This window comes from Trichechus manatus, unplaced genomic scaffold, assembly GCF_000243295.1.
Source record: "Trichechus manatus latirostris isolate Lorelei unplaced genomic scaffold, TriManLat1.0 scaffold00074, whole genome shotgun sequence".
Lineage (NCBI taxonomy): Eukaryota > Metazoa > Chordata > Mammalia > Sirenia > Trichechidae > Trichechus > Trichechus manatus.
In genome coordinates this window covers 7,537,788-7,592,935 of record NW_004444010.1, presented here as the reverse complement: position 1 = coordinate 7,592,935, position 55,148 = coordinate 7,537,788, and the positions used below count along the sequence as shown (strand labels likewise).

The window sequence follows — 55,148 nt, the reverse complement described above, 5'->3', positions numbered from 1 at the left end:
GGGAAGAGCTCCGGTTGGCATTTCTGGAAAAGCAATTGAATACAGTGAAGTAGAAAAAGCAAGGAGCAAAATGATAAGTATGATAAGATCTCACTTATGTGGGAAGATACACAGGGCCATACTATGTATGTGTACACACGTATGTAGGTAAATACATTGAAAAAGGTCTCACGATGCTCTGGGGAGGGAGTAGATTGGGAGATCGGATGAAGGGGGTTTTACCTTGTACATTGTATATTTCTGAGATATTTAACATTATTATTTAGAACAGAAGTATAGTTATGTAATTGAAGGGGTGGGGGAAAGGTCTGCATTTGGGAAACTTGGATATTCTCTTGCTTCTTGTGGCTAGGGACTGGCTCAGACTCAGCTCCGGGAAAATTTGAGAGTCAAGAAAAGCTTTTCCACGCTCGCCCTACTCCCTTCCTCCGTTTGGTTCCCCGTCACCATCCCTACTCGAAATCCTTCCAATATACCTTAGTCAAGGAGTCTTCCTAGCATCCTGCCTCATTATCACACACCTTATCTGCAAAACCTACTCTCAAAGAGGAAACATGAAGATAGTAAATGACTCACAGGCACATGAACGTCTGAATTAGGCATTATTCCTAAACCATATTTGATAAAAAAAACTAATAGAAAATATTTAGAGGGTGTCTCAATTTCCCCAAACATATTTATCACTTTTTTTATTAGTATGACCATATGATGTTAAATTAAATATTTTTAACTTTTTATTTTGAAATAATTTCAACTTTAGAACAAAGTTACAAAAAAAGCACAAAGAACTTCATTATATCCTTCATCCAGCTTCCCCAAATGTTATTTTACATAACCACAGTACAATGATCAAAACCAGGAAATGGACATTACTACTTTTCTATCACTAATCTACCGATATTCAAATTTCTATGATTTTCCAGCTAATATCCCTTTTTTTCTGGTCCAGGATTCAGTCTAGGAGCTCACATTGAATTTGTTATCTTTACTTTGTTTCTTCTAATCTGTGACAGTTTCTCAAACTTTTTTTTACCCCAATAACCAGGAGCGGATTAACCAATAAAGTAAGCACAGGTTCACTTGTGCTTACTTAGTAATCTGTAGTGAACAATTTCACATTTTTTCGCCACATCAAAGATTCTTCTTCTAGGTATGGCTGGCATCTTGTCTCTCTCCCAACCCCACAGCACCTTCCTACAGAATCAAAGCCTCTTCAAATTTACAATCCCTGACATGGGCGGATGACGCAGTAAGCAAGGTAAGTACGGGCTTACTTGTACTTATTTAACTAATCTGTAGTGAAATGACCATGACATGATCCATGACCATGACATTTTTGAAGATGTATGGGCCAATTATTTTAGAGAATGTCCTTTAGTTTGTGTATTAATATTTCCTCATGATTAAGTTCAGGTTATGCATTTCTGAGTGCATCACATCAGGAGACCGTGATGTTAAATATGTCTCTTTAATGGTGACGTTATCGCTGATTTCTTGGTTAAGGTCGTGTCTGCCAGGTTTTTCCAATGAAAAGTTGTGATTTTACCTTACGTATTTAATCTTAGGGGCAAATATCCTCCTCATATGCACACTAATTTTAGCACCCATGATTCTTGATTGCAACAGTTATTACCGTGGTGTTTGGCAAAGGGTGATTTTTTTATTGCCATCCTTCTGATGTTAAATTTTAATCTGAATATTTAAATGCCTAATGACTTTTTAAAGGAAAGTATTTGACTAGTACTTTTCTACTTTACACTAGAGTGGGAAAAAGGCATTTGGAGACTATGTGATATGCCGTGGAAATTAGTGGCTAAAATGGAACTTGCACATGTATTATCTACAGATAATTGCATTCTAAGTGAATAATTCATTATTAGCAATTGCAAGGAGTTTGATTCTGAAAATCCCAATTTTCATGGTTTTACAAGTCCATTAACAAAATTGATTTTTTAACCCATGTGTTTGTAAATGGTAAAATAACATAAATGATATATGTAAAATAGCGTTTAAAAATAGAACAAAAATTTAAAGTCTTGAATATTATTCCTGATGTATTGCTAAATTTGTTTGGCATTTACAAAACTGACCATTTGAATTAACAATATACCTGGCTCTTAACTCAATGTTTGCTGAAGGGATTTAATGAAAGTTAGAATGAGCACTCCCTTGAATGTACTGCAAAGAAAATAGGTTTCTTGTGTGTGAAACTTAGAGATCTTTTCATCACTGGGTTATTTGACTGTCAAACACTTTGATAAATTTCATTTGAAGATTACTCTGTGCAGAAGATTTTCCCTAACCTTTATCATTTTACATGGAAAACTGGTTTGAGATTGGGTTTTAGTCTTGAAGTCAGTTTTTCTTGCTTCCAGTATGAAAAAAAGCAGTAGAATGAATTTTGGCTCTTTTGGGATCATTGATTTTTTGAGTACTATCTATGAACTCTTCTCCCAGAAAAATGCACAAATTCATATAATGCATTAGAGCAAAATGCAATCCAATATCAAGTTGGGGGAGGAGGAAGAGAGGTAGTTGATGGGGGTGGGGGTTGGAAAAGCGGGCTGCCTGGGTTGTCAGAGGTTTCCCAGACAGTTTACCCTCCTGCCATATGGCACAGCTCGCCTCTTTTGGCAGTTCAGGTGGGCCGCTAGGGCTGCACAGCCCATCTGGCTCCTCGTCATTTCCCTCCAACACCCTTCCTCTAATCCCAATATTATCCTCTCCTCCATTATCACTTATTCTGCCTGTCTCCCTTGCTGGCTCTCTGCTCTTTATCAGGGCCTTCTGTCACTGGCTCTTTCTCGCAGCTCCCTCACCAACCACCTGTTCAAGAAGATAGCTAAGAAGCTCAAGTGAGAGAACCTGTCCACTTCCAAACGGATAAAGCAGAGAAGAAACACGCCAATGCTCTTCCTCTTCATCAGCATAGAAATCCTGCCACGTTTTCCCTGCGTGCTTGAAGATGAAGAGCTGATGAACATGTTAGGGAAACACGTCTAAAATCAATACACACATGATTATTATTACTAATGAAGAGAAAGCCGGAGAGTCATGCACCCTTCCAATCTCTCAAAGGCAGGATGGAGATGGAAAAGGGAAGTGGGGGCCTAGGAAAGGGGATCAACACCGGTTGTAACGAAATATTTCTGTTTTCTGAAAATGGAAAGGATGTGAACTCCTAGAACCCGCTTCTTCGCCCGCCAACTCCCTAGCGTCCTGCCGCTAGACTCGCCCTCCCGCCTGTCCCAGCCTCGGGCCCGCCACCGCTCGCGGCAAAGCTTGGCGCTCCAGCGCGCGCCTCAGCCGGGGCAGGGCGGGGCGAGGCGACGGCTGGAGGGGCGGGGCCGCGGCGCGCTGGGGATGCCGTCCCGGACTCTGAGGTCACCACAGCGCCGGCCAATGAGAAGCCGGAGAAGGGGATTCCCGCTCCGGCGGCCGCCCAGCAGGCTTTTTAAACTGGACCCTGGGGACCGCTCTCCAGGAGCACAAGGAGGAATGGAGGAAAACGGAGGCTTGGGGTAGAATATGAAAGCCCCAGGGGACGGGACTCTAGGAGTTTGGCGATTAAGTGTCAAGACTGGCTTAGATCAGGAAGGAAAAAACCTGGAGGCCGTCGAGGAGAAACTAAGCTCCAGGTAGGGCAAAGTCCACGGGAGATGGAGTGGAAACTGCAGCGCACCGGCCCGCGGAGGGTCCGCACCGAAGAAGAGATGCTGTGGGTGAGGAGGCCCTTTCCTTTCCTCACGCTACTCCTTAATGGGGCTGCTTGCCGCGGGCACCGTTTGTAACACCTGTGTAGGACCAGGAGGTGGGGCGAAGCTCTAGACTCTGATCTTAATTTTGAATTGTGTAGATTTAGTTACATTCTAGAGGTGCCTGGTCGTTTTAAAAAAGTGAGTGTGGTTTAACAAGCACAGCATCTAGAAACATTTCACACCTAACGTGATGATTTTCCTAAATAGTTTCTCCCTCAACATGTTATCCGTGTTTTCAAAGGAGAATGTCAAGCGGCCGCTCGCCGAAGACCTGAAGCAGAAGAGAAGTCAAGGTTCCTCCAAGGTGAGCGTCCAGTGCTTGCTCTTGTTCTGTTTTACTTCTGTCTTAAACAAACTAATCCTTGCTGAAGAAAATATTTGTAGGAAACATAGACTGGTCTGAAAATATGAGAATTAAAATAACTCTTCTGTAGTATCACTAATTTATGATTTCCTCAAAATATTGAAAAGCAGATAAATTAAAAAAAATGTTGTTGGAGTCGATTCCAGCTCATAGTGACCTCATGTGTGCACAGTAGAACTACTCCATAGGATTTTCAAGGCTTTGACCTTTCAGAAGCAGATCGCCAAGCCTGTCTTCCTAGGCGCCTGTGGGTAGGTTCCAACCTTCAGCTAGTAGTCAAGCCCTAACCGTTTGGGCCGCCTGGGGACAATTCACAGTTTCTAATTACACTCCCCTTTGGAGCCCTGGTGGCGCAGTGGTTAAAAGCTTCGGCTGCTAACCAAAAGGTCACTAGTTCGAATCCAGCAGCCGCTCCTTGGAAACCCTGTGGGCAGTTCTACTCTGTTCTATACGGTCACTATAAGTTTGAATCGACTCATCGGCGGACAACAACGGGTTTTGGTTTGGTCTGTTGCATTTGTAGCATTCCTCCAAAAGAAATGGAAATGGTGCCATCTTGTGGACAATGCGTAGACGTGGAATCATGTAGGGACTGGTTAGCTACTTAAAAGTTGATTCTGTGTGGTATTTTTTCTCCTTTAGAGACCAAACCCCAAAGCCTTTACCTTCTCTTGTAATCAGTGTTAAAATCAGAAATTTAAATGATCTTTTCTTGATTTCTTTTGCATAAACAGACTTGATATGCTTTAAGTCGTTTATTATCACCATTCACCTTACTCCTCTTTAGGCTAAATAGTCCACATTCCTTCGATCTTTATTAATAGACTCTAGTTTCAAACACATCACCATTTTTATAGCCTTTTCTAGATCTTCTCTAAATTTTTATGTATTCAACTGGTGATCCCCTAAACTGAACACATAACTGCACCTTTAGAACACAATGACTAATGCTATTTTTAGTGGGGAAAAACTAATGACATTTGTTGTTGCTAGGTGTCCTCTAGGCAATTTCGACTCATAGCAACCCCATGTGACAGAGCAGAACTGCTCCACAGGGTTTTCTAGGCTGTAATATTTATTTATTTATTTATTTTTATTGTGCTTTAGGTGAAAGTTTATAGCTCAAGTTAGTTTCTCATACAAACATTTATGCACACATTGCTATATGACCCTGGTTGCTCTCCCTATAATGTGACAGCACACTCCTCCTTTCCACCCCAGATTTCCTGTGTCCATTCAACCAGCTCCTATCCCTTTCTGCTTTCTCATCTCGCCTCCGGACAGGAGCTGCCCGTTTAGTCTCGTGTATCTACTTGAGCTAAGAAGCACACTCTTCACGAGCATCATTTTCTGTCTTATAGTCCAGTCTATTCTTTGTCTGAAGAGTTGGCTTTAGGAATGGTTTTAGTTCTGGGTTGACAGAGAGTCTGGGGGCCATGTCTTCTGGGGTTCCTCCAGTCTCAGTCAGACCATTAAGTCTGGTCTTTTTACTAGAATTTGAGTTCTGCACCCCACTTTTCTCCTGCTCGCTCAGAGACTCTCTGTTGTGTTCCTTGTCAGGGCGGTCATTGGTGGTATCTAGGCTGTAATCTTTACAGGAGCAGATCACTAGGTCTTTCTCCCACCAAACCACTGGGTGGGTTTGAAGTGACAACCTTTTAGCAGCTGAGCGCTTAAACATTGTGCCACCAGGGCTCCTTTAATGACATTTAAGTCCTTTAAATTCCCTAAATACTTCAATATTGATTTCTTTCCAACACATTATTTCAGTTTTGTCTCATGCCCAGTTTATGTATTACCATGACTCCTAGATATTTTACTACCAAATATGGACAGTTGATCTTTTGGTTAGTAAATAGAAGCAATTTGAAAAGCTACAGATTATTTAAATAAGTTTGCTAAGTCATTTGTACTGCTATAACATATTTTTATTATCCAAGCTTTGAATTTGGAAAACCTAAGTGTAAGTATTCTAAAAGCTTAGATTACAGCAAATACTGATTTTATTTCTCTCAGTAGTTTTGGAGGAATAAGTTCTGTTTATAACTTTTCTTTAATGTGATTATTAAGATTAAAATTCTGCCACTATGTCTCATGTTAGAAACAGCCTCTGACTTCATACACCACAAAAAGGAGCAGTGACCTGAATCAGGTAGGCAGTGTATTGTTAGCTGGCTGCTTTGGGTCAATTTAGCAGCCACGACTACCCTGCCACTTGCTTCTGGGTAAATTCATCTTGTTACTGCAGAGCATTGGTTACCTGTGTGCGATGGGCTGGCAGTGTATTGTTAGCTGGTTGAATCAGTAAGTGGCATCAGCTAACATGCAGCTGCTAACTTATTGCATCACTGTGAACATCAGAGTGTAATTAAATGTGCAATTTATATAAATAAGTACTTTTTGCTATGAACCAGGGCACTATTTATCATAATGGCTATTATTACTATTCCAGTTACTCAATTATAATGCAATGGACAGCTTTATAAGGGTGAAGAAACTACTCCAATTATTTTTAAATTTTCCAAATAATAGTTTTGGAGTTTTGGGTAGATATTATTAAAGTATTTGTGAAATTATATATTTAGTTTTTAATTATAAAATTTAGAAAATAATGACAATATGGAATGGAAAGCCTAAAGTATTTCCTCCAATTTTCAGCTAAGTCTTTAGTATTCTTTCTGGGCTATCAGTTTCTTAATATGGCATTAGAATAGGTCTCTATCACCATGTGTGTATACCAGGTCACTTTCTATATGAGTCAGTCAACTAAAACATTTTCACTTGAAATAGCAAGAAAATTGGGGAGTGTTTTTTTTGTGGGAGTGGGGTTGAATTGTTCTGGAAGATTTGCTTAAATTCTTCACTTCATTTTCTGTAAAATCATAGGCTTATAAAATGTTTAGAAGAGAGCATATTTAACTTGTTAAGTGGAAAGAACTGACTATACAACATGATTTTAAATGTTTTCTCATTTACTTGGAGGCCATTTTGACGGTGTCACATGTGTGCTGGGTCCCAGCCATACAGCGCACTCATGTGGACACTTGAAGTAAGGTAGTGTAACTGACTTTGATGGTCTGGTCAATTAGTCGCACCCTAAGTGGGGTATGAAAAATGTATCATAGTGTCTACTGTATTGGGTGAGAAGTTATTGGTAAAATAAGTTCTATTCTTCCCTATTTAAACATATTTCTAGAATAAGGGTTAAACAAATACCTATGGTTTGATTCTTAGTCATTTGACTATTTTTGAATCTCATCTTTTTTTGTTGTTGTTGCTCTTGACCAATATCATTCTATTTTTAGGATCATTGTGCTTAAGTGTCCCTTCTTTGTAAATATTGTTTTCGTCTTTTTAAAATACTTTATCTTTTTTTAAAGGTTAAACTTCAACATGTTATTGTCTATAGAATATATTCTGTTGTTAAAAACAAATAAAACCTACTTAATATAGAAGGCTTGGCCTTTGTGTTTAAATTTCTTTTTAAAATTAAAGAGTAAAAGACAATATGCCAACATCCATATTCAAAGAACAGAACAAATGTTTAAAGCTTTTCTTCAGTTCTATATTGTTGTTGTATGCCATTGAGTCAATTTCTACTCATAGAGACCATATAGGACAGAGTAGAACTGCCCCATAGGGTTTCCAAGGAGCAGCTGGTGGATTTGAACTGCTGACCTTTTGGTTAGCAGCCTGAGCTCTTAACTACTTTGCCACCAGGGCTCCTTCATGTTACTAAGAGATGAGAAAGGGAGGCAAAGAATAGAATGAAATAAAGATAAGTTAAAGAGATCAATGGGTAAGGAGGAAAACAAAGATATAAATTCAAAAAGAATCTGTTCCCATAGGAGTGGGAGGGAAAGAGAGGGGCACACATCTGGGAATTCAAGGGAAAAGCAGAAGGGAAAAGAGGTTAAAAAAGAGGAGGAAGGAGGCTCAGCTGGTTGTGAAGCATTTGGATCCCAGGCGTTTTCTGGTGGGGCAGCCACCGTGCTGTTCACTTGGGTCGGTCATGTAGCTACTTACCATCACTGCCCTCTGAAAGGCTTTCTAATTCCTTACTGCCTTTTATATCCCTCAAAAGATAACACCTCTCCGTGCAACGTATGGCCCATGTTTAGCTGGGGAAGGGGAAGGGAAGAGATAGGTGTTAGTTTCTAGGTGTAGTAGTTATTAGACTTTTATTATTCCATGGGAAACAGGAAATCAAGCTGAGGGCTAAATATGGACAGAACGTCCCCATACCAGCTCTGCCCAAACATGTTATTTTTCTTTCAAAGGCGCACCGCTAATTAACAGGATATTTTGTACTTGGACCACTTGGTACTTTTCAGCTCATACAAGGCAGTCTTTTGAAACACAGTTAATGTTTTTAAAGAAACTAATTTACAGAGAAATATAATTTTTGTTTTTCTTCACAGGTTTTGTCTACATGTCTTTTTTTCTTCTTCAAGTATTTTTATGTTTGAGCTCATCTGCAAATAATTCGGTTAGGTCATTAGATTTTAGTGTGATAAGGCAGTATATTGCCAGCAGTTCTTCATTACTCAGCAACTGCATATACTTCTATATTTTTACGTAACCTTCCATCCAAATAGTATACAGTAAAAAAGAGTATATATTTTGCTCTGGATTTTTCTTTGGAGATCCTTATGATAACTTGATCAAGTCTGATTTTTTTAAGAATTTTGGTGTGCTGGAGCCAGCTTGTACTGGTTTGTGAGAACTGACTTAAATTTTCAAAAATTTTGCCAGTCAGTTGTTAAACCATTGCAGCTATGTGGGAGCATTTACACCAACGAAATTGGCAAATCCTGCAAGTCAGGACTCCCCTTGCAGAGAGTTGGTTATTAAACATTAACCGGCCAGTACTGTCTATACAGTATCCAAACCCAACCCAACCCAACCCAACCCATTGCCATGGAGTCGACTCCAGCTCACATATGGTATATACACTGTAATTATTTAGCATTTTCAAAAATGAAGTACATCTTTCAAGGTATATTTCAGGCAAATTCATATTTATTCCAATCCAACAATCTCTACTGTGACATCTGCCATGAGATGATGACCAGGAGTCAGAATGAGGTACTCTCCTCCACCCTCAAAGCAAAACAAAACAAACTTCAAGTCAGTAAATTATCTGCCACAATTAAAATGCACTTGATTTTGTTCTTTTCCTTTGTCATGAGGACAACAGCTGAATACACTTTTACGTGACTGACTCCTGGTATTTTCCTGTTATACTCCTCGGTTCAGGTGGACTGTAGCAGTTTATGTCTCAGACATTTTGATGTGGAGACAGGGAGGTTATTATGCTCAATTCAAGGAAGATGCATTTTTTTCTCAGTGTGCATCTGCCTGATGGTATTCATCTGAGACATTTAAGAAATTGCTCTACTCTCTGTTTCAGCTCACATAGCCTAATTCTTACAGAACATGCAAATTTCCTTTCCCTCAGGGCAATAATACACGTAGCACACTTTCAAATCCTCACCTGCCTGCCCTGTATACACAGAGGGCAAGTGAGGAGAACCAAGCACTGACGATAGTAGGGATTCTTAGTTGAATAAGGCAACCAGGATCGTGATATATAAGTGAAGAAATCCACTTAATATGGCTTCGGTGAAAACTCATGACTTTAGGCAGGATGTACATATGAATTCTGTTCCCTGGACAGTCCTGGTTGGCCCCAGGGCAGCTCCATTATGTCTGTCTGGTAGTGAGGAGTCTACGTTCCCTGTGTAGTGCTGGCATACACAGGTTTGCTCACACACCTAATGTGAACATATAAAAACTCACCCGACCACCCACCTGCCAGCAGCACTGGGTTGAGCTCATGGAAGTGCTCTGGAACCAATATTTGGAGGTGGTTGCCATGGGATGAAATTTTGCTTAGAGGTCCAGAATTCAAATTAGTAATAGGCTCTTGGGGCAAAATTGCAAAGGATAGATAGGTTTGTTAGGTGGCTTCTGTTTCTTCGCTAACAATCTGGGTTAGTTCTCAGATTTTTTCTCCTGATTACTTAAAACACTTTGGTAAGTATTTCCATTGACTTATAGAGTTGCAAGGAGCTTTTCAGTTTGATCCCCCTAAGTTTACAGGTGAGGAAATGGAAGTTAAAGGAAGTTAAGTGGAAAAAAAAAATGTAATAAAAATAAAAGCAGTTAAGTGACGTGTCCAAAGTCATGCAGCTAGTTAGAGGTAGCACCAGGTTTGCTGACATACTTATCAGGCATTCTTGAGGCGGCTCCATGCTACCCCGTTGCTGTCGAGTCCATTCTGACTCATAGTGACACTACAAGACAGAGTAGAACTGCCCCATAGGATTTCCAAGGAACGGCTGGGGGATTTGAACTGCCAACCTTTTGGTTAGCAGCGGTAGCTCTTAACCACTGCACCACCAGGGCTCCATGCTCCATTCCTGTAAATCCTTTGCGGGCATTTCAAATGTCTTGACCTCTGATGGAAACTGTCCTCTTGCCCCCACCAAATATCTCATTAAAATTCATAGCTGGGTAGCTGAACATACATTTCGAAGCAAAAGTTGCTTCAGGAAATATTTTTTTGTTTCTCTAAGAACTACACTCAAAGCAATTATGTAGAACTGTACACTGAAGTGGTGGTAATGGAATTCATCATAAAAAAGCATCTTCACTTCTACCAATCAGATCAGAATTTGGAACAAAGTCACAGGTATTTTAAATTAGGTCTTCCTTCTTAGCCGCATTTTACATGACTGTATGTCACATATATTTTTTTGCCCCAGACCTATTTATTTCATTTATGCAGTGGTATTTTGTGGGATAGCAACAAATTTGGCAGGATTGCTTTGTTAACCAATAACTATAAGGCTGACAAAATATAAAGGTCACGATGTTGGGAAAAAAAGTATATTGTGACTCTACCAAAAGGGTGCTCAGCAATTGCTGATTTACATCGTAGGACTGTATAATTGCAGTCATCCTCTTTTTGCATTAGAGTTTTGACTGTTTGACTCTTACTATTTCAGCCATCAGAATGATGGCAGCATTGAATTCTTTCCAGATGGCTAATCTAGTCTGAATATACTAACAAAAATCAGCCTATAATGAATGAAGCAAGCTAAATGATCTGATTCTCATGGCCTTTTTCTTACACTTGGGATTTTCACACAGAAATAAAGACTGTGATTCAACTGTTAATATTCCATTTATGGAACCTGAGTTGCTTCTGGAAAGTAACAGGGAGGGAAATCATAAAATCAATGAAGGCCTTTTCAAATATTAAGTGTCATGTAAAAATGACGTTTTGGCCAAATGTAGTAAAATGCACTAGAGACTGTACTACAAGACTGTACATGAATCTGTATACACGTTTTACATTTTTCAATATTTTCTGCTTATCAAAATAGCCATTTACAGTTAGTTACTCCAAAAATGTCAGCCATGTGCAGTGTTTCTGAATCCACATAGTGGTCTAGTGTGTTAGCATTGCCGTCAAGTGCAATCAATCCTAGAAGATGTTAAGTTGAACAATAGGATATTGAAGCCCATTGGTGACTGTGTATTCTGAATTTTTTAGTGATCAGACAAAGTACTTAATATATTTCATTCTTAATTTTTGCCTACCCTTTATTTTTACTTTTTTACTCTGGGTAATATCTATATCCTGGGGACATTCATTATCACTGGTTAACACAAGATAACAACAACAACAAAAAACCTTCAGTGCCACATTTAATTGTCAGAGTGTTTAAAACGAGAGCAAACCTTCATGCAGACATTTCTGTTCTGACTATTGCATTAGAATGGTTCAAAGGCATTTTCATAGATCCTCTTTCTTCTTTATGATCATTTGTCTAACCAGAGCTGCTATGTCAGGCCTGATGGCTTCAATGGGCTCCTCTGGCCTCCAGAACTTCACAACTTGACCCTCAGGGTTGACCAGATACTTCCAAAAATTCCATCTCGGTTCCTTCTTTGAAGAATCTAAAATATCAGAACATATTTTCATGAGCATAACTTTATTCTTTGTCAAGATTTTCATTTCTATTAGTATCTGCATAAGTAACAACTTTAGAGTCAGATTCTAGGATTGTCATAATTTCCAGTATAAAACAAAACAAAACACCCAAACAAAGCAAAACTCTTTGAGTTTGAGTAACCAAGTCTTGATATACTGGGTAACTTCACTGATGATTCTACTGATCTAGAATCATGAAATGAAACAAAGTTGTTTATTTTGGATTTGTTGATCTAAACAACAAAAATTCTACCTTGTCACCAGCTCAAAACTTTTAATTCAAAAAATTTTTTTAAGATAAAATGATGCTCTAAAAGGTCCTTGGTAATAGAAATATATAGATTACTTTTCATATTAAATATATTGATGTTTTTCATATTGTTTGGTAATAAAAATATACAGATTACTTTTCATATTAAATATATTAATATTCTTTATATTGTTACATATTACATAGCTGAAAACTAAGGAATTCTAAATTATTTTGGGAAGTTATATCCTTTGATAAATTTATGCAAGAAATATAGATTTTTTTTATCATTTATATCATATAGGACTTGTGTTCATATTCTTCACTAACATGAGAATATGTAAATATGCACATATATATAAATAATATAACTAAAATTTATCAGGTGCTTACTATGTGCCTAGTAATGTGTGTCTAGTGCTTTAAAAGGATCCTCTCATTTAAACTTTACATCAACATTATGAGGTGGGTATTTTTATTATCCTCATTTTGCAGATGAGAAAATGGAGGCCTAGACTCAAGGTCATGTGACTAATGAGTGATCCAGGGTTAGTATCCAGGCTTTCCTACTACAGAGCTCATGCTCTTAACCTCTAGGCTGTACTTCCTCCCCAATGAACATGGCAGAGCAAGCAGGTTTTAGGAGGAAGATGACAGATTCATTTTTGTACACGATGCGGTTCAGGTTTCTATGGGGCACCCACATCAGAGGAGACAGCTGGGTATATGGTTTCAGAGCTTAGGAGAGTGCTCACTCAAAGAAAGAAAGAAAGGTAGAATAAGAAGAGCCCAAGTGGATTCTGGGAAAGTCCTATCCCAGGGATCATAGAGCTAAGGGTTGATGGAAAAAGAGGACCCTGCAAAGGAGAATGAGAAGGGGCCAGAGAAGAAGGCACTGGGACCCTTACCAGCCAGGTTCAGGGGAGTTGTGGAGGGACAAGCCAGATACAGGGATCCAAGGAGGATTTGGAGACAGGGAAGCCAAGACAGCAAGTGTTAACGATTCTTTAAGAATTAGTGATGAAGTAGGCAGAAGGAACACACTGCTTGGAGTTTTTAAAAGCTGGTGATACTTTGCTTTGTAATGGGGAAAAAAACCAATGAGGAAGTATAGGTTAAAGATAATAACTAAAATAAAAAGTAACCATTATTTACTTATATATGCTTTACTTTGAGTATTGTGAACAAGCATTTAAATTAATTTCATTATTAGAAAGTAGTATTGCTGATTAGATAAAAAATCAAAGCCTTAACATGAGCATCGTATTATTACATTAAAGTCTCCTTAAAATCATTCTGAAAAATAGCAATTTTCTATAATGGGAACTATCTTTCTAAAAATAATGCCTATTCTGGGCAGGGCTCTCTCTCGCTGATGTGACATCTTTGTGTAAATCAGAAAAAGACACTCCTCCAGGGGGGTACAGCCTCACAGCACACACCCTGGCAAGTGGAACTCGACAAGGTTTCAGGCTCCCTTTGCCTCCTCACCTGGATGCCCTTGTTTAGTGAACAAGCTGCACACCTGTACATACACAGTGGTCCTGTTCATGACCAAGTGAGCAGTTACTGTCCATTTTGGCCAGCGTTAAAAGATCTAATTTTCATTTGGCCACGGTCTCATAGTCTTTCACTCTAGAGCTCCATCTTACTTCAGTGAAACCTTAAATCACTATTACCTTTTTGATTACACAGGGTAAATGGGATTTCAGAAGCTTTTTTGTGTCAAAGTGGAAGAGCCTAGGAGTTGAGGGGCATGTGGTCTGGCTTTTCTTTCCTCAGTGTATCCCTGAACTAAAAGGAGGGGAAACATCACTGCTATTCATGGCGTTAGGTGTTGCATATCGACTTTCTCTAGAAATTAAATGTTTCTAGTAGGTTCTGAGCTTATATTTTTATGAACTATTATTGAGCATCCTAATGTGGTTGGATTGGAAACTTGATTGCCTGAATCGGGTTGTTTTTTTTTGGTCAAAACTCAGATTATCTACAGTAAAAACAGGACTGAGAATATCATCAGGGTAAGTTTGATGAGAGGACATTAGTCGAAGGTCTTTTAGCACAGTGCCTGACACAATAAGCAGTATATAAGTTTGTTACTTTTACTATTTAATTTTAACACATCTAATTACTTTTACTATTTAACACATTTAATTCTCCAAACAATTTTAGGACATAGGTACTATTGGTAGCCTCATTTTACAAATGAGGAAATGGGAGTGGAGAAGTTTAGTAATGTGCCTAAAGCCACACAGCAAAAGCAACAGAACACGGGTTTGAACCCAGGCAGTTTGGGGCAAAAGCTTATGATCTTAACCACTATATAACACCGTCTTTCCATTGATTAATCTTGGAAAGTCTTAAATAGATACCTGTAGCTAGCCTAATTGTGGACACAGCCTAACACTACCCCTACTGGAAAAAAAAAAATCAAGTTATATTCTGTTATGAAATTTAGCAAAAACCTGGAAACCTAGATATTATTTATCTTTGAGGATAGTATCTCAGCTGAGTAAGGCAACATAGAATTAACCACAAAGATATATTTAACTAATAATGTTCAGCAATATTCATGAGATGTATAGATTTAATAATGAGGAGGGATATTTCCCCAGATGCTAGTTAAATGAGAGAAAACTGAGATATTTATGAAAATAGCCATAGGCACACTTCAAGTAAATTACTCGGGATGATGGTCATAAGGAATAAAATACATTGAAATAAATTTCTTTTGCCATCCAAGAAGTTAAAACATTAATTCCAGGGAAGCATGACGTCTAGAAAGTTAGTTACACAGGATGAGATTCTGGCTCTTTGATAGTTTCATAAAACTTTCCCAATAAAACATTCCAAATGGAATAGGAAAGTATGGTCCTGGTACATTTGTTTTAAAAATGAAAAGCAATTAAAAACACTATATTGGTTAGGCAAGGTAGATATTTACCAACAAGAAATCTAAATGCAGGTTCTGCTTCAGATCCTAGAATCTTAATCTTGTGGAAGATGGGGAATGTTACTCCGTAGTTATTTCTTGCAAAAGATTCTACTTCCTTGCTTGGGCGTGGCTCCGAGTCTCCAAACTGATTGCACGGAAAAGCCAAGACGCTGAAGTGGAATGGTCCAAATTCTTTGTGCAGTTCCTGCAGTGCTAAGTAATTTCTGTCTGTGAGTTTGCAGTCACTAGCCACGTTTACAACTAGTGAAACCTCCCGGAAAAAGAAAAAAATCCAACCGGAAAGTGAAGCAAATAAAAGATTAAGAAAAAAAAAGTCCTACAAGTAGTTAAAAACCTAAACCACTTTGAGAATACAACTTCCGATAGATGTTTATTTTATATTTTTAGACGTAGCCAATTTTATTAAAAATCATAACCAGATGCCTGAGTTAAGACCCTGAAAAATCACTGCCCTAAAAAGCATCAAGTACTCACAAAAGTTTTTAAAATAAAACATAATATGTTCATTGATAATGTGCTTTTTAATGTTGTTAGACTATACAATTAATACTTTTGTTAGTAAGTGTCTCCATTACACATTACTAACTATAAGTGTTTTCTAAACATCTTAAAGTATTAATTCAACACATAAACTAAAACATTTCAAAGAAAATAAATGGTTTATCAGTTAGAAGTACATAAACTATCAGAGCTCTAACAACTACAGTGATATACTAGCAATATTATTTTGAAGGCTAAATTCTAATTTGACCGCTTAATAGCTAAAATTGATTATATTAAGCAAATAAATAGAGAACATGGAAAAACAATGGAATAACAATCAGAAGATGGCACTTACTTTTCCTTTAAACTTTTCCAGAGAAACAGTTCTCCCTTTTACATCCTTCACTTCAAAGTTATAAAAGCTGTTGATTCTAGGTTTTAGGAATTTTAGTTGTAGAAGAAATAGCAATACTGTGCACAGAACCATAGACAAAAAAACTGCAAATACTTTTGCTTTGGGCCCCGAACATTTTAAAGGATAAGTCGTAAGAGGCTCCATTTTGGATGATCCTAGAGGGACACCTCAGCGGGCTGGAATTTCAAAGGAGGAGCTGAAACTTGAAACCAGTTCATTTTAACGGAAAACCAGGACGTACAGACTAGCTCCTGTCACTGCTAAGGACTAGAAAGACTCTAAGACTCTTAGAAGGGGAATGGACTGAAACTCCTGAATGAAACAAACAGATCTAAATAATGACAGTTTATTTGTGATAACAATTGCAATTGTTGCTAGAAAAATCAAGTAGTTTTTGGTTTGGTTTAATATCCAACACAGAAAATATTTCACCAGAAGATGGCGCTTTTGTAACTTGAAAGCTGTGAAGTGATCATTGTGTATTTATTGAGCAATTGGTTGGATGTAGAGGATTGGGTATACAACATCCAGGAATGGTTCAGAATGTAGATTAAATGTGATCTATTAATATGATGCATGACCTGAGGGAATTTATTATTATATGTCTGGATTAAATATGCCAAATGAGATCAAGTAATTTACAGTGTAAAGAGCAGTGAAATACTTGAAAACTATTTACCCTGACCGCATATAGCTAAGGCAGCCAAATGCCAGGTGAATAGAGTCGAAATAAATAGACTAAAAACAATTCAGGCTTTAAAAAACTCTCCTCTATCATAATGCAAACTATACGTGTTTTTCAAATGTTTTTATCACGACCTGCAGTAATACACTTTACAATATAACCCAGTACACACACACACACACGCATGCACTCACACACACAATACATATAAACACATATGAATGAGAAGTTTCATGAAACAATACTTCCCCTCTTAACTGCGATGCACCTTGATCTATTGCATTTTTAAAGCAGATTGATTCTGACCTACGAAGATGATTTCATGACTCACCAATAGGCTGCAACTTGAAGATGGAAAAATACTGAACTCTATAATCAAGTAGGGAATTTAACAGTTAAATATTGTAATTATACCAAAACAAAACCCAAAAATACCTCATGTGGGTGCACTGTCTAATTTTCTTTTTTATATGTCTTCATTTTTCCTTGGGCTGTTGCCTGCCATAGAAGGCCTAACTTTGCTGTTGCTGAAGATCATGAATTTTAAGGGTAGGTATGGGTGAGGCAATTGCGTATCCTAAAACCCATGGTTTCTTCAGTCACCTTGGAATTTGTCCAGTTTAAGACACAAGGCAAGTTCTGAATTAAGATGCTTTGTTCCACTTGGGCTTGACTGTTGGTGTCACAATGTGCTTCCAGAAAGTGCTAGGAAAGTACAGGGCAATGAGCAAAGAAGCTCATGCCTGTGCCATTCCCATCAATGTTTGATTGTTGGAGCTTCAGAAAGTGTGCTAAGGAGGCTGTCCAGCAACACTCCAGTTGCTACCCCTGTGGTGTGCGTGTGGGGAGATGGAGTTGCGGTGGGGTGGGATGGGGGGATAGCTGAGCAAGGCCCACAGCTTGGGCTGTAAAGCCTGTAAGCGACATATAAACCACTTTATTCTCACTATCATGGCCTGGTAGGAATGGATACAATTAAAGAATGATTATGCAGAAAATACTCCCTGTCATGGATTGAATTAAGTCCCCCCAAAAATGTGTGTATCAGTTTGGCTGGGCCATGATTCCTGGTATTGCGTGATTTTCCCATGTGTTGTAAATCCTGCCTCTATGATGTTAATGACGGAGGATGGGCAGCAGTTGTTAGTGAGGCAGGACTCAAATCTACGAGATTGGATTGTGTCCTGAGGCAATCTCTTGAGATATAAAAGAGAAGAGTGAGCAGAGAGACTGGGGGACTTCATACCACCAAGAAAGCAGTGCCAGGAGCAGAGTGTGTCCTTTGGACCTGGGGTCCCTGTGCGGAGAAGCTCCTAGTCCGGGGAAAGACTGATGAGAAGGCTGACAGAGAGAGAAGGCCTTCCCCTGGAGCTGATGCCCTGAATTTGGACTTTTAGCCTACTTTACTGTGAAGAAATAAATTTCTCTTTGTTAAAGCCATCCACTTGTGGTATTTCTGTTATAGCAGCACTAGATCACTAAGACACTCCCTTTTAAATATAATTTCTAGTAAAGAACAAAAATGTGCACAATGTGTTGTATCGCTTCTGAATTGTGATAATTCTACTTTGGTGTTCTCTGGCTGAGTTGTTTAAAAAGCCAAAGTGCCTGTGTTTATATTACACGTTAACACTGCTTTCGTACTTACAATCTCTGGTGATTCTTGGGCCTGCAGCATGGCTATCACCTGGGTGCTTGTCAGAAATGCAGAATCTCAGGCCCACCCCAGACTTCCTGAATCAGAATCTGCATTTTAATAAGATCCCCAGATGATTCATATGCACTTTTAAGTTTGAGAAGCCCTGCTTTGCACCTTAATTTTTTTCCCGCTTTGGTTTACCTTTGTCTTTCACAGTGGAAATATTTCATGTCTCTCTGTCTACACTAGGTATTTTTAATTAACTCATCAGGCTTTCCAAGCAAATGGCTCAGGAAGTTGAGTTTTAAGGTTTAATTCATAGTACATCTGTTGTAATTTGAACCATGTAACCCCATCCCATTGTTATTGGGCTTTGAGATGGGAAGGGGAGCAGGGTGGTTACCTCTGGGAGGGAAGTTGACCACCCTCCAGGCCGAGCCCCATAGAGTGATATTATTTTGATAAAATTATGATGATAGTTTTTAGTCATTGTTTTGTAAATACAGAAACTTTCATCAAGTGTTCCAGAGTTGAGTGAATTGGGAAGGCCAAAATTATGATGTGCGTACTTGCAAGAAATTGTTGTATAAACCAGAATGCCAGTTTTTATAATCAGAAATAAAACAATTGTGCACACCTGATGTTCAAGTTGGTTTGACCAAAAAATTCCCTCTATAAAAACCGGGAGCCCTGGTGTTGCAGTGGTTAAGAGCTTGGCTGCTAACCAAAAGGTTGGCAATTTGAACCCACCAGCCACTCCTTGGAAACCCTATGAGGCAGTTCTACTCTGTCCTGTAGGGTCACTATGAGTCCGAATGGACTTGATGGTAGCGGGTTTTTTTGGTGTATGAAAACTGCTTTGAAAGCTTAAATAAGTCCAGGATGAAATCAGAACCAGTTTGTTTTTTAATGATTCTTAATAGTTTTAAACAACAAAAGTATGAAATATAAATTTCTATACAGGTCCATTAATCAAACATTCACGACAACATTTGAGGGAACTCCTACATTGGACAGTGCTACATGAACACAGATTTTGACCTTTTAGAGACCTCTTTTTTGTTCATTTGATAGATTCTTTCTGTTTATGTTTTTTCTTGATAATTTAATTTGGTTTTTGTTGAGAATATACACAGCAGAACATACACCAATTCAACAATTTTTACATGTACAATTCAGTGACATAGATTCTGTATATGTTTTGATGTCATCATCTCTTAGCCTTCTGAGGATGTCACTAATTGTTTTAATGTTCTGTCTATACTAAAACTATTGTCCGACTATAAATATTTCAGAATTACTGATGTCTTTGCATAGGAGTTATTATGCTGGAAAAACTAGCAGCACTCTTTCATTAGATCAAGGAAGGCTTCCTAAAGGAGGGGAAGAGCAGAGACCGATGAGTTGAAGGTCAAGCTTGGGGGAAGCTACTGGATCAAGACTGGGATAAGCAGTTGATTCAGTTAAGCTACCAAACCTAGGCACTGCAGAGGATACAAGTAAAGTGTAAGTGATGGAGCCAGCCTTACACAACTTTAAAATCAATTTTGGAGACAAGAGAACACACATGAAACAATTAGGGAAGAATGATAAGGTAGTAAATAACCAAGTGCTAAATAAGTGACTTAAGTTTGTAGAGAGCTTTATATTGCACACAACCCCTTTTAGTATATATATCATTTTCCTCACAATACTTCACTGAAGCAGGAAGAAGTTAATAACTCATCCAATATCACAGAACTAGTAAGTGGAACAGGTAAGACTAGAATTTAGAACTTTCAACTTCTTAACCATTTTTTTTCCAACTGCATTAAACCATTTCTCTGTAATAAGTGAAGCGAGTTTACTTAGAAGAAAATATGGTAGGTGAGATTGCTCTAGTACTCTGGTGAAGGGGTTTTATTCATCAGAAGACAGTTTTATAAGAAATTATTCTAAGAGCCCAATGAGGACAGGGAGTAGAGAACAGCAAGGACAACAAAGCTTGGTCATGTATACTGAAGTTCTCTGGAAGGAGTCTAGGAAGTCTGCAGAGCAACAAGTCAAGATGAGAGATGACAGGGTCTTAGTGAAGGTAACCTGGGTCAAAGCAATAGAAGGAGAAAACCCATTGCCATAGAATCGATTCCAACTCATCGTAGTTGAATTGATTCTGACTCATAGAGTAGAACTGCCCCATAGCGTTTCCAAGGAGCGGCTGGTGGATTCAAGCTGCTGGACTTTTGGTTAGCAGCCTGAGATCTTAACCACTGTGCCACCAGGGCTCCAACAGAAGGAGAGTATAGATACTAAAGACACTTGGAGCCCCCAGTGGCAGGGGTTGGCAATGGAAAACAAAAGAAATGCCTACCTGAAAATGATCTTGACAGTTTTTGCTTGGGTTGTATTGCCCATTAGGATTCAGAAGCATTGGAAGTTCAACCATGAGATGAACAATTTGGTCTTCACAATTATCTTAGATAACTAGTGCTGCTGTAACAAAAAATACCACAAGTGGGTGAATTTAAAGGACAGAAATCTATTTTCTCACATTTCAGGAAGCTGGAAGTCCTAATTCAGGGCATGCTCTAGGGAGAGGTCCTTCCTTGTCAGTAACCCCAGGAGTTCCTTGAAATTCCTTGGAGTTCCTTGGCATTTCTTAGCATCTATGTTCCCCCTGTGTGTGTGTCTGTGTCTATTCTGCATTTTATAACTCAGAAGTGATCAGGTTTAGGACCCATGCTACTCTGATATGACCCAATTAACATAAAACAACCCCCCCTATTTCCAAACTGGGGCATATTTACAGGTACAGGGGGTTAGGATTTCAACACATTTTCGGGGGACACAATTCAATCCATAATGATTAATTTGATATAGTATTGAGACCTTAAATTTGAAGCGTCTTGTGGCTAGAATGCTGCTGCTTTGGGCTGATGGTGGTAGGGTGAGTGGGGGAGAGAGACATTCAGGGGCTAAGGAACAGGCATTGGGAGGATATACCTGAGCCCTAATGGGGTCATCTTTGTTACTTTTGTCTCTGCCATGTACTTTGGTAGTTCTAGAAGGACCTGGCATCACCAATGTGTCTTTCTTGGCACAGCCAGGCTTTCCCCACCCACTGAATATTTGTGTGTCAGGTTATTTATCACTAGATATATTTGTTTCTATTTTCCCAGTTGTTTCATTTTGTTATTTCCTGACCTTATTTTTAACCTCTCTAGGTTCCTTTCTATTTATTTTTTGGCACTGGTGCTCTGAATTCCTCCCAATTTAGTGTCCATATGATGTGAACTCTTTAAGGATAAACAAGCCAAACTGATGTGCTTGGAGTAGCGAGTCATTCATCCCTTTTCCCTTCTTTGTCTTATTTTTCTTATCTTCCTCTTCCTCTCTATTAATAAATACTTGAGTCATTTAAAACTATGCGACAGGCATTTCCTCAGCAGGAGAAAGATCCTGGGACAAAAGTTTAAAAACATCGAAGATGAAATAGCACAACCTATGGCACTGTTTGCTAAGCTGCGGGCATTTGCATGCCACCTCTTTGTGCCATGATGTCTGCATACCAGCTATTATTTACCAAACACTTTTTATTTAAATGGACTCATTTGTTTTATTCAAATTAATTTTTTATTAGGGAAAACTTTATATCAACATTGAAAAATTTAAAACAGATTTAAAAATGCACACGAAAGTATATAACTATTAAAAATATTCATCTGTACCACCACCCCAAACCATGTGCCGCTAGTGGAGGGGCTGACTGGGAACTGAACTTTATGTTCAAAATGTCATGGAAAATCGTGCGCTCTTTCAAAGATCTTTATGTTGAATAAAAATTTGCTTCCTCCCATTCATTGATTCTAGTTTTACCCTTAGGAGCAATACAGAACAAGGCTTTCTTCTTTTCAGAAATTGTTGTTTTTGTTAGCTGCTGTGGAGTGGATTACGACTCACGGCGACTCTATATGTGCAGGGTAAAACTGCTCCATAGGGTTTTCAAGCCCGTGACCTTTCAGAAGCAGATTGCCAGGCCTGCCTTCTGAGGTACCTCCAAACCAAAATCCCGTCCACGTCGAGTCCACCAACCTTTTGACTAGCAGTGGAGTGCTTGACCGTTTGCACCACCCAGGGACTCCTGTCATTTTTTTTCCCTGCAAATTACAGCCCTTTAAATATTTGAAGACAGTTCCTTTTGGATCTTTCTTCCTCTACACTAAATGCCTCGGGCTCCTTCACTCTGTTTAGGTGTGGCTCCGCTCCTGTGCTTTTCCTGAACCCCCTCGCCCACCCCTCCATGTCATTGCAGTCTCTTTCCTCTGCATGAACTCAGGTTTTGAATCCTGGCTTGTCAGTCTCCCTTTAAAGAACAGTTCTGGGACTGTTCACGGTTCTCCGGATGACTTCTGACCTGTGCAGAGACCCTGGGGTTTCACTCCATCTCTTTCTTGACACTATTTTTCTCCTAATGTGATCCAAAATTGTACTGCTTTTTTAAAAAAGTAATTTCATCATCCTGTTGACTCATATTTTGGTGATGGATTTTCAGTGTCAGTCCTCTCCCATCTCATGGCTGCGCAATGAAAAAAAATCTAAACGGAAGACTTTTGATTTATCCTCATTGAATTTAATTTTGCTGATTTTGGCCCTTGTTTCAGACTTTATTCTGAATTTTATTCTTTCCTTTCTGTCCTTTGATATTTTAACTATCTTTTCAACTTAGGACAATCAACAATTTACTTTTATTTTTTATTGTGATTTAGGTAAAAGTTTACAGAGCTAATTAGTTTCTCACTAAATAGTTAATACATAAATTGTTCTGTGACATTGGTTGCCAACCCCGTGATGTGTCAACACTCTTCCCTTCTCCATCCCATGTTCCCTGTTTCCATTCGTACAGTTTTCCTCTCCCTTCCTGCCTTCTCATCTTTGCTTTTGGGCTGGTGTGCCCGTTAGTCTCATATACGTGACTGAACTATGAAGCACGTCCCTCATGTGTGTTATTGTTGGCCTTATAGGCCTGTCTAATCTTCGGCTGAAGGGTGAACCTCAGAGTGACTTCAGTACTGAGTTAAAAGGGTGTCCGGGGGCCATACTCTCGAGGTTTCTCTGGTCTCTGTCAGACCAACAAGACTGGTTTTTTTCTGAGGGGGCGGAATTTAAATTTTGTTCTACATTTTTCTCCGGCTCTGTCCGGGACCCTGTACTGTGATCCCTGCCAGAGCATTTGGTAGTGGTAACAGGGCACCATCTAGTTGTTCTGGGCTCAGTCTGGTGGAGGCTGTGGTAGTTGCGGTCCATTAGCCCTTTAGACTAATCTTTCCCTTGTGTCTTCGGTCTTCTTCATTCTTCTTTGCTCCAGCCAGGATGGGAGCAGTAGATACATCTTAGATGGCCTCTCACAGGCTTTTAAGACCCTAGTCGCTACTCACCACTGTCAGATGTAGAACATTTTCTTTGTATTCTGTGTTATGCCAATTGAGCTAGATGGTCCCGAGACCAGGGTCCCCAGCCCTCAGCCCAATAGCTCGGTCTCTCAGAGCTGATAATCAACATTTTTGTTATATAAATCTCTTTTCAAGCCACTGAGAACAAGCTGAACAGCATAAGGCCAGGGACAAAACTCTACAGTGTGTCACAGAGGAATTCATTCCAGCTAACACTGACCCAGTAAGACTTGTGCCATATAGGGCACTGGCAGCAAACCTAATCTGTTACTTCTAGCTGCTTGTTCCTCCTGCTGGCAAACCATGAAAAACATTTGTCTATCTAAATTTTTTTTGGAGGGGCATTTTTCTCATTTGTCGTGTTTTTATCCTCATAGATCACTAACAAGAGATCACTTTACAAGTGTTGTCAGTACTCCGGGATTTCATTTATCTGGCTCTAGAGACCTGAACTTACTTAAAATATCTCGATGTACTCTTATTGCCTCATTTATCCCACTCTCTAGTTTCTGCAAAAATGTTTATTTTAATCTGTTGCCATTGAGTCAATTCCTACTCATAGTGACCCTATAGGACAGAGTAGAACTGCCCCATAGGGTTTCCAAGGCTGCGTATCTTTAGGAAGGCAGACTGCCACATCTTCCTCCCGAAGAGCGGCCGGTGGGTTCCAACTACTGACTTTTTGGTTAGCAGCCGAGTGCGTAACCCACTGAGCCAACAGGACTCCGGTGTTTATTTTACCCTTTTCAATTTCGAAATTGTTCTTCTTAATGGAGAAGAAAGAAAGAGAATAGCTTATTTCCTTGCCCCTGGATTCTTTCTTAAATCCCCTGTGCCTTTTTAGCACTAATTGGCTCTAGGGGAAGAGATTCATTCATTTATTCATCATGGGGCTCCTTGGAAACCATCTGGGGCAGTTCTACTCTGTCCTATAGGGTTGCTATGAGTTGGAATCAACTCGACGGCAATGGGTTTTGTTTAAATGCCAATTAGGTTTCACTGGCTAATTCTTTTCAGAAGTAGAGTGCCAGGTCCTTCTTCCTAGTCTGTCTTAGTCTGAAAGCTCAGCTGAAACCTGTCAGCCATGGGTGGCCCTGTTGGTATTTGAATACCGGTGGCATAGCTTCCAGCATCACAGCAACACGCAAGCCCCCATGCTAAGACAAATTGACAGACAAGTCAGGAAAGGTGTGTGTCAGGGTTGTATCCTTTCACCATACTTATTCGATCTGTATGCTGGGCAAATAATCTGAGAAGCTGGACTATATGAAGAACGGGGCATCAGGATTGGAGGGAAATTCATTAACAACCTTCGTTATGCAGATAACACAACCTTGCTTCCTGAAAGTGAAAAGGACTTGAAGCACTTACTGATGAAGATCAAAGACCATAGCCTTCAGTATGAATTACACCTTAACATAAAGAAAATGAAAATCTTCATGACTAGACCAATAAGCAACATCATGATAAATGGAGAATAGATTGAAGTTGTCAATTTTACCTGGATCCACAATCAACACCCATGGAAGTAGCAGTCAAGAAATTAAAAGATGCATTGCATTGGGCAAATGTGCTGCAAAACACCTCTTTAAAGTGTTAAAAAGCAAAGATGTCACCTTGAAGACTAGGATGCACTTGACGCAAGTTATGGTGTTTTCAATCGCTTATAGGCATGCGAAAGCTGGGCAATGAATAAGGAAGACTGAAGAAGAATTGACGCCTTTGAATTATGGTATTGGTGAAGAATGTTGAATGTACCATGGACTGCCAAAAGAACAAACAAATCTGTCTTGGAAGACGTCCAGCCAGAATGCTCCTTAGAAGCAAGGATGGCGGGACTTCGTCTCACATTCTTTGGACAAGTTATCAGGAGGGATCAGTCCCTGGAGAAGGACATCATGCTTGGTAAAGTACCGGGTCAGTGAAAAAGAGGAAGACCCTCCACAAAATGGATTGACACTGTGGCTGCAACAATGGGCTCAAGCATAACAATGACTGTGAGGATGGTGTAGGACCGGGTAGTGTTTCATTCTGCTGTACATAGGGTCGCTATGAGTCAGAACCAACTTGAAAGCACCTAACAACAACAGATGCCAATAAAGGTGCTATGTATGCCCTGAGGATGGTAAGATAAAAGTCCCTGGTCTTAAGGAGTTTATAATATAGGAGGAGAGAAATAAAAATAATCAGAAAAGTGGAATGTGAGCAGAGGTGCTAAAAGCATAGGGACTGCATAGATTTGCCAGAGTTCAAACCTTGGTAGGGCTACTTTGGTTGGTTGTAACATTTGTGCACTGCATTCCACAGAGGTTCCATTCACAGAGACAACAATCTGTACAGCTGTATGCAGTGTCCTGAATCCTGTATCCACTGCTTATTAGCTCTCTATCCTTGCTTAAGTTACTTAGGCCCATTAAAGCATCATTTTCTAACTCTGCTGTTGTTGTTAGTTGCTGTCGAATGGATCCCAACTCACGGCGACCCTGTGTGTTACAGAGAGGAGCTGCTCCATAGTGCTCCATAGGGTTTTCTTAGTCGTAACCTTAACAGCAGCAGATCACCGGGACTTTTCTTTCGTGGTACAGATGGGTGGGTTTGAACCTCCAACCTTTAGGTTAACAGTCGAGTGCAAACTATTTGCACCACCAACAGACCTTCCAACTCCGTAGAATGGGAGAAATAATATCTACTTCATAAGGCTGTGATGAGGTTTAAATAAATAATCACCTAATGTACTTATCCCAGTGCCTGGCGCATATTAAGTGCTTGAAAATGTTATTATTAATACAACCTGGTAGTGCTCTATGGAAGCACAAGGAGGGCTGTGTATTAGTTTCTTTGGTTGCTATAACAAACTGTCACAAACTTGGCAGCTTAAAAAGAACACACTTATTCTCTTACAGTTATGGAAGTCAGAAGCCCAAAATCAGTATTACTGGGCCATAACCATGGTGTCAGTAAGGCTGTAATCCCTCCAGAGTCTCTAGGGGAGAATTCATTCCTTGCCTCTTTCAGCTTCTGGTGGCTGCTGACATTCTTGGGCCTTTGGCTGCATCACTCTGGTCTCTGCCTCTGTGGCACATTGTCTGCTCCTCTTTTGTGTATAACCACCCCACCCTCAAACAAACAAACAAACAAAAACCAAACCTGTTGCTGTTGAGTTAATTCTGACTCATCGCAACCCTGTAGGACTGAGTAGAACTGCCCCATAGGGTTTCCAAAGTGCAGCTGGTAGATTCCAACTGCCAATCTTTTGGTTAGCAGCCAGACGCTCCAGGATAATCTTCTCCTCACAAAATCTTTAATTTATTCACATCTGCAAAGCCTCTTTTGCCATATACGGTAACAATCACAGGTTCCAGGAATTGGGACCTGGATATCTTTGGAGGTCATTATTTGGGGGCACTACAGTCTGCCTGACCCAGTTTGGAATGGGATGCGAGAGGGAATGTCAGAGACACCTTCCCAAAGGAGTTGATGGTTAAACCCAGCTGTGACGGTGAGCTAGGAGTTACCCTTGCATCTCAGGTGGGGAAACAGTATGGAGAGAGTGACAGCAAGAGAAACCAAGACCTGCCAAGGCATAATGAGATTGTTAATGTAAAATTTCTTCCTTTTTCTTAATTATTAAATAGTTTTTTTTTTTGGTGGAAATGTACATAGCAAAACAACTTCCCATTCAACAATTTCTACATATATTACTTGGTGGCATTGGTCACATTCTTCACATTGTATCAACATTCTCATTATTTCCATTTCCATTAACCGAGTCTCACATCCCCCCAAACTTTCATGTTAAAGTAAAATTTCTTTTTTTTTTTTTTACTGTGCTTTACATGGTTTACACAGCAGATTAGTTCCTCATTAAACCAATAATACACATATTGTTTTGTGACATTGGTTGCCAAATGTAAAATTTCTTGACTATTCTCCTTAGCTGTCACATCACTGAACTTACTCTTGCTTATTTTCCCTCTCTTAAACTCAGGATTATTTCATTTTCTAATGTTTATTTAAGTTTTGGAACTCCAAGGAAAACTTTGAGCAAGTATCTTCTTCCTCTGTCATGTTTGTTGCATATTAAATATATCTTCAAATGTGGTAGCTCCTCCCTTTCTTGGTACCTAGAAGGGTAAGGGCTACTTAGTTTTGCAGAGGCTGTGAATGTAGCCCACAGTCTGAATGTGGGCCACAGTACTCTGCTTGGTCCTGCAGTGTTTCAAAAACTGTAACTCTGTTGAGAAACTTTAGAAAAGGGGGGAAATTGATACAAAAATCTGAATTTCCAACTTCTGTTGAAAATGAAACAACATGCCTCATTGACTTGTGTTCTGGCTCTGGCTGAAACATGAGTGTTCCAGTTTGCAAGATTCCCACTGCCCAGTTTCCCTCTATCTCTAGGGCAGAATCTTTGTGGCTATTGGTGGCATAGTGGTTAAGAGGTATGGCTGCTAACCAAAAGATTGGCAGTTCGAATCCACCAAGTGCTCCTTGGAAACTCTCTGGAGCAGTTCTACTCTTTTCTATAGGGTCCCTATGAGTTGGAATCCATTCAATGGCAATAGGTTTGTTTTTTGTTGTTGTTGTTTTTTTTGGTGGTTTTCCTTAAGGAGCCCTGGTGGCGCAGTGGTTAAGAGCTTGGCTGCTAACCAAAAGGTTGGCAGTTCAAACCCACCAGCCGCTCTGCAGGAGAAAGATGTGGCAGTACGCTTGCATAAAGATTACAGCCTAGGAAACTCTATGGGACCTGTCCTATAGGCTTCCTAAGAGTCGGAATTGACAGCACACAGCAACAAAAAACCCATTGCTGTTGAGTCGATTCCGACCCATAGTGACCCTGTAGGACAGAGTAGAGCTGCCCAATAGGTTTCCAAGGAGTGGCTGGTGGATTTGAACTGCCAACCTTTTGGTTAGCAGCCATATCTCTTAACCACTGGGCCACCAGGGCTCAAAATAACAACAATACTGTTAAAATGGACACAAAGATGGTAATAGTTTTGGGGTTTTTGGGTGGTTTTCCTCAGAGTAGGGAAACCAAAAGTGGGAAAAGGAAAGTCCGAGTGGGCCAGGTTTCTCATTCGAGGCCTGCTTCACTCTTAGCTTTACCTTCCCTTCCTAGTCTAGGCCTTTGCGTCTTGATTCATATTTGTGGAGCTGTCTATCCTTCCTGCTTTTTAGCTTCTCCCTTCCTACTCAAAACCCAAAAACAATGGAAGAATAATGAAAAGTCGAAGACAATTGACTCAAAATGAAATTGTTTACAACTGTGGTCTCAAGCTTCTGGCTTCTCTTCTTCTGGAGAAGGTGTAGTTTCTGGAAGAACACAGAAGGCGGTGGCGAGGAGAGAGAGCTCCTGTAGCAGCTGGGGTGAGAGTAAACCACACTGTCAGCAAAGGTGCGGGAAGATCACCCTCACACGTACTTATTAAAAAACAATCAAAACCAATATTTATTGCCTCAACATTCTAGCATATTTTTATCATTTATATATAGGAAACAGGATTGGAGTACTGTTTTATAGTCTCCACTTTTCACTTGGCAATATATTTAAACATTTTCATAGTTGTCATTGAATATTATCTTACGTCATCATTTTAATGATGCTAATGTTAAGAGTGTTTTCTCATATAGATGGCATATAGTTTAACTAGTCAATTACCCACTGCCAAATGTTTAGTCCCCTCCCCCATCTTTTTGCCCCTATAAGCAGCACTGAAGGAGCCCTGGTGGTGCAAATGGTTAAGCGCTAGGCTGCTAACCAAAAGGTTGGCTGTTTGATCCCACCCAGGGGCTCTTCCGTTTTAACCTGGTGAGACCTGGCAATTGGCTTCCATAAACATTGTTGTTGTTGTGTTCTGTTGAGTGTTATAGCCAAGAAAACCCTATAGTGCAGTTCTGCTCTGTTACATGGGATTGCTGTGAGTCGAAAATGACTTGTTGGCACTCAACAACAACTACAAGAACAACAACAAGCAGTACTGCAATACACACCCTCATGCACTCGGTTGAAAGCGTGGACTCTGGAGTCAGAGACATGGATTTAGGGTTTAGCATCTCTACTTACTCATTCTGTGGCCTTAATCTTTAAACCTCATTTTCTTTACTGGTAAAATGGGAATAAATCATACACTTGCTTCACAAGGTTTTTTTAAATTGTATTTTAGGTGAAAGTTTACAGAGCAAATTAGTTTCTCATTAAACAATTAATGCACATACTGTTTTGTGACATTGGTTGCCAACCCCAAGGTATGTCAACACTCTCCCCTTGTTGACCTGAGGCTCCCCATTTCCGTTCGTCCAGCTTTCCTGTTCTCTCCTATCTTCTCGTCCTTGCCCCTGGGCTGGTGTGCCCATTTAATCTCTTACATGTGGTTGAACTATGTGTGTTATTGTTTGTGTTTTAGGCCTGTCTAATCTTTGGCTGAAGGGTGAACTTCGGGGGTGACTTCATTACTGAGCTAAAAGGGTGTCCGGGGGCCATACTCTTGGGGTTTCTCCAGTCTCTGTCAGGCCAGTAAGTCTGGTCTTTTTTTGTGAGTTAGAATTTTGTTCTACATTCTTCTCCAGCTCTGTCTGGGACCCTCAATTGTGATCCTGTCAGAGCAGTTGGTGGTGGTGGCCAGGCACCATCTAGTTGTGCTAGACTCAATCTGGTAGAGGCTGTGGTAGTTGTGGTCCATTAGTCCTTTGGACTAATCTTTCCCTTGGGTCTTCGGTTTTCTTTATTCTGCCTGCTTTAGCTGGGGTGGGATCATACATAAGGTGTTTTTGAGGATTAAGTGCAAACGTGTGTAAAGGCTGTAGCAAATGGGCTCATACATGGTAAACACTGAATAAATGCTGGATGTTCTTTTCCATCTTTGCCTACATCTTTGATTTCTTCCTTAAATTCTTAGAGGTGACCTTGCTGGTCAGTAGAGGTTATGCACATATTTGAAAACTTTTGATACACATTGCCAAATTATCCTTTCTAGATACTTATTCACACCCCATCAGTAGTATATGAAAGTGTCTGTTTTTAGTAGCTTCAACACTGTGGATTATTGTTTAAAAAAACATTGTTAATATCTCCTTGTTTTAAATTTGCATTTCTTTGCTTACTAGTGAAGTTGAATATTTTCCATAGGTTTATTGGGCATTTTCTATGTCTCCTTTGTGAACTGACTTTTTATGTCTTATGCCCACTTTTCTATCAGGTTAGTAAACTCTTCTTAAGAATTCTTTATAAAAAGATATTAACCAAATGTGTTTGCCATTTATATAAAAAATAATTCATTTCCAGTTTGTCACTTGCCTTTGAATTTCACATAGCTGCATGATATGTTTAGCAAGTCACTTAACTTCTCCAGGCCTGTTTCCCCACTGTGAAATGAAGGGGTTGGATTAGAAAATTGCTGTTTCTTTCCAGATGTAAAATTTTATGATTTTACATAAACATATTGAATGTTTGGTATATATTGTTATTTATTACTTCATATTTTACATGAACATATAATAGTAATAAAATAATTATATATAATTATTATTATATGTTAATTACGCAATTATTCTCTAAGCTACTTTGGTATGACATTAGACCCTTGAGCAGATAGGATCAAGGTAGGTTATGGTGTTTGAAAGAGTTATATGTGACACACACACACATTATATGATACGCACACTTATTAAATTTAATAAAATTCTCCTAAGTCACAATAATTAAAAATTTCATGTATTTGTTATTTGTGTTGTACTAGATGGGTCATTTATTATTCTCCTCTAAGGAATTTTTTACTTTTGTATCAATGAGGCTACTATAACCTATACCAGTGGTTTTTTGTTGGATGTGGTTATTTGATGGAGTTAATACTACATATTCTAACTTTAAGAGCAACTTTGTGAAGAGGCTGTCAGCTGAGGTTCCTGTTGCCAGTAGCCCAATTACCACAAGATGGCAGCAAAGCCAAACCAAGGATATGGCAGCCTATTCCTTTGGGGAAGAGCATTCAACCACTGACCTCGGAGAATTTCCTGGATCAATGCTAAAGATGACTCTTGAGAAAGAGACCTTGATTCAAGGTGAGGTGATAGGAATATAATGCCACAACCTTTTTCTGAGATGTTAAAAAGGGATGTGTTCCTGAGACAATTTGTGTCTTGTAGAACTGTTTAATGTTGCGTTTAGTCAATTACTTTTCTCTTTTTCTCTTTTTGAATAAGAAACTTCCAAAGGGGTGTGTGTGTGTGTGAAATAAAGACAAAAGAAAGTTCGTTGTGTTTCAAATACATTCCTGAGATTTGCATTTGCAGATAACCACTTTTATAAAGATATGTAAGGGTATACGAGTATATGTATGCACGTAGCAATTCCTTGGTTTGCAAAGTGTAGAATTTCAAGGATTCTGGTAAGATTCGTGGTCTATTGCAGTGAAGAAAACATATATTAGGTAATGGGATGCTCGGAAGTCCTTTGGTGGTGCAAACTGTTAATGTACTAGGCTGCTAACTGAAAGACTAGAGTTCACCCAGAGGTGCCGCAGAAGAAAAGCACATTGGGTCACCATGAGTTGGAGTTGACTTGGTGTCAACTATTCTTTCTTTATAATAGGAGAATCAGGAGGAGAGAGAGAGAGGGAGGGAGAGAGAGAGAGAGGAAGAGGAGAGAAACAAGGAGGGAGAGGAAGAAAAGGGAACAAAGAACGAGAGTGAGAGCCTGATGTCTGCTTGTGGGCAGGGATGAGGAATAGGCGGGAGCCCTGATCTGATGAGCAAGGATGAAGGATCATCCTGTCAGAGCCCTGAAATACAAGCTCTCTTTCTGAATATATATAATTCTCACTTGGGCACAACCTTTTTATTCCCATCCTTCAGATGTAAAGCTTCCTATCTTCAGATGCAAAACTTAATGTAAGGCATATCATCTTGTGATTTAATTTCCGTTCTTCTCCTTAAAAATGCTAGGCAGCCTAATTCCTTGACTATCCCCATGTTTAGTTAAGACAATTATTAACAGTAGTCTACTTCAATGACAGGAGACACAAGGCGTTGCAGTTCTTCAGCTCGAAAGGGAGCCCAAATCAGTTTTAAACCAATGAAATTCCCGAGTAACAATAAGTAGCAATACCGGAAGTAGCTGATTGAAGCAAAAGGAGTTATAGGATTATGTGAAAGACCATTGTTATGGCGATATTCTGAAAGAAATCTTTTGTATCCCACTGTAATTAAAGGGTGGTTTTCATGCTGATTGTTTCAGAGGAATTTCTGGCTAAAATTAGGGGTTCCCTTTCCCTTTCTCAGCCCTAAATTATTTTTTTGGTTCTTTTTATAAGGCGTTGCCTGAAAAAGACAAAAGACAGTCATCAGTCAAAAGGATTTTACAAGAAAGTCTATATTTTATTTTCTACTGAAGTTGATATTGGGTATTAATCAGATACATTGGTTTCTCAGGGCTTTGCTGGTGGGGTTTCTTTCTTTTTGTTTCAGAAGAGTGAATACTGAAGATCCTTCCATCCTAAAGGGACATATAGAGAGAGGTTCACTTGCAGCCATGATTCATGAACAAAACCTGAGGGCCCCTGCTTCCTTAGGCTGGTAGATCTGACCTCTTTGCTTCTAACTGGGATGATTGTCATTACTAACATCCAATTGCATCTTTTTCTTTCTCACTTGAGGTTCTGAGAGCTGGATTTTTCTCTTCTATATTCTTCTAGAAATGTCACAAAAGGGAAAAAAAAAAAAAAAAAAGCCAGCATGTATACTTTCTCAAGACAAAGAGCAAGATCTAAAACTTTGCATGACATTTCATGTTTTCATCCCCCTCTCTTGATGGAAGGCATACCTCTTAGCTTTTGAATAGCTCAGGACTTGAGGTACTGGGCCCTAGGAACACCAGTGACAGTTTATTAAGCCCATTCTGTCCAAATTAAGAAGGGATTGTCATATGGCAAAAGGCCAAGATTTTCCAATGGTCTCCCAGGTCCCTCTGATGCTCAAGTGATACGCAGATAAACTGGGGTTTCGGAGGATGACTCAGCAAGGTTTTCAGTGCAGTTAAAGGTCTGGTAAAGGATGCAAAGTCACTGAAGTGCTTGCTAAATCGTGAGATGAGAGTAGATGTGAAAATAATGATGCGAATAACATCGACTCTCCTATTATTTTAACTTGGAAAGGATTTCACTGATGTCACCTCAAGCTACTCTTACAACATCTTTCTGCAATAAGAAGGCAGAGAGGCAACGTGATTCGCTCATGATCTTGTAGTGAAAGTCAAGGATTGGTAAAGTAAACTTGCCAAAATGATTTCCCAGGAGCATGAAGGTTGCCCGGGCAAGCTAGATGCTGCTTGCTCTATCATTTAAAACATTTTCAACAGTTTGTATCCATCTATACTCGGAATGTGTAAATCTGGTCTGTGCATGCAGACAAAACATTGCTGCTGCTGCTGCTGCTTGCATTTACTTTCTGCTGTAGAGGCCACTGAGCCAGTTTCTTCACATATGAACCCAATGCTCTGGACAAGCCACCATTCCCCAAGGATTTTGGAGAGACAAGGCCTGAGCCTTCATAGTCTGCTCCACTGGGAAAGATGCCATGAGCAAACCTCCAATCAAAATGTTATCTTGTTTTAAAAACCAGATTTAAAGTTAAAATTTTCTCTTGTAGAATCCTACGAAGAGCCACTGAAGACCGCCTTCAAAAGAAGCTTTGAAACAAATAACTCTGTTCTCTGATTTTGCAAGACACCTCATTCACTGGACAGAAGCTGGAAGAAAAACGTTGCCTCCAAAGGCCAGGTAGGTAAAGACAGAAAACTGAATCTCAGACAAACTGAGTGCCAAATGTCAGGAAAGAGCTAACTTTAGCTGCCTTTCCAAATCAGTAAGGAAAAGATGAATTCCTGATAGAAAAAAATGAGTGAGCAAAGGACATGAATACAGGCACACCATACAAGAAATAAACTGATAAATGCATGAGAAAGTATCAATCAAAAAATAAAAATGAGAATAGACATGAAATACTGTTTTTATCAAAGAGGTAAAGATTGAAAATATAATTATGCATCCTATGGTATCCTTCCTCTCAGCCAAAAGATCTTTTGCTGTAGTCATTTCTAGCTATTTGGTGACTTGTTCTATCCTTTGGGTCTCTCAGAGTAAGTTCAATTCTTCCTCTATAAGATGGTCTTTTAAACATGTCTCTTAAATCTTTGCTGTTCTTGTTGTTTGTTTTCCTGACTGGGTACATTTAGTTTTTTTAGATATGTCTTATTTGTTGTGGCTTTAAGATCTTAGGAGTCTGCCTTAAATCCTTTTGTCATATTAAATATCAGGAGCATATTTTCAGGTTTATCAAATTCAGTGGAGAGCTTCTGAAGGGATCAATGCTTCATTTTGAAAGCTGTGAGCTGGAAAATGCATAAATTGTCAATTTAGGCAATTACTTATTTAGTGTGTGCCTCCTTCCGTGTTTGGCATATATATATCTTGCTAGAGGAACAATAAAATATCATGAATATAAATTTTAATTATTTTAACTTATATGCAACTGCAAACAAACCTATTAGAGTTTTTGTTGAGTGTTTTATCTGTGTGGGTTTGGGTGTGAGGGGATGGTAGAGAGTTCTACTAAAATAATTAGGGGGTACTGTTGATCCCATGGGGCCCTGGTGGCACAGTGGTTAAGAACTCGGCTGCTAACCAAAACGTCGGCAGTTCGAATCCGCCAACTGCTCCTTGGAAACCCTATGGGGCAGTTCTACTCTATTCTATAGGGTCACTATGAGTTGGAATCGACTCGACGGCAATGGATTTATGGGTTGACCTCATGCCTGGGGCAGGTTATTAACACCACTGTCCTTTCCACCCTCCACTGCTGATGGGAGTTTTTACCACTCTGACCCTCAGGACTTTCTTTTTCCTTTCCTTTATTCTGTCTGGTAACTGGTGGCAGCAAGATTGGTGGCTCTGTCTGTGGAGTCACAATGGTGTTGGCAAAGTACCACTTACACAAGTTGTTATGCTAGCCAGAACACTGCCTCAGTGTCACTGAAGAATCTGGTCACGGGATAAAGGAATGTGGAGTTGCAAATGGAAACTGTTTTACTACTTTTTTTTTTTGAATTGTATTTTAGATGAAGGTTTACAGAGCAAATTAGTTTCTCATTAAACAATTAATATACATATTGTTTTGTGACGTTGGTTGCCAACCCCACGACATGTCAGCACTCTCCCCTTCTCGACCTTGGGTTCCCCATTACCAGCTTTCCCGTCCCCTCCTGCCTTCTCATCCTTGTCCCTGGGCTGGTGTGCCCATTTAGTCTCATTTTATTGTATGGGCCTGTCTAATCTTTGGCTAAAAGGTGAACCTCAGGAGTGACTTCAGTACTGAGTTAAAAAGGGTATCCGGGGGCCATACTCTTGGGATTTATCCAGTCTTTGTCAGACCAGGAAGTCTGGTCTTTTTTTTTTTTTTTTTTTTTAATACATTATGCAGAGTGTTTGTTGTCATGACTAGTTAAAAGTCAAATAACATAAAGAATAGAGATGATACCAAGTGGGTTCTTTCACATTCACAGTAAATGTGTGTGGTCTTCATGTGGTTCTCTCTGCGAGGGCCTACACCAACATGAGAGACTTTCAGAATTCTCATGTCTGATGAGCTCTATGCCAGGTTCCTCATTAAAGTAATAAGTAAATTTCATCTAGGAAAGGGCACCCCTGGGTACACAGAGCAGAAGCACACTGTGCTGGACAGTGCCTTGGAGAGCTAGGTGGTAACTGGGATTCTGAAGAACTGAATTGTGAAAAAGAGTCACGCTGAGCTACTGGCCAGCAGACTATTTTAGGGACATTATTTTATACCAGCAGTTTTCAATAGAGGGTAATTTTGCTTATATCTGCAGACATCTTTGATTGTACAACTGTGATGACTGTGTGTGTGTGATTGGCATCTAGTGGGTAAAGGGAGAGATGCTGCCAAACAATCTTACAATGCATAGAACAGACCCTGCATCGATGGGTTATCTGCCCCCAAATGCCAATAGTGCTGACATTGAGAAGCCCTGTTTTATACTTTACTGTTCTACCTTAAATATCTAAAAAACCAAGACTGATTGACTGGCAATGCCTTTTCTTTCTTTTTTTAAAAATATTTTATTGTGTTTTAGGTGAAAGTTTACACAGCAAATTAGCTGGTGGGACAGTGGTTAAGACCTTGGCTGCTAACCAAAAAGATTGGCAGTTCGAATCCACTAGCCTCTCCTTTGAAACCCTATAGAGAAGTTCTACTCTGTCCTATAGGGTCACTATGAGTTAGAATTGATTTGACAGCAATGGTTTTTTTTTTGAACAGTTTTTATACAAATTGTTCCTTGACAGTAGTTACATTTTTCACAACATGTCAACATTCTCATTATTCCTGTCTGATTGTTCTGTTCCCATTAATCTAGCTTCCCTGCCCCTCCTTAGCCTCTCATCTTTGTTTTAGGGTAAATTTGACCGTTTGGTCTCATATAGTTGATTATTTAAGGCAGCACAGTTCTCAAGGGTGATATTGTTTATTGTATAAACCAATCTATTATTTGGATGAAAGGTGACCGCTAGGAGTGGTTTCTTTTCCAAGTTCCAAGGGTACCTTAGGGCAATAGCCTCAGGGATTCCTCTAGTCTCTATTGGTCCAGTAAGTCTGGGTTTTTTTGGGAATTTGAGTTTTGTTCTACATTTTTTTCCTTTCTATCCAGGACCTTCTATTGTGTCCCTGGTCAGAATGGTCGGTGGTGGTAGCCGGACACCATCTAGTTCTTCTGGCCTCAGGCTAGATGAGGCTGTGGTTCATGTGGGCTGTTAGTCCTGCAGACTAGTTTCTTCTTTGAGTCTTTGGCTTCCTTCATTCTCTTTCGTTCCAGAAGAGTACCAATAGTTGTGTCTTGGATGGCCACTCATGAGGTTTTAAGACCCCAGTCGCTGCTCACCAAAGTACGATGTAGAATATTATCTTTATGAACTATATTATGCCAATCGACTGAGTTTTCCCACAAGACTATGATCCCAAGCCTTCAAACCTGGTAAACCAATCCCACGAGGTGTTTGGTTGTATCTAGGAAGTATCCATAACTGTGCCCTCTATGTGATTTATTATATATACATATATGAATATATATGCAGCACAAACATGTATATACCTATACATACAGATACACCTATACATGCATACCCATATACTCACATGTGCCTTCCTATACAGATATATGCATACATATCAACCTATGTAACCACACACATATTTTTTAGCTGTTATTATTATTGTTGCAAAATTGTATGTTATAGCATTTACCGAAATTGTTCCTTATTCTTGCATACTACTTAGTGTCTTCATTTACCTTGGACAAGTAGTGTGTATTCACTCATACTGGGTATTGTCTTTCCCATCAACAAAAATAACAAGTGTCTACTATGTAGAAAGTGCTTCCCTCTTCCTCCTCTCTCCCATCCCTGGTAATGATCAAAGAACCTTGCTTTCTGTGTGTATACCTATTCTTGACTTTTTATAAAAGTGAGATCATACAATATTTGTCCTTTTGTGATTGGCTTATTTCACTCAGCATAATGTCCTCCAGATTTATCCATGTTATGTTTCGTGGACTCATCATTATTCTTTATAGTAGCGTAGTATTCCATTGCATGTGTATACCACAGTTTGTTTATCCATTCATCCGTTGATGGGCACTTAGGTTGTTTCCATCTTTTTGCTATTGTGAGTAGTGCTGCAATGAACATGGGTGTGCATATGTCTATACATGTCACTGCTCTTATATGTCTAGGGTATATACCTAGAAGTGACATTGCTAGATCATAAGGTATTTCTATTTCTAGCTTTTTGAGGAAGTGTGATACCATTTTCCATAGTGTTGTACCATTTTACAATCCCACCAGCAGTGTATAAGAGTTCCAATCTCCTCACAACCTCGCCAGCATTTGTCTTCTTGCCAATGCCTTTTCTGAGACAAAAGATCATAACTATAATGATCCAGTGATTGTTATACATGTAAAATCAACTATATTGCTGTGAAGGAGAAAAAAAACCCTATGCTTTAATCACTCTCTAGTATACTTTTAGAAAATACAATGCGTACTTTTCTTTCCACTTATTATTAATACTCCTATCTGTTTTTGAGATTGGGTGTAAGAATATCAGAAGTGCCCTTTATATACTGGCCCATAGAAATAGTAATCAGATTTTTATGTGTGTTAGAATTTAGGCAAGTTCTTTAAGTTCTCTGTGACTTGGTGTCCCCATTTCTAAGTAGGTAAGAGAGTTGCTGAAAAAGACCTTCTAGATGATTTGTCCAATCCCACACATTACAGATGAGGAAAATTGAGGCCCAGAGAAAATTCCAGAAACTGGCTAAGAGAACATCTCTGGGTGGAGAGCTGAGAGACACTCTTTGAAAGGAATCTTTCTTATAACAAGTGGTCTTAGTAATGTTCAACTTTATTATTTGGGGGAGGTCTTTTAATTTCAGAGCATTCTAGAAATATCATTAGGTTTTCAATTCTTGAAGATTTTGGGGATATTACCGGCTTATGGTTGGTTTCCAGAGCCCTGCTGGCACAATGGTTAAGAGCTTGGCCGCTAACCAAAAGGTCGGCAGTTGGAATCCACCAGCTGCTCCCTGGAAACCCTATGGGGCAGTTCTCCTCTGTCCTGTAGGGTCGCTGTGAGTCGGAATGGACTCAATGGCAATGAGTTTGTTCATTCGTTTGTTTGTTTTTTGGCTTATGGTTTGTTTCCAGGCTAAAAGGATTTTTAGGCGAGTAGATTAAAAAGGATTTTATTTTAGCTGAGTAATATCTGCTTTCTGTTGGGAAGATTAGGAATAGTATAGATAAAATTCTCAGCACTGTGTTTGTTACAGAGTGGTTACTTACTATATAGTAAAAATTATTGTGGTGTTGGTTCTGACCAGGAGGAATCTTTAAACTTCTAAGTGAATTATCAGTTGTAACTCTGTACCATGTATCACATCTGAAACGTACACTTTTCTAAAGAAGTAGTCTCTTTACGTGTATGTGTTTGCAGAAATGTTTAAACCAGCTATTTTCCGTCCAGAAGCGGGCTTACCTGGGTAAGGGAAAAATGCAGCTCTGTGAGCGATCACGTTGTGTTTGGAAAGGTATGGGGCAAAGGCTTCCTGTTTGTCCTTCTCTCCCTGCCTCCTTTCTTTCTTTCTTATCTTAAAAAGATTAATTTTTATATTTATCAGACTAAATCGACATAGTTGTAAAATTTAGATAATTCTCACGGTCCTCTGCCCCAACCATCCCCATTCTTACTACTTCCTGGAGGCATCTACCCTTAGCTCTTCCAGTTATTTCCTCTGGTATTTACATGTATTTTCTAAATACTATTTGTAAACTGCTATTTCTTGCAATCTGAGACTTCATGAAGGCATAGAAAGTCCTGCCTCATTTCCCCTTTTCAGTCTCGAGATAGTTATATCACACCTGTTTCAGTAACATTAGTAGTCAATGTTTACATTATATTGCTGTATAGCCATTTTTCACTGCCAAATAGTGCACTGTAAGTACACCTGTTTTCTAGCATAACTCGTTGTTTTTCCTGGAATTAAAAGTTGCTTTATTTATTCATTTTTTAAAAGTTCCTTTATTTTTTATTTGTGTAGATCTCTATGAAACTATTAATGTTTTCCATAAATCGCCTCCTAGAACTTTGTGCATATTTATTCCTCAGGCTTGTTTCCCAGCAGTAACAGAGAATGCTAATAGAGAAGGTATCTATACTATTCCAGTATCCTAAGATATTTTTCACTGCAAGAAACTGACCTGAAGAACTCTAATTGATTATTAAGGCTACCTTATCCCTTCTAGTTATGGCATCTAGTGCCAATTTACCAATTTGGCAAATGGCGAAAATAAGGAAGCAAGGATAGAAAATCTACATCTAAAAAAAGGAAATATTACTGAGATTGTCAACCACCTTTCTTCTAAGAGCAAATTATTTAGAAACCTGAACAGTACTAATGTTTCTATTTAAACATTTTAATTAAATCATACTTGAAAGAGTTAAGAGTCGGTGGAAATGGTGCTGGTTCATTTTTTTTTTAAATTTTAACCCTCAGTGATCTTTTTTTAGTAGTGCTCAGCTAAGTATTTCTAGTAACCTTGTGGTTCTGCATGCAACTGCAGGTTTTCACAGCTAACACAAAGGCAGGAATTTATGGGAATCATCTGGCGTCTTGATACAACATTGTGAAGCTCTCTTGCTTTTATCAGAAGCCCTCTGATCACAGACCACAAGCCACCTGGGTGGGCTCGGTTCCTGTTGTTCTCGTCATTTTCAGTTTGATCACAAGTGGAGTGGTTGAAGAGATGAAAAGATAGTGGCCTGTGGTTTGCCTTAGCGGGGTCTTTTGATGAGAACTTAAAATTTAGCAGAAGATATAACCCTGACCTCAGATAGTCATGGGTGAAGGTAGTCAAAAGTAGTAACTCTGCATGCTTTGGTATAGAGATAGTGAGGAAAGAGCCAAAATCAATAAATCAACAATAAACATTTATTGCTAAGGACTCAGAGTAGGGCTTATGTCTACCAAGTAAGTGCTGGTGTTATAGACATATTGGCAAGAATCACTTTGGTTTTAAAATCTCAAATGACAGAGCAAATATACAAAGCACGAAGTAGTATCTGTGTGTGTTCTTCACAAGATCTGTCATCTACATTTAGGTCTGGCACACGTATGTTTTTTATTAGAAAATGCCATTGAATAATATTTCAATATTCTTGTTTAAATTATTACAGAAGTTCTCTTTTTTCTTTTCCTCCCCTGCTCTTTGTAATTCCATTTTATCGTGGTGACCATGTTCTTTCCCACTCAGCTATCTCTTCATACCTGCAAGGATAAATATTATGTTTCTGGGATCACAGAGATATGTAGAACTGTTTTTAGTTTGCTTCTTGTAGGCTGCAGAGATGGAGTCAGAGATGAAGCCTTCCATCTTAAAAGGTTCAGTGATGTAAACTATTCCATACTCCAACCAGAGGTGAAGATTCATCCTACTGGTCTTCGAAATGACAACTGTAAGTTATTGTTTAGATAGTAAATTGAAAGGTAGAAATGTTGAAATATACCCCATGCTCTGGCATGAATTTGAAATTTGATTCTGGAAGAATCAGACTGTCCTTTGTCCAAATGATGTACCACGCAAATATGATTTATATAGTTGGTTTTTCTTTCTGCAATTTTCATGTTCAGGGATGGGTGTTGGTGTTGGTGGTGGGTTTGAGAAATACACTTTTGGTTTTACTGTGTTAAAATGAGTTGTCCTGACAGTGGCCTATTCTTATGCATGCATGTTTGAACACGGGTAAATCTGATCGTTCAAACAACCACACTGAGTCTGCTTGTTACGTGCCTAGAATTGCAATAGGGAATGCTGGCCACACAAAATAAATTCCTGCTGCTTGCAGAGCTTGTAATGTAGTTGGAGAGGCAGAACTAACCCACGTGGAACAGCCACAAACAAGCCAAAGTAGAGCATAAATAATGAATTGTGGGGTGTAACTGTAAGGACTGTAAGGAGCTCAGCAAACTTTGCAGTTGTCAGAAAGACTTCATGGAGATATTTACACTTGAGCTAGGCCTTCAGAGATGGGTAGTACTTCAGGGGATGGTGGAAGGGAGAAGAAAAAGCATTTCTGGTGTTGTTAACAGCACGAGCACTTCTAGGTGTCGTAAATGAGCCGGTGACCACCTCTTCTAGATATACTTTAGTTGGGTGTTGTTTTTGGTTAGAAGTGTTGGTGACATTTACCAAATAGATAGCCTAGGTCCAAGAATATCTCCATAAAAATCATATGCTTTTAATTTTTAGTGATCTTTTGGGTGAAGTCCATGTGTCCTAATAAATGATTGATGAAGTTGCTAAGTTCTCTAAATGCCTTTAAATAAGTATATTTGGGCGTAAAGGATAAGCATTATTGCTTATTATTAGACTGGGAGTTCTGCCACCAGATTCTATTTCAATTTTCAGTTTTGAACTTCTAGCAATCTGCTTGGATCCATAATTCTATTTTCCAACTGACTGTGGGGAAGGTATTAACCTTTCTCCTGTACTTACAGTGTTTATTTGAAAATATTTTAATTTGACTGTATTATGAGCCTAATTTGAAGTGCTTTTCTTATAGATCTGAATATTTTAGACTGGAATTTTCAAAATCTTGTTGCTATAGCCCTTGGATCTTCTGTATATATCTGGAAAAGGGAAAACAACAATGAGATTGAAAACATAGACTTAAGTCTCACTTGTAACTATATATCATCTGTGTCTTGGATAAAAGAAGGGACCTGCCTGGCAGTTGGCACCAGCGAGGGAGCAGTGCAAGTACTGGACAATTTTTTTTCTCATAATGTGCTCTCTGAAATTACTGGGCTAAAATCAGCTTTTAATAACAGGTTAATATAAAATAGAAACCAGATTGGGTATTTGAAGCCATGGGGAGTGAGAGGGTATACCATTCTGGCTCTTTCTGAGTGGGATATAAAGATACTCTGCTTAGTTTTCCCCCATTATCTTTCTTCTTTTTTTCTGTCTCTTTATTCTTATCTTTTCTCTCAAACTAGAGTTGGGCTTGAAGCCCCAGTTTTGGAACTTTGGACAGAGGAAGATAACCTTCTAGTTCTCCTTTCTTGTCTCAAGCCATGATCAGGAGTAGAGTTATAAAATGAGTGAATTTTGTTCTGACAAGGTCTCTGAGATGAAGATTTTTCAAGTTCCCATTGATTTAATTTCTCAGATATCATTATCATTATTGCTTATTATAGCAACAGTGTAAACAATATTTCCCATATGTTAGGTAACTTTGGAGGGCCACAGATGACTCTCACTGCTCCCTCATCTCTGCGATGATCATTGGATGCTGTGAAGGTTATGTCACGATTTCTTCACAAACTTGTCAGTTCTCATAGAATATCATCTCTAGCTGGCAGGAAAGCAGTATCTTAGCAGTAAATGAAATTCCCTATTCTATGAAGTGTCCAGGTACCCAAATTTTACTAATATATTTGTTGGTAACTGTACGTGGACTTCCAGCCTTGGTATTACCACAATTTGGAAGGAGCTAGAGGCAGGGATGTGTTACCCAATAAGCAAGGTACGTGCATGGGCTTACTTACTAATGTGTAGTTCACATTTTCACCTGTTTTTCACCACATCAAGGATTCATGTGAAATTGTGCACTACAAGTTAGTAAGTAACCACAAGTAAGCCTGTGTGCATACCTTGCTTATTGGGTAATATGTCCCTGCCTAGAGATGTGATCAGGAGAAAGGCCTGGTGAAAAATCAGCCTTTGGAAACCCTGTGGAGCACAGTTCTACTCTGACACGCATTGGGTTGCCGACAGTCGAATTGACAGCAGCTGTTGGTTTTAGAGGTGTGATAGTGGTTCCCAGCCCTTGGCTGCAAATTGGAATCGCCTGGGGAGCTTTATAATAAACACCATTTCCCAGGACTCCACCCCCACCATTATATCAGAATCTCTGGCTGCCATAGCATTTTAGATGTCCCCCAAACAAACAAAAAACCCCAAAACCCAAGAAACCAAACCCATTGCTGTCAAGTCAATTCCAACACATAGCAATCTTATAGGACAGAGTAGAACTGCCCCACAGGGTTTCCAAGGGGCGGCTGGTGGATTGGAACGGCCCACCTTTTGGTTAGCAGCTGAACTCTTAACCACTGTGCCACCAGGGTTTCCTATGCCACCAGGGTGAGTCTAATATGCAGTCAGAATTGAGAACTGCTGGTTAGAGTTAATGGTTCTGTACTTCCACTTAGTACCTAAGAACTGGCTATATCAACATTAATTGGCTATAAGGCCTTTGAGAAGACAGTGGGATGTGAAAATACCAATGCTACATAACTCTGCTTGCCCTTTTTTTTTCAGTTATGGGATGTGGTAACTAAAAAGCGGCTGAGAAATATGCTTGGCCATTTATCAGTTGTTGGGGCTCTGAGCTGGAATCACTGTTTCCTCAGTAGGTAAGAAGTATCTTATTGGAGTCAGTTATGTTTGTATCAGCAATTGACGATCGGTGCAGAGTGAGCAGAACAATAATATTAAAACCAAGACCAGAAACAAAATGGGACATTCGAGCTAGTACCCATTACGATCCTACCATCTCAGGTGTTCAGCTCTTCTGGTGACGTAAGTGTGCCAGCGGCCACACATACTACCATGCCTTCAACACCTGCCAGGATTGGAATGTGAGGCTCAAGAATCAGTGAATTTTCAGATAAAATGTGAAACTGTTTTCAAGCAAAAACTCTCTCTGCCAAGTAATACTTGTTAGAGGGATATTTTGCTGAACTCAAGTATTTATTGCTATCGGTACCAATACTTTTAGAATATATTAAGCTTTCTAGGTACATTTCCCATTCACAGAACTACAGAGGTTAATCTTTTAGATTATCTAGTTCCAACTAAACCAAACCCGTGGCTGTTGAGTTGATTCTGACTCATAGCAACCCTATAGGGCAGGATAGAACTACCCCATAGGGTTTCCAAGGAATGGCTGGTGGATTCCAACTGCCGACCTTTTGGTTAGCAGCCTAAACTCTTAACCACTGTGCCACCAGGGCTCCTTATCTAGTTCAATGGTACTCAAACATGGGCGTGCATCAGGATCACCTGGAGTCTTGTTAAAACACAGTTAGCTGGGCCCCAACTCTGGAGTTCCTGATTTGGTAGGTCTGGGGTCAGCCTGAAAATTTGTATTTCTAATTTCCCAAGTCATGTTGATGTTGCTGGTCCAGGCACCACACTTTGAGAACCACTGATTCTTCCTTTTAGAGAATAGGAAACAGAATCCCGGAAAAGCTAAGGGTACAATGGTCCCAGAAAGAACTCAGGTCTAAAATTGGTCTAAGTCTATATTGTGTTTAATATCAGCCATTCATCTTTATACTCTGTTTCTTGAGGTAGATTTAAGTTAGATAAATTTCAAAGCCTTTTATAATTTCTTTAGCCCAAATGTAAGTTTGAGATTTTAATACTATTTGTGGTTATAGGCCAAACTTAAAACGATTTAAGCAAAAAGGCCTATAACGGCCTAAGTATTCACTTTGAGAAGTTGTTGGAGTCAAGTCACTTCTGTACTGGAGTTCCATTTCCAATCTGCATTGTTAAGTTTTGTTCCATTTCCCGTGAGGAATATGAACAGGTCCTTTCTTATGAACAGGTCCTTTTGGACTGCTCTGTGCACTGTGTTATACTCTTTATGTGTGTGATCTTATTTTAATCACTGTAATAACACTATAAGGTGGTTTCCTACTCTCAGCATTTTTTTCCATGTAAGTAAACTAAGACATTAGCCTGAGATCACATGGTTAATAAGGGGAAGAGTCAGGATTTGAATGCAGATGGTCTAGCTCCAGAGCCCATACTGTTTTTCTTTAAATTTTTATTGTGTTTTAGGTGAAAGTTTACAGAGCAAATTAGTTTACCATTTGTTAGTTTGTACATAAAGTGTTTGATGACATTGGTTGCATTTCCCACAATGTGTCACTGTCTCCGTTTCTGGTCTGGGTTCCTCATTTCCTTTCTTCTGGATTTTCAACCCCTTCCTGCCTTCTCATCTTTGCTTTTGGGCAAGTGTTGCCCTTTTGATCTGTATAGATGATTATTCTAAGGAGCACATTCTTCTTGTTTATATTATGGGCCTGTCTATTGTTTGGCTGAAAGGCGGTCTCTAGGAATGGTTTCAGTTCTAGGTCAGAAGGGTGTCTTAGGGACATAGGCTTGGGAGTTCCTCTAGTCTCTGTCAGATGAGTAAGTCTGGTCTTTATTATGAATTTAAATTTTTTTTCCTTCATTTTTCTCCTGCTCTGTCCAGGATCCTCTGTTGTGATCCTAGTCAGAGCAGTCGGTAGTGGTAGCTGGGCATGATCTTGTTATTCTGGTCTCAGGAGGTTGTGTATGCTGTGATTCATGTAGTCCATTAGTCCTTTGGACAAACTGCTCCCTTGAGTCTTGGTTTTCTTCACCCTCGTTTGCTTCATAGGGGAAGAGGCCAATAGTTGTATCTTAGACTTAAAAGCTTGCAAGATTTTAAGACCCCCAGATGTCCAGAGCCCATACTGTTAACCAGGATGCTCTTCAGTGTTGTGCCTCAGTAGTTTTTAAAAATATGATCCTGGACTTTGAGAAATTTCAGAAATATCTTTATTGTAGGAAGTTATTTACTTGCTTCTTGGAGAAAATTAAATTAGAAAGAGTTCCTTGTCTTTAAAAGAGTGATACAATTCTCATTATTAAGAGTGGATAGAGACATTATCCACTGATTTTGAATCATATTGCAGTTTGCTGGTACATTCAGATAATTTTATACTCTTTTTACATGTTAGTAGCATTAGCAAGACTAATAGTGAATCTATAGATTAACAGAAATTAATCTGTTGGAAAAAGGAAATAATAAATTTTCATGTCTAACATTTTACTATAAATATAGACTGATACCATTTAATTGAGTTAATATAAAATATTCTGAGTTCCAGGAAAGTAGTATTTCCTAGGTCTAGTACACAAACCACTACCTGGGAAAATCTGGTAATCTTAATGGCTGCTTAAATTATATTAAAGTTATTAGATATGTTTATCCAAGGATATCTTCATGACCTTTTATTTGAAACTCTGTCAGACAAATCTATTTAACTTGTGGAAAGAACCACCCAGGCAGAATACTCCATCCTTATTAACCCAAGGAATTTCTGCCTGGGTTTTGAATCTGTCAGAAGGAATCTTTCAGTAGTTTTGCTTTGAACTATGTGTTCCCCCATGTCCTCAAATTCTTATGTAGTCATATGACTAAATTTTTCTGTCATGTAAACCTGCCCTTTACCTCTTGTGCAGTGGCTCGAGGCTGGGGCACGTGTATCACCATGATGTTCTGGTAGCCCAGCATCATGTTGGAATACTTTACCACAAGCAAGCTCTGTGTGCTCTGAAGTGGTCACTGGATGGCAAGCTGCTTTCCAGTGGCTGTAGTGACGGACTGTTGACTATATGGCCCTACGATCCAGGTGCGAATGCACAGGGTCAACCACTAAAAGTTATATCCCAATCTACAGCAGTCAAGGTAAGAAATGCAACAGCTTTCTATGTGTCCTTTTACTTAGAGACTACTGGGTATCCTTCACATACAAAAATGAAACCATTAAGCCAATATTTTGAGATTTTTCTTCCCCCAGAATTTGTTTAGGATTTTGCCATTACTCACCTGAAAGGAATCCTATTTATACTCCTCATGAGTCAGGATTTTTTGGCTGTAAGTGACTGAACCAAAGTCAAGCTTGAGCTTAAGCAAAAAAAAAAAAAAAATTATTTTCTCATGTAATTGGGGAGTCCTGGGGTACCTAGCTGTTTCAATCTTGGCTGGATCTAGGACCTTGAGTAATGTCATCAGCGCTCTGTCTTTTTCACCATCTCTTGGATCTGCTTGTCTCTGTTTAGTTTCATTCTTCATTAAGACTCCATTTTGTGGGCAAGATGGCTCTTGACAGCCTCAGATTCACTTTCTCCCAGATGGAGATGGGGAAGAGACCATCTTTCCTTACAACTCTAGTAGCAAAGTCTCAGGGAGGATGCTGGTCTGTCTTTGATCAAATTCTCATCTCTGAATTGACAAATACCAGCAGAGAAACGGGCACTCTGACTGTCAGGCCTGGGTTCCATTGCCAGAAGAGGGAGGAGAGTGCTGCAGAGCTAAACCAATATTCCACTATGTTCTGCATAATAATTTCTTAGCATATTAAATTCTTATTCTAGTAAAAAATATCCTTACTTTCCTTCTTGACTTTAGGATCAAAGATGTATGTCTTGGCCCCAACATAGTCCCAGAATATTTATCATTCATAATGCAAAGAAATGATTTTACTTTATTAATGATAAGCAGATTTATGAACAATATGAGAACTTAAAAGTTATCCTACAGTTTCCTAATATAGGATGGAATATGTAGTGCTGTTGCTTCCGCATAGTGCTGGCCCAATAGCTTTGGCTTGTGGTTTTTAATGTCCATAGGACATTGAGAATGATCTTAGGTCCAAATTCCCATTGTTAACAACTTGAAAAAAATCTAGGGAAAATGTACATAAGATATTTGAAGTTATTACTCTTCTGACAGTAATCTTGTTTTTAATATATCCTGATATTAGTGCATGGTTCTGTCTAAAAACAACATACAAAAACAAAACAAAAAACCAACAGATAAAAACCCAAACCAATCAAAACAAGTTAACTTCTTAGATGCCTTGTTGTCAGCAATTGAATGAATTGAACTACTAAATGAAAGTCGTCTTCACTAAGACAGGTTCTGGAAACTGGCACAAACCAAGCCTCATGGAAGCTAAAACTTGGGGAATCACAAGAACAGTCACTAGGGCAATGACTCCTCACGTTCTACCATATAATCTGTTTTGTAATTATTGCAATTTCACTAGATGTAAAATAACATTTTAAACATCAAGTTATCTTAGTTCAGGATGAAATTAGTGTATTCGTTTGATGCAGGTGTTGTAAAAACTTGCCACTCTAGGAAAACTTTGTCAACATTTTTTTAAAATAGTGCTTTAGATGAAGGTTTACAGAGCAAATTATTTTCTCATTAAACAGCACACATATTGTTTTTGACATTGGTTGCCTATATCAACACTTAAATTTGTTGTTGTTTTTGAGAATACACACAGCAGAACATATACCAATTCAACAATTTCTACATGTATAATTCAGTGACACTGATTTCATTCTTCAAGTTGTGTAGCCATTCTCACTCTCCTGAATTGTTCCTCCCCCCATTAACATAAACTCATTGCCCCCTAAATTTCCTATCTGTTGAGTTGTTGTTTTCCATTTGATACCATATAGACAGTTTTTAGAAGAGCACAATGTTCAAGGCAGTATGTCAGCTAGTTTGAACCTTGGAATCTACCTAAAAAATAATTTGTCAGAAACAAAAGACACTCAAGAATACATTAATTACAGTGTTCTTTACGATAGCAAACAACAACAAACAAAACACACAAAACCCAAAAATTCATGCCATCCCATACCAGTTCAACCTAATGCAAACCAGACCAAATCAAACCAATAAAACCAACCTGAATCTAGGAATAGGAGAACCAAAATTAATTAGAATACAACAACATGATGGAATGTTATGGAACTGTTAAAATGATAATTCTGAAAAGTATGTTAAACATGAAAATTATTTATATAAGTAAAAATAAAAAACAAAACAGTATATACAGTGTGTTTGCAACTTTATAAAATATTTTTACATATAGAAGATAATATGCAAAAATGAGAGTCGTTATTGGGATGACTGATAAGGAGGTACAGACTAAAAAAAAAAAACAAACCTGTTGCCGTCAAGTTGATTCAGACTCAAAGCGACCCTATGGGACAGAGTAGAACTGCCCCACAGGGTTTCCAAGGAGCGGCTGGTGGATTCAAACTGCTGACCTTTTGGTTAGCAGCCGAACTCCTAACCACTGCACCACCAAGGCTCCTTAGATAAATATAATTGAACTATTTATTAAAATGTTCTTTAAAGTTATTGTTACTAGTCTTTTCAATTATCAAAATAAATATTCAATTATACTAAGTACTATTTTTCAGAGTTAATTGTAATAACGTATATTAAAAAAGGTAATTTTGTCTTCTGAAATGCATGGGATTTTTTGAGTTGTGAGCAATCACATATAACTATTTCTCTTCTATTCTCTTATATGATGACCACCTAGAGCCTAAGGATACAGGTAGATGAACCAGAGAAAGGCTACATTTCATAACCAGATTATAGGGGCACATGGGAGCTACTCTAGCCTCAGATTTTTGCTCCATAGGATATGTTGAACGTAGTCTCCAGCCATATTATTACATCACTTTTCTATGTTAAAAATATACACAATTGTTATAATTTGAGGAAGAGTTTTGTTAGGTGCCATCACCTTCGGAAGGGATTTCGAGACCCTGAGAAGTAATCTCTGGAGGATGCTATTGCTTCTGACTTTGGATTGGAGGCTCCAAATGACCCACCACTGGTGCAGACCTCTGGGATTCCTGCTTACCTGGGTACATCACATGAGTTCATCTCCTCCAAGAGTGAACTGCTGTTTGATTCTTTTGAACTTTAAAGGCCATGGATTGGTATCCCTGGGAGTTGTCAGTCCTTGCTGTTGGAGGAGGAATGAAGGATGGACATTTACTTATCTTGGATCTAAACACTGGGGAAAGCATCCAGTCCCCAAGTACAAATTCACAGGTACATATCTCCTCTGGAGTTCACTGCCATTTTGATTCTTCTAGAATCCTGTGAAAATATTTTGTGGTATAGCATAGAACCCAAACAAACCTGCCCTTGCCTACTGAGTCCATAAGAAGTTTCAGTTCTCAAGAATTTCTTTTCATAAAACCTCTTCATCTGTGAATCCAAAGTTTATTTAAGTTGTGTTTTATTTCTTCCTTCCTTCCTCCTTTCTTTCATTTTTTCACATTTCCCTTCTTTCTCACCATTGCTTTGACTGTGAAATTTGAGAGCAGTCTGGCCATTCCTGGCTGATGATCACAGCTCACTTAAATTTGTAAGTTCATTGCACCAAACCCTATTAGAATACTTAGTGCTTTGTTTTCTTGGGGTGAACTTTCCTAGAACTAATATAATTCCTAAAACACCTTAACTCCAGCTGTGAACTGGAGGATGGGTGGTGGACGGAGCATACTCTGTAGAACCAGTATATTCACAATGAATCAGAAATACCCATAGTTCTGCATTTTTTTTTTGTCATTATTGCAGATTTGCTCCCTTATCTGGCTACCTAAGACAAAGAAGATTGTGACCGGCCAAGGCATTCCCAAGAATGACGTGACTGTGTGGACCTATCCCACTCTGGCCAGGTCGGGTGAGCTCTTTGGTAAGTAATGGGTGAATAAAAGTAAATGGGTGCCATATACCTACAGCAAAGTAATCTTTCATTGTCAGGAAAAGCAGAATGAAAGATTTTCTTCTTGTGGCTCTTTGAAGTATATATTTTATCAGAGGAAAAAGGCCTACACCCGCCCCACCTCAGGGAGGGCATAGACTAGTGTTGTGAGTTTGACTAAGTTTGTTTATCATTTAAAATCTCCAAGTCTTTTCCTCTTTGTGTATGTGTATGGATGACGCAGTGATGCCCTTGGCATCATGGAACCATGGAGTTGGCATCACAACCCATCTTACCTCCTTTGAGAAAAATCAGCAGTGCTGGAATGTGTGGGAGATAAGGAAGCATGGAAGAGAGATACATCGCTGTATGTGGAGAGGCCACTAAAGATCCCTAGGCTTCTTCTGGTGAGCACTGGTCCTTTCAAGGCAGACTGCTATTCTTTTTCAACCTAGTTCTACAAACTATTGTTGGGTACTTCTTGAGAGTAAGCCCCCATGTTGGGGAACAAGACCCAGACCCTGTTCTCAAGGGTCTTGAATCCTCTTGGGTGCAATCTGGAATGCTCAAGGTGGTGCACCCAGCCCTGGGAAAAAGAAAGACAAAGGTATGGTTGATGATGAAGGAACTGTACACTGGCATCTGATCTCTTGTACAACCCTGACTATGTAGCCTATGTTCTTCCGTTCTCCACTCAGTCTTTCCTCCTGGCCAGTCCCTGGAATTTTTTTATACAGCATTTATTTATGAAGCAGCTACTATGTGCCAGGCACTGTTTGGGGGTACCTGTGATGCACAAAAAAGACAATGTCCTTGCCCTCATGGAACTTACGCTTTTGTGGGAGGAGACAAACAAAAATCCCAGTAAACCAACCAGTTGCCATCGAGTTGATTCTGATTCATGGTGATCCTGTGCATGTCAATGGCTGATTTTTTGGAAGTAGATTGTCAGGTCTTTCTTCTGAGTCACCTCTGGGTGGGCTTGAACCTCCAATCTTTTGGTTAGCAGCTGAATGTGTTAACTGTTTGCACCCCCTGGGGACTCTTTGGCAACAGGAAGTCACTTTTCTCAGAAGGACTTCTCACCTCTGGTCAGCTTCATTATGACCTTTATATCCTTCAGCTGTTACACTATGGTTTGTTAAATAAGAATACAGGCAACTCTTGACAGACCACTTTAGGGGCCAGGATGAGTGTAGGAGCATGAATTGATCCTTTGCATATTTTTATCATAAAACAATGCAATTCCCTTGATCTTTCTAGATTAGAGAAAAATTTTTTTTTTCTTGATTCTAAAGTTCTTTTATCTATCTATTTATTTTTAAAATATTTTATTGTGTTTTTGGTGAAGGTTTACATAACTGTTTAGGTTCCCATTCAATAGTTTCTACACTAGTTGTTCAGTAACATTGGTTACATTCTTCACAATGTGTGAACATTCTCATTATTTCTGTTTATTCTAGTTGTTCCGTTTCCATTAATCTAGTTTACCTAGCCCTTTACATTCTCATCTTTGTTTTAAAGTAATTGTTGACTGTTTGGTCTTATATAGATGATTTTTTAAAGAAGCACAGTACTTATGGGTAATATTCATTTTTTTAAATATTTAATTTTATTTATTTTGTTATTGTTGAGAATATACACAGCAAAACATACACCAATTCAGCAGTTTCTACACATACCGTTTAGTGATATTGATTGCATTCTTTGAGTTGTATAACCATTCTCACTCTCTTTTTCTGAGTTGTTCTTTCCACAGTAACATAAATTCACTACCCCCTAAGGTTCCTATCTAAGATTTCAAGTTGCTGTTATCAATTTGATCCCATATAAGTAGTTCTTAAAAAAGCATAATACTCAAGGCATAAATTTTCTACTAGTTAAGCTAAACTATTGTTTGGTTTTAAGAAGATTCCAGGGGATATTTTTCATTTAAGGTGTAAAGATTATCTCAGGGCAATAGTTTTAGGGGTTCATCCAAACTTCATGGCTCCAGGAAGTCTAGAGTCCATGAAAATTTAAAATTCTGTTCTGCATTTCCCCTCTTTTGATCAGCATTCTTCTATGGACTCTGATCAAAATTTTCAGTAATTGTCACTGGGCACCATCCAGTTCTGGTCTCATGGCAAAGGAGACAGTTGTTCATGGAGACAATTAGCCACACATTCCACATCCTCCTCCTATTTCTGACTCTCCTTCTTCCTCTGATGTTCCAGGTGAACAGAGACCAATGGTTGTGCCTTGGATGTCCACTTGCAAGATTTTTAAGACCTCAGGCACTACGCATTGAACTAGGAGGTAGAACAGAAATGCTAAACATGTTATTAGGCCAATTAACTGGGATGTCCTATGAAACCATGACCCTAAACCTTCAAACCAAGAAACCAATCCCATGGGGTATTTAGTTGTACATACTCAGCCTCAGCAGGTACTCTTTTTTTTTTTTTTAATTGTAAATATATTTATCACACAACTTTTGCCAATTCAACTGGCTACAGATGTACAGCTTACTGGCAGCAATTACGATAATTGGCTGTGCAACCCTACCCTTAATCAATGAGATTTTTCTATCACAGTTAATTTCACCTTTCTCCCTCCCTCCTGCCCCTGGTAACTATGAATAAACTTTGATCTCTATACATTTGCCTTTTCTTGTCTTTTTATATAAGTGAGGTCATACAATATTTGTCCTTTTGTGATTGACTTATTTCCACATAATGTCTTCCAGCTCCATCTATATTATAGGATGTATCAAGACTTTGTTTCTCCTACTAGCTGAGTAGTATTCTATTGCATGTATGTACCATATTTTGTTTACTCATTCATCTGTTGATGGGCATTTAGGTTGTTTCTACCTTTTGGCTATTATGAATAGTGCGGCAGTGAACATGGGTATACAAGTCTCTGAGTCTCTACTTTCAAGTCTTTTTAGGAGTGGAATTGCTGGGTCGTACGGTAGTTTTATTTTTAGTTTCTTGAGGAACCGCCACAATGTTTTCCACAATGGCTATACCATTTTGCATTCCCACCAGCAATGGATAATTGTTCCAATTTCCCCATGTCCATGCCAACATTTGTTATTTTGTGTTTTTTTAAAAAATTTTTTCCCATACAAAAATTTATATGTACACTGTTATGTGACCCTAATTGCTCTCCCCATACTGTGACAGCACACTCCTCCTTTCCAC

General features: G+C 39.0%; 2 protein-coding genes across 4 annotated transcripts; one reads left to right on the top strand and one right to left on the bottom strand.

The window, feature by feature from the left end:
- The first annotated feature begins 3,659 nt into the window (after positions 1-3,659).
- Positions 3,660-51,959, top strand: CDC20B (cell division cycle 20B). The gene is given in 12 exon segments (XM_012556686.1): positions 3,660-3,722; positions 4,000-4,068; positions 24,706-24,712; positions 31,827-32,042; positions 34,626-34,756; positions 40,041-40,134; positions 41,943-42,059; positions 43,167-43,363; positions 44,927-45,021; positions 47,891-48,116; positions 51,177-51,302; positions 51,834-51,959. Coding segments are annotated over 12 exon segments (1,467 nt in total).
- On the bottom strand, positions 11,773-16,375 carry GPX8 (glutathione peroxidase 8 (putative)). Of its 3 annotated transcripts, none has more exons than XM_004380466.2 (3): positions 16,172-16,375; positions 15,322-15,583; positions 11,773-12,093 (listed from the first exon to the last, which is right to left on the bottom strand). In XM_004380466.2, exons 1-3 carry the CDS (start codon positions 16,373-16,375, stop codon positions 11,930-11,932), a joined length of 630 nt encoding a protein of 209 aa, XP_004380523.1. In that variant the 3' UTR covers positions 11,773-11,929. The 3 variants fall into 3 exon arrangements, with proteins under 3 accessions (XP_004380523.1, XP_012412145.1, XP_012412147.1); XM_012556691.2 differs by having other exon boundaries at positions 16,325-16,375; XM_012556693.2 differs by lacking the exon at positions 15,322-15,583 and having other exon boundaries at positions 11,904-12,093.
- Positions 51,960-55,148: the final 3,189 nt, after the last annotated feature.

What these genes read in the sequence shown, in the direction of transcription:
- GPX8 (XM_004380466.2), bottom strand. Translation starts at nt 16,375, where the DNA reads ATGGAGCCTCTTACGACTTATCCTTTAAAATGTTCGGGGCCCAAAGCA. An exon ending in TGGAAAAGTTTAAAGGAAAA is followed by an intron (nt 15,584 to 16,171) that starts GTAAGTGCCATC and finishes TTTTTCCGGGAG; the next exon opens with GTTTCACTAGTTGTAAACGT. An exon ending in TGCATTTAGATTTCTTGTTG is followed by an intron (nt 12,094 to 15,321) that starts GTAAATATCTAC and finishes CTGATATTTTAG; the next exon opens with ATTCTTCAAAGAAGGAACCG.